At 42.0% G+C, this 72089-nt stretch overlaps 2 protein-coding genes across 13 annotated transcripts; one reads left to right on the top strand and one right to left on the bottom strand.

Annotated features, from left to right (window-relative positions):
• Nucleotides 1-17343: 17343 nt before the first annotated feature.
• On the bottom strand, nt 17344-42654 carry srebf2 (sterol regulatory element binding transcription factor 2). 12 transcript variants are annotated; one of them, XM_079406438.1, is made up of 22 exons: nt 42351-42525; nt 37955-38181; nt 33147-33300; nt 29481-29504; nt 28335-28480; nt 27463-27615; nt 25474-25749; nt 25277-25391; nt 24064-24215; nt 22872-23070; nt 22610-22785; nt 21894-22143; nt 20856-21022; nt 20602-20773; nt 20408-20513; nt 19307-19416; nt 19098-19230; nt 18852-19017; nt 18558-18734; nt 18384-18480; nt 18067-18291; nt 17344-17453 (listed from the first exon to the last, which is right to left on the bottom strand). In XM_079406438.1, exons 1-21 carry the CDS (start codon nt 42430-42432, stop codon nt 18074-18076), a joined length of 3300 nt encoding a protein of 1099 aa, XP_079262564.1. In that variant the 5' UTR covers nt 42433-42525; the 3' UTR covers nt 17344-17453; nt 18067-18073. The 12 variants fall into 12 exon arrangements, with proteins under 12 accessions (XP_079262564.1, XP_079262561.1, XP_079262569.1 ...); XM_079406435.1 differs by lacking the exon at nt 29481-29504 and having other exon boundaries at nt 33147-33285; nt 42351-42566; XM_079406443.1 differs by lacking the exon at nt 29481-29504 and having other exon boundaries at nt 42351-42549.
• A 7902-nt stretch (nt 42655-50556) lies between these two features.
• LOC306863866 (butyrophilin subfamily 3 member A2-like) lies at nt 50557-69823 on the top strand. Its single transcript, XM_079407437.1, has 4 exons — nt 50557-50774; nt 67853-67928; nt 68452-68805; nt 69273-69823. The coding sequence occupies exons 2-4, from the start codon at nt 67871-67873 to the stop codon at nt 69554-69556; spliced, it is 696 nt and encodes a 231-aa protein (XP_079263563.1). The 5' UTR covers nt 50557-50774; nt 67853-67870; the 3' UTR covers nt 69557-69823.
• The last annotated feature ends 2266 nt before the right edge of the window (nt 69824-72089 follow it).

The raw sequence follows: 72089 nt of genomic DNA, 5'->3' as shown, positions 1-72089 counted from the left end.
AACCATGCTTCATGGGTTTTTTGCTCTAAATTCTTTTTGGTTTTGTGCTGGTATTGGTATATTTCTGATGGGAATCTATCCCTTGATTGGTTATTGGTTTGCTCCACACTGGTGGTGGTTGAGGAGATCCCCCTTCTATGGAACGCACTTTTGAGTACCCAGAAAAGCGTTATATAAATGTAACTAATTATTCATTAATATTTACATTTTTCAAATTAAAGATTAAATTTTCTGGTAAATATATATTTTTGGTGTTTGGAGGGGGCAGTCGTGGCCTAATGGATAGAGAGTTGGACTTGTAACTTGAAGGTTGTGGGTTCGAGTCTCGGTTCCGGCAGGGATTGTAGGTGGTGGAGTGAATAACCAAAAACTCTTTCCTCCCTCAACACCACGACTGAGGTGAGACCCTTGAGCAAGGCACCAAACCCCCAACTGCTCCCCGGGCGCCGCAGCAATGGCTGCCCACTGTATCTGTAACTGCTCCAGGTGTATCTTCACTACTGAGTGTACACTTGGATGGGTTAAATGCAGAACACAAATTCCGAGTATGAGTCACCATACTTGGCCACACACCACTTCCCTTTCCCAAAATTTGGTGATTAATTTGATAATTATGTTTGGGAAATACCGTATGCACATACGAAAATGGTCTAATAATGAAGTGACATACTGCCAAGTATAGTGACCCATACTCGGAATTCATGCTCTGCATTTAACCCATCCAACGTGCACACACACGCACACGTGCCCGCACGCACGCACACACACACACACGTGCCCGCACGCACGCACACACACACACACGTGCCCGCACGCACGCACACACACACACACACACACACGTGCCCGCACGCATGCACACACACACACACACACACACATCCGGGGAGCAGTTGGGTGTTCGGTGCCTTGCTCAAGGGCACCTCAGTCGTGGTATTGAGGGTGGAGAGAGCGCTGTACATTCACTCCCCCCACCTACAATCCCTGCCGGCCCGAGACTCGAACCCACAACCTTTGGATTACAAGTCTGAGTCTCTAACCATTAGGCCACGACTTCCCCACAATAAAAAACTTAACATTGCATTATTTAAAATGGACCTTAAGCATTACATTGAAATTTCTTGTAAGTTTCCCCTGTAGTTTTTCCCCCTTCTTTTTTTTTTTCTGTGTGTTCCTTTGATGCTATTATGAATGTAACTGACTGAAAACACTGTGATCTTCTCTATATATGTATGTTGTGTTACTGTTCTTGTTATACAATAAAACAAATAACTAAAACCAAACTTATTTAACAACCAAACACTTGAACGTGCATCAGCAGCGGGATAAATACATACAAATTCAATTATTTAGTTTGTCTGCGTCTCATTATATTATATGGAGGGGGCGGGGCCTGGAGGCGCTCGAGACGCTCTGCTTCACTCTGCAGCTCGTGAGGATCACTCGGTGTGCGCATGCGCGAGAGACTGAGAGCTGTACGCTGAGAGAGTACTCTTTTTCTTCTCTTTCTTCTCTATTAGTTGTGTTTTGGTGTCGTGCATGGATTATTCTGCGTAGTTAAGTTTGAGGGCAGCAGGAATGTGAGGTAAATATCATCTTCTCGTATGAATATCGCTGGAGTGATTTACTGAACGTGTTTAGAGCAGAAAGAGACTTTCCCTGCGTCCCAATCTGCATACTATCCACCCTATCTGTCCTAAATAGTACTGAAAACTACTGCTAGTACATAGTATGTAGGATGGATAGTATGCACAGAGAGGTATTTGATGTGAAGTATTCAAGTGTTGTGTATTTTGTACATATGAAGAATCATCTGTATTAATTCAGCCTGGACACTAGGAATGTATTAGCAACATATTTTGTTGAATTATATATATATATATATATATATTAAAGTCTCACCTGTAGTAAGTCATTTTTGTCAGGAATCTACTACAAACCTGTGTTTTTAAATTATTGTTAAATCCATTCTTTTGAACAGAATGAAGATGTGTACATTTTTCTTCTTTTGCCTACAGCTGAAGTCAAAACTTTACATACACCTTTCAGAATCTGTAAAATGTTAATTATTTTACCAAAATGCATATTATTGTTTATTTAGTACTGAAAGTTCAAACACTCATTGATGCTCCAGAAAGAAAACACATGCATTAAGAGCCATGCATTGAACAGAATGAAGATGAGTACATTTTTCTTGTTTTGCCTAAATATCATATTATTTTCATTTAGTACTGCCCTTCAGAAGCTACAGAAGATACTTACATGTCAAGTCAAAATAAGTTAAATTTATCCTGATCCCCCCCATTCTGTAATTGTTATATGAGTAATCAAAATCATACAGTTATTGTTAGAAAGGGTTCAAATACACAAAAAAGCTGGAAAACCAAAGGATTTGTGGGAGCTGAAGGATTTTTCTGAAGAACAGCAGGCAGTTTAACTGTTCAGGACAAACAAGGGACTCATGAACAACTATCACTAAACAAACACACAGCTGTGGATCATTCAGGGAACAACACAGTATTAAGAATCAAAGGGATGTAAACTTTTAAACAGGGTCATTTTTATAAATTCAACTATTAATTTCTCTTGTAGACTATATGTAACCATCTTTTATGTGAAATATCTTATTCAGGTCAGTACTAAATAAACAATAATATCCATTTGATCCATGATCCCTCATATTTTGGTAAAATAATTAACATTCTGCAGATTCTGAAAGGGGGATGTAAACTTTTGACCTCAACTGTACATTAAAGGGTTAGTTCACCCCAAAATGAAACTTCTATCATGAATTACTCCCGTCGTGTCGTTCCAAACCCGTAAGACCTTCATTCATCTTCAGAGACACAAATTACTCAACCATTCTTCTCCCCCGAGTTACACCTTCTTGGAGAGTACCTAAGAACGTATTTGACGTAACCAGCGCTGTTTTCGGGGGAAAGCGCACGCATGAACGTTATCTGTGTATGAAGCATTGTTTACTCGCCAAAATGGCAGAAGACATAACTCGGGGGAGAAGAATGGTTGAGTAAATTGTTATTTTTGTTTTCTTAGTCCATTCTCATATTCTCGTAGCGTCGCAAAACTGAAGTTGAGCCACTGATGTCACATGGACTGTTTTACCAATGTATTTACTACGTTTCTGGACCTGGGAACATTTCTGTTACATTGCTGTCTATGGAGTGTCAGATCGCTCTCCGGTTTCATCAAAAACATCGTAATTTGTGTCTCTGAAGATGAATGAAGGTCTTACGGGTTTGGAACGACAGGAGGGGAGTAATTAATGACAGAAGTTTCATTTTGGGGTGAACTTAACCCTTTAACAAATACAATGTAATTTAATGGAAAATTTTTAGACTCTTTGATTTCTTGTTTATTTTGGCAAATCTGCTTCTTCCGCACAGAAATTCATGTTCAGTGAAGCTCCTCCCACAACAATTACACATTCAGCACCAATAAATGCTGGAATATTCCCATCAGTTTACGAGTGAAGACGAGCATCAGAGCATCAGGAAGAGCTGAAATCTGCAAAGACTGAGTTTATTAAAGAGGACAGAGAGAAGATGAGAGATCCAGAACCCTGCAGAATCAAACACACTGAAGATACTCAACAACAAACAGGTTGGTGTTTATTCTTCATTCTTCATTAATAATGCTGACGGTTAGAAAACTTCACACAGTTTAGATTTTGGTTTGTTGTACCAGGATAAATCTTCAGAGCTTTTGGATAATTTTGCTGAAGCATCAAATAATAAGGGATGCTTCAGCTGGGGCTCATTCCCAAGCCAATTACCACGATCCACCTCACCTGAGTTCTGATCACCCTCATCACCGCTGCAATCACCACTCACATAAAAGCACCATCCTCAGTTCACCCAGTTGTCTGATCTTGTTGTGACTACAAGGACCAACATCGTACGAAGCTACTGGCTGAGTATACCACCTGAAATTCCCTACCTGTTATACTTACCTTCTGCCCTGTTCCTCTTCATCCTCTTCGCTCACAGAATCCAGCTCCTGGTTGAACACCGTCTTTCCCCAAGCTCTCTGGGATTCCAGTTATCCACGGATCTGCAACAAAAAGAGAGACTGTTGGAAACCTGACTATCTATTCCCAAATTCACGAAGAAGCACTACTCACCTATTTCCACGTCGTCCACCTTTGCTGTGTGTTCATCACTCTGTGAATAAACCCTTTCATTTGAATCACTCACCTTTGTGTCCGACAGTTCCATTACAGAAGATCGGACCGCTAACGACAGCAAGATGAGTGCTTCAGACCCGTTTCAGGAACTAGTCGACACTCTCAAGAGAATACTTACCCATCCAGCTTCACCACCTTTGCCACCATCAGCTCCCGCTCCAGTCACTACCATCTCCAACTCTTCTTCTCCAGTCATGTTTGCCAGTCCCATGGCCCGACCAGCGCCCTACTCAGGTGATCCCGAGGAGTGCAATGGCTTTCTGTTACAATGTTCCCTAACCATTGATCTACATCCACAGATCAGGCGAAGATTGCGTTTGTGATCACTTCACTTACGGGACCAGCTTTAAGATGGGCAGAGACTATCCTAAACCAAGCAGGACCCGCCACGCAATCTTATTTGCAGTTCGTCGCCCATTTTAGAGAGGTCTTTAGCAGCTCACCAGGGGACTCCTCAATTGGCGAGCAGCTGTATCAGCTTAAACAGGGATCTATGACCATCCACCAGTTTGCCCTGAAGTTCCGCACTCTAGCGGCTGCGAGCGGCTGGAATGAGACCTCTTTAATCACCGCCTTCCGCCAAGGTTTAAACCCTCGTTTGAAGTTACATCTAGCTGCATACGACGATACCTATGGTTTGGAGAAGTTTATCCAACTCGTCATTCGCTGCTCCAACCGAATGAAGGCTTGCTTTTCGGACACCTCTTCCACTACAGCCATTGTCACTCCTCCCAGCCACCAGCCAGAGGTCAGAGTAGCCTCCGAACCTATGCAGACTGATATGTTCCGCTTATCCCCTACGGAGAGGCAGCGACATAAACAACGGACTCTGTCTATACTGTGGTAGCCAGGAACACACGATTCTCTCATGCACCCTTCGTCCACCAAGACTGATGGTGAGTGGTATCCAGCCCGACATTCCCAAGATGAATCCATTAACAACCTGTGCTAATCTAATCCTCGATACTGATCTACTACCAGTTACCGTCCTCCTTGACTCCGGCTCCGCAGGGAATTTCATCTCGGGGAATCTCTGCAGACAGCTCCGCCTCCCGACTATTGCGACCGAAACCACCTACCAGATCCAAACAATAACAGGTACCCCTCTCACTCGCCGTCTTGTCAAGTTCTGTGTAGGTCCTTTACAGCTCAGAGTAGGTTTGCTACATCAGGAATCTATCCATCTACTGGTGCTTGAAGAATCCACAGTCGATATCATTTTGGGTCTGCCCTGGCTGGTGAAACATAACCCTGTGTTGTCATGGAAGTCTGGGGAAATTTTGAAGTGGGGCTCGAATTGCTCCCCATGATGCTTCCCGCACTTACCTCTACCGAGGCTTTGGGGCCCGAAGAAGCTGCCTCTCAACGCCACTTCTATTGAAAGCCCCGTGGTGAAGCAATCCGTAGAGGTTCTGCCTGACTATGCTGCTTTCCGTGATGTTTTCTGCCCCAAGAGAGCCTCACGTCTACCACCTCATTGGCCATGGGACTGTGCAATTGACCTAGTTCCGGGTGAGCCAGTACCACGGGGTAAGATATACCCTCTTTTACTGCCAGAACAGAAGGCCATGGAGGAGTATATTGAGGAGGCCCTCAAGCAAGGATATATTGTACCATCAACCTCCCCTGCTGCATCCAGTTTCTTCTTTGTGGCCAAAAAGGATGGAGGCCTTCGTCCCTGTATAGACTACCGCAAGCTTAACAATATCACTATTAAATATCGATATCCCCTTCCTCTTGTCCCAGCGGCTCTCGAACAACTCCGCGGTGCCACCATTTTCACCAAACTGGACCTCCGCAGCGCTTACAACCTCATTCGCATCCAAGAGGGGGATGAATGGAAGACCGCTTTTGTGACCCCTACTGGTCACTACGAATATAGGGTCATGCCCTATGGGCTCGTTAACGCCCCCTCAGTAATTCCAGAGCTTCATGCATGAGGGGCTCTGGGAGTTTCTTCATCGTTTTGTGAATGTCTACATCGACGACACATTAATTTACTCCCGGAGCCTGGCCGAACATCGCCACCACGTTGCGGAGGTCCTCCAACAACTACGCAAGTATCAACTGTATCTCAAGGCCGAAAAATGTCTCTTCCACCAACCTTCCGTTCACTTCCTAGGTTATATCATAAGCAATGGTGGCATTCGCATGGACAAGGGGAAGGTGGAAGCTATCACCTCCTGGCCACGTCCCACCACCATCAAAGAGCTGCAGCGTTTCCTAGGGTTTTCCAATTTCTACCGCCGCTTCATCGCCAACTACAGCTCAATCACCTGTCCACTCACGGACCTTCTTCGGGGATGAAACAAATCCCTTACCTGGGACCTAAGTGCCACGGAGGCATTCAATCACCTTAAGAAAGCCTTCTCCACCGCACCTCTCCTGATCCATCCAAACCCTGATCCTACCCTTCATTGTGGAGGTGCTTGGAGGCGCACCTACTTCACAGGAGTAGGTGCGGTCCTGTCGCAGCAGTAGGGGAAGCCTCCCAAACTCCATCCATGTGCCTTCTTTTCCAGGAAACTCAGCCCGGCGGAACGGAATTACGACATTGGAGACCGTGAGCTGCTAGCCATTAAGCTGGCCTTAGAAGAATGGAGACACTGGTTGGAGGGGGCGTCTCATCCGTTCTTGGTACTCACCTATCACAAAAACCTTGAATACCTGCGAGAGGCCAAACGCCTTAACCCACGCCAGGCACGATGGGCTCTGTTCTTCGCAAGGTTTGATTTCAAGATTTCCTACCGCCCAGGCTCTCGTAATATCAAAGCTGACGCCCTGTCCCGCATATATTCCTCCGAAGAGACACTCGAAGAGCCCGAAGGGATTCTCCCTGCAGACATTATTACAAGCCCCATCGTTTGGACCTCTCCACCAGCTGTCTCCAAGACACCTCCAGCGAATCCGCTGGGCTGTCCTCCTAACCACCAGTATGTTCCCAGGACTCAGCGCACACCCCTCATCCACTCCACACACTCGTCACTTAGTACTGGCCACCCAGGGGCCAACGCTACTCTCTCACTGCTCATAGATCGCTTCTGGTGGCCCAATATGGCAAGGGACGTGAGAAGGTTCGTTCAGGGCTGCCCAGATTGCGCCATTTCCAAAAGTTCCCGTCATCTTCCTTCAGGCAAGCTGGTGCCTTTACCCATACCCAACCGCCCTTGGTCACACCTGGGAGTTGATTTTATCACAGACCTACCACCATCCGACAACAACACCTGCATTCTAGTCATTATCGACCGGTTTTCCAAGTTGAATGAATGAATGAATGATGCATTTATATAGCGCTTTATTGTGTATTGCTGTACACCCAAAGCGCTTTACAATCATGTGGTTTGGAAAGCCTTCTTCACTCTCCTGGGTGTGACCATCAGTTTAACCTCCGGATATCATCCTCAATCCAATGGGCAGACTGAACGCAAAATCCAGGAGATAGGGCGATTCCTGAGAACCTTCTGCCACGGCCGCCAGAACTCTTGGAACCAGTTCATAGGCTGGGCCGAGTACGCCCAGAATTCTCTCCGACAAGGATCCGCTGGACTCACTCCCTTCCAGTGCGTACTCGGTTTCCAGCCTCCCCTCTTCCCTTGGTCCGGCGACCCTTCCGACGTACCCGCCGTAGATCACTGGTTCCGAGAGAGCGAGGGAGTCTGGGACTCGGCACACCATCATCTGCAACAGGCAGTGCGCAGGCAGAAGATTTCCGCAGATGCCTGTCGCTCCCCTACGCCGAATTACCTTCCAGGACAGAAGGTATGGCTCTCCACATGGGACGTCAGGCTGCGCCTGCCTTGCCGCAAGCTAAGTCCCAGATTCGTTGGTCCCTTCACCATACTGGAACAGGTCAACCGCTTACAAACTACAATTACCTTCACATTATAGGATCCATCCCACTTTCCACGTGTCACTTCTCAAACCGTATTTTCCTTCTGTTTCCCCAGAGCCTGGTCCGGTCGAGGAACCCCCTCTCCCTCTCATCATCGACGACGGCGCCATTTACAAGGTCCGTGAGATCCTGAATTCCCGGCGTCGTGGTGGGAGACTGGAATATCTGGTCCCGAAGAACGCTCATGGGTCCCCAGGGACGATGTTCTGGATCCTGCTATGCTGGAGGAATTTCATGCCACCCATCCGGACCATCCTGCGCCCCGAGGCAGACCACCACGATGCCGGGGTCGGCCCTCAGGAGCGGGCCGTGGAGAGGGGGGTACTGTCACAGAACGGCCAGGCTTATTCCCAAGCCAATTACCACGATCCACCTCACCTGAGTTCTGATCACCCTCAACTGCACCTCATCACCGCTGCAATCACCACTCACATAAAAGCACCATCCTCAGTTCACCCATTTGTCCGATCTTGTTGTGACTACAAGGACCGACATCGTACGAAGCTACTGGCTGAGTATACCACCTGAAATTCCCTACCTGTTATACTTATCTTCTGCCCTGTTCCACTTCATCCTCTTCGCTCACAGAATCCAGCTCCTGGTTGAACACCGTCTTTCCCCAAGCTCTCTGGGATTCCAGTTATCCACGGATCTGCAACGAAAAGAGAGACTGTTGGAAACCTGACTATCTATTCCCAAATTCACGAAGAAGCACTACTCACTTATTTCCACGTCGTCCACCTTTGCTGTGTGTTCATCACTCTGTGAATAAACCCTTTAATTTGAATCACTCACCTTTGTGTCCGACAGTTCCATTACAAATAAATAAGAAATATAATGGTTATAAATGATTGTATGCAAACATTATTGTAAATTAATAACAAGAAAATAAAAGCATAACACAAATGTATAGTTGCACCACAGTTTGTATTTGAGGATCCTCAGATCCTTCATGATGTTAATCAAACATAGTTAATAGTTCTTCATATAGAAACATCAGATTTGTGCCTATAATGTTTTAAAACTAATAATTTGAAGATCAGTGTACCTCATTCATGGAAAGTTTCAGGGACGTATAATTTATAAAACTGCATCAAAATGATCTATTTTGTGATACAATTGTCTGCTTTCTGTTGTTATATCAGGGTTCATTTTTCTGTTTTCTTGTTTTAATGAGTTACTGACAAATTACTGTTTTTACTTTTGTTTCAGAGTTGATTGCAGATGATGAAGAGAAAGAAGAACTGAGTGAATCTGAGGAAAAAAATCATGTCAGAAGTGGAGAAAAACCCAAACAGAAAGATTTAAAGAGAAAAAGGGCCAAGAAATCTTTTGCCTGCACTCAGTGTGGAAAGAGTTTCACATACAAATGTCATCTTGAGCGTCATATGAGAGTTCATACTGGAGAGAAACCATTCACTTGTGATCAGTGCGGGAAGAGTTTCTCACTAAAAGGAGACCTTCTGGTACATATGAGAGTTCATACTGGAGATAAACCGTTCACTTGTGATCAGTGCGGGAAGAGATTCACACTAAAAAGAAACCTTACGACACACATGAGAGTTCATACTGGAGAGAAACCATTCACTTGTGATCAGTGCGGGAAGAGATTCACACTAAAAAGAAACCTTAAGCATCACATGGACATCCACACTAGAGAGAAACTGTACTCTTGTGATCAGTGCAGCAAAACATTTTTGAGAGCTTCATACCTGAAGAATCACCTGAGAGTTCATACAAAGGAGAAGCCCCATTCATGTCATTTGTGTGGAAAGAGTTTTTCACATATACAAGGTTTTAAAGTGCATCAGAAAGTTCATACTGGTGTGAGAGAGTACATGTGCTTTGAGTGTGAGAAGACTTTTACTACAGCAAACAATTTAATACAGCATGAGAGGATCCACACTGGAGAGAAACCTTACAAGTGTTCACACTGTGACAAGAGATTCATTCATTCAGGAAATCTGAAAACACATGAGATGATCCACTCTGGAGAGAAACCTTACAAGTGTTCACACTGTGACAAGAAATTTATTCATTCAGGAAATCTGAAAACACATGAGAGGATCCACACTGGAGAGAAACCGTATCACTGCACTGCATGTGGGAAGCGTTTCAATAATTCATCTAATCTACACAGACATACAAAAAACTATCACAGTAAGTAGATCATCTTCAGATCCAGCTCTTTCAGGTCTGATGCTGCTTCCTCATCAAATGTGACACAATAATGCATCAAGCAATAAAATATCATCTGGATAAATCTGTTCTAACCAGACATTACAAGTGACATGACAAAGAAACATTATCTAAAGTTTTCACAGTGAATAAAGTTCAACTGAGATTCAGATCAACTCAAAGATGGAGTTCCTTCCCAAAGAACAATGTCAAAAAGTTGTATTCCTGTGTAACAGTTTGCTTCATGATGTAAATGATATCATACACGAGTAGTGAGAAGGTAATAACGCAAGAGCACGCTGATATTATGGTCTATAATATGTCCTCCCCGAACAAAGATGACTTGCTAACAAACATACTTCTGCTGGGAAACTTTTATATAGACTACACAAATCTACGTGAATCGCCGACAGCTCCAGATATTTAGCATGCCAAATATTTCACGGGAATCGGCGATGCATCGATAGCGTTTTTGATAATTCACACTGCATGATTGTCACTCACGTGAACGAGCACCGATTTGCCTCCAATTTCGGGCATTTGTCGGCGATTTATCTCAACCTGTTGGCGAGTGAAAAATCGTGCTAAAATCGTGCAGTGTGAACTTAGCATAACTGGATCGAGAAAAGATTTGAAGTCTTGGAGTATCGATTACAGTGCCATCTAGTGAATCATAAAATGTACAACAGCCGTATCTGGGATGAAGCTTCACTGGATGAAACACCCACATCGTTGATGTAATTTTACTCTATGGTGTACAAATAAAAATCATATGCTGATAATATTTTTATGAACCATAATGTGTTAATTCATGGTAATATGAGTCAATATTGGTCAATGTAATGCAATAAAATACTGTTTAAGCGTGTTGTGGTTGCCCACAGTAAGTGAGAAATTGTTGAATTATTATAACTAAAAGACCTGTATATTACATGTAGTTGACTTAAAACTATCTGTATAGTAATAACATTATCTGCATTATTTCTTCATCTGGTATAGGAGTAGGAGACTATATAAATGTAACTTCAAAGAATTCCTGGATTATGTGGTTCTGGGTATGTTAGTTTCCTTTAGGTATCGGTCAACTTCTATTACTGCACCAGCTGTGGCATTACAGGTTTTTTACTCTGGTCCACAGCACTATAGCAGGTGCCACAGGTTTCCACCTAAACAATTAGAAGGAAAAACATCTCATATAACTAAAAATATGACAGCAAATGTGAATGCATCACACACTAATATTTGTGCCATGAAATATTCACAAAATTTTTTTTTTTTCCAAAACAATAAAATTATATACTTTTAAGTAGTTGCACCCTGTTGACTTGTTGCCTGTTGAGATGACGTTTCTGTTGAATCAGTGCTTGAGTTTTTTTTTTTCTGATGATGGTGGTACATTCCCCTTTTAACCTTTTAACAGCTCCAGTCATTTTACTTTGATTGAGGAATCTGTAGGGAGTGAAATTATTTCCTTACAAATTAATTCCTTGTGGAGCCAAAAACTCAGGAACTCACAGATGCCATGCAATAAAACCATAAACTAATCTGGAGAAGAGATCTCCAAAGAGAATGTAGGGGGGCTTTGATCAAGCCAGTCACTCAGGAACTCTTACAATGCTAATGTCATGCCACAAAAACAATAAACTCTTCAATCAGGCTGTGATTTTTCCTTTCCAAAGCTCTCGGCTTTGGAAAGGAAAATGTATGGACAAGGAGATCAGAATGGACAATGAGAATGGCTGTGAAACCAGAAGACAGCTGTTCGCCCAAAGACAAAACAATCTTATCTCTTTCCGGCTTCCCAAAACAGAACGGCTTGGCAAGGCCGCTCTGGTATCAACTCTCCTGTGAATACTGCAGGGAGACGCTCTTTCTTCCCTCCCCCATCAAACACCTTGTTATTGTCGGGCGCTTGGGCTCTGGTCAAGGTCGTTTCCATGGCAATTGCTATGTGCACCACAACCTGCGAACTGTGACAACTGGTTTGGAGTACTGGCGCAACGGATTTCAAGGCATACGAACTCACACAAACTTACACATACACACACTCATACACCTCCCTACCCCCATCCCACGCCTTCGTCGCTTCATCCCGTCAGTTGATAACGGGTCTGTGTTCGCGCTGTAATGGCTGCAGGCCGGATGGCTGTTTCGTCTGAACTGGATTACTATGCACGTTATGTTCCTGTGTTGACTGTGCTCTATGCTGAGGTTTTTGTCTGTTCTCACACTGCACTCTCGTTCAGGAGCGTAGTGTGAGGACTATTTTTTCTCCTCTCTTTCCTCATGTTGTGCTGTATTCTTCTTCTTTATTGCATTTCGTTGCCTTGTACCTACATGTGCAATTGCAATAAATTGAATCCAATCCAATTTCAGCAGACAAGAAGTATCCTTCTGAAGTCAGGTATACATTTTTACTCTTAGATTCATCTTTAAACAACTGATGTTATGTATTTTATTTATTTTTGAATTGCCTTCTTATTGTTTAATTATGTAATTGGCATGATACGGTTTTACCTGACTAATAATAAATTGTTATATTTGATTTATTCTGATCTCTTCTGAAATCATTTTTCAAGGAGATTAATGTGTAGTGGTATTTCCACAAATCTGCGTTCAGGACAGATCATACCGAAGCTCCGACTGATGGACCATGGGGGACATCATTAGGGGCTTCAGATTTCTGACTGTCACTGGCTTAACACGCTGTAGCTCTCATGGTTATAAGAAAAAATACACTTTTTGTTATGAGTATGCAGACGCAGCTCACTTAAAAGTATTATAACCGCTCTGCACCCTCGGAGTAAGTTCAGAACTGACGAGTTTGTGTCTGTGGATTCACTATCGACTGAAGTGTAATTCCTGTGCAATACCTGGTCCCTAATGAACGAGTAATTGAAAGAATGGGATTTCCAGAATAATCAAATATTGAAATTGATGTACAATCGATATCTGTGATCAGTTTTTAATCAAGAATATTGCTTGAAATTAGAGCCAGATTGAGAACGGAGATTGATTAAAATTGAAATTAAATCCTGATGAATTCAGAACCACAAGTAAAGACCGAACATGCATTAAACCATCCACCAGGCCGCTGGATTCCATTGTTTGGACTAGCAGGTGGATCCTTACAAGAATGGTGTATCATTTTCATGAGTGGAATGACTTTTGAACCTGAGACACGTTTCTCCTCAGACAGTTCTGAAGCCTTCATCCTCCACCAGTGAAAACGGCTGAGAGCCTTTGATTATCATATTCACCAGTGCCTCATCAATCATCTGTTTTCGAGAAACGGAAGGGAATAGGTAAATGTCAGAGTGATATTAATACACTTTGTGTACCTTGTGTGTGTACAGGATTGGCCACAGGCTGTGTGTCTCATGCAGAGCTCTAAAGTGTCTGAGCATGGAGGAAGTATTATTTGAATACATAAGCTCCTTATCACACTCCAAACATCTCACCTGTTACATTAATTAAATAAATATGTAGATGACCTAGGAAATATTAGTGATATGAGTTATATGTTTTACACCCAACACATAGTTAGCAAAATTCATTACTACAATGGAGCCACCCTTATCTGCTGGTTTAACTATAATAGTCTTATCTTTTTTAAATCCATCAGAACACTTCATCCTTAGGCTATTAAAAACTTTGTCCTCACATTTGTTAGAAAATATCCCCCTCTACAAGACGACAGAGCATTTCTAATGAGGCATTTCTGTTCTTAAAGAAACAAATGATGATTTACCTAGAAAATTTGTAGAAATTCTCGTTGTTTCAGAAGGAGGAATATCTTCATAACTAGAAAGGCTATTCAAGGGTTCTACAATATAGATCTATTGCCAAATAATTCTCTAACACGTAAAGTTATGAAACATTTTGAAGGTGTTTAATAGGTGTTGAATTCATCATAATTCATCTTAATTAGTTATGGGGACAAAAGACAATCCTTTACTCGAAGCAGGTTAAACCTGCTGCAGGTGTCAGTCCTATGTCTTGTTTTCCCCTCCTCTCGTGTCTCTAGTTGGCCTTCCTCGTTCCTGTCATCATTAGCTGATTAGTCCCTAGCCCTGTTTAATTACTCCGCACCTGTTTCTGTTCTTCCCCTTTGATTTCCTAGTGTTTAATAGCCCTGTGTTTCCCAGCCCCTGTGTCCGGTCTGAATGCTGTATATGTTCGTCTCTCCCCAAGCTCCTCGTCTGTCTGTGGTTCAATAAAGGATATATTGGAATCCCCATGTCTCCGCGCTCCCTTGCTTCCCGAGAGGGATCTGACAGCAGGAGGGATGATTTTATCAGACAAACTGATCACATTAGATATTTCCCGCTCCGAGTTTGATATCGCCGGGGAGAAAACATGATATCATTTCAGCTCTGGTGCTTTATATGAAAATAAATATGATGAACAAGACACTCAAAGTGCTTGATATTTAACTTAACTTTCATCCAAGGTACATGAAGAGAACTGAACGGTAGAAAATTGCACACTTATTTCTGAAATATATTCATATGGCAAAAATAGTATAGCAAAAATAGACTTATGTACATGAGCATGGTCAAATGGTATACATAAATATGTTTATGTAATGTGTGTGTGTGTTTATACTATATATATATATATATATATAATTTCTTGAAACCTATGGAATGCGTGAAATCTGTGATCGCGAAAGCGTGCAATTGCTTTCTTATCCCACATGAAAAAGTACTGTAGTAAATTAGTATTTACTATAGAACTTTTACTAGATTTTCTATAGTTAATTTACTATAAATTATTATAGTATTTTTTCCCCCAAAATTTACTATAGTATCTTTACTATAGTATGGTTCAAAAACACTATACTATTTACCATTTACCAGCATTCATTTTGTCTAATATTTTTTCTTTTGTTCTTATTGTGAAATATTTAGTTTTTGTTGTGATTTATCTCGTTCTTCATTTAATTCATGAGTTAATGCTGAAAATAAAATGATTTAATTTTTTTCTGCAAAGAAAGTATAGCCTAAATTATGTCAGTGATTTCTCACATTTTAAAAATTATAAATAATTTTCCCCCCGATCTGCAGTCTAATAAATATAATAGAAGTATCCTATAGATCTATCTATAGACTACAGGCCAATTGCATTCTTTCTTAACTTTTAACTTCTTAAAATTTGTTATGTAACGCCGCCATAACGGTGTTAACTTCGACTGGTGAGAAATAAACTTTAGATAAACCGAGAAACACGTTTGTAGGTTCAGCTGCCCTTTAATGCAAGTTAGTTAATCTGGCGAGTCCTTACTTAACCTTAACATGAACTAACATGAAATAATGTTACTGAGGTAATGTTAAAGTTCGTAATGTTAGGCAACAATTTTAAACAGTACTTTCAAGTACTTCTTTTGTTTGTTCTTTTCAAGTTTCTAGTCTAGATTTCGTCTGCAACGTCGGAGGTGTATTTTGGAGCCTCTTCTTGTGAATGCCATCGATGATAACATCAACTGGTAAGTTAGTAATGTCAGTTAGCCGAAGTTAGCGAACACAGAGAAGCATAATATCTTTTGTACACTGCCTCTTTATAGCAAGTGCAATTCTGTTCAAATGCTATTTAAGTTAGAAACGTGTGTACCAGTGTTGTATGTAAGTTTAGAGACGGTCCCTAAATTCAGTGAGAGACGTAAAATAAAACCGCGAGCTAACATGAAATAGCCTACTGAGGAAAACTACCACTGTAAAGTACATCGTTTGTATTTTATTTTCAAGTTTGTGGTCTTGTCATCTGCATCGGAGGAGTACTGGAGTCTTTTCCTGTGATTGCCGTCGAAACAACAGGTGAGCTTTCATCAACTTAACTAATGTTACTAAAGTAGCCAAATTAGCCACTAACTCCAGAACGAGTTTACTTTTTAAACAGAGGAACGGGCTAGCAATATATTCATATAGTAAGTTTTGCTTAGAAATATAAAAAATGTGGTAACACTTTACAATAAGGTTCATTAGTTAACATTAACGTTAGTTAAAAACATCCCATGGACTGTTTTACTGATGTATTTACTACGTTTCCGATGTTTCTGGACCTGGAAACATTTTAGTTACATTGCTGTCTATGGAGTGTCAGATCGCTCTCTGGTTTCATCAAAAACATCTTAATTTAAATAAATACAAGATGGCGCCGCTGTGTTCGGACGCCGTTCGGGTCGCTCCGCTGAGATTTTGCTTTAACTTTCTTTTTTACTTACTTTTACTTTCTCTTTTTACACATTTCACGTCGGCACTGATCACCTACAACATAGAAACACTTTTGGACATTGGAAACCGCTACACCAACCTGCTTCAGGACACTTTATCCACGAACCCAGCATGGCCTCTGGAGATTCTTCGGAACGCAGAGATAAACAATACCCCCCCGAGGCGACGGATCAAGAAACAGGGACGTATAATTTATAAAACTGCATCAAAATGATCTATTTTGTGATACGATTGTCTACTTTCTGCTGTTATATCAGGGTTCATTTTTATGTCCTTTCACTTTTCTGTTTTCTTGTTTTAATGAGTTACTGACAAATGTACTTTTTTTACTTTTGTTTCAGAGTTGATTGAAGATAATGAAGAGAAAGAAGAATTGAGTGAATCTGAGGAAAAAAATCATGTCAGAAGTGGAGAAAAACCCAAACAGAAAGATTTAAAGAGAAGAGCCAAGAAATCTTTCACCTGCACTCAATGTGGAACGAGTTTGACACACAAATGTGATCTTGAGCGACACATGATAGTTCACACTGGAGAGAAACCATTCACTGCACTTATAAATGTGCCCCACATCATGCTGCTAGAGGAAATACATCCACGCAATTTGAGTTGCAAAAATTGAGCTTTTGGGGTCTTCAAGTTATGATTTGTGTAAATCACTCTCTGATTGTGATCAGAAACATATAAAAAATAAAAACTGCCAGAAAAAATGACATTGACTTGAACTGAAGCTCAATAATAATGTCCACCCATCAATCAGTGAACCCAAAGGAATGAAAAATTAAGCATATATGTTATAATTGTATTGTGTTTAATGAACGGCACACAAACACAAGATGGTTCTTCAACGGCATCTGCAGTTTTATTACAAAGAAAATTCAGAAAATGTAGAAATCCAGACAAACACGTGAACGCAGGAGTGAGAGCAGAAAGAGTGCATGTGACGGAGCTGCAGAGAGAGTTATTACAGTTAGATATTAAAACACAACCAGAAACTTTAGATTCAATTATTAAAAACAGCAAATAATACACGGTCATTTTCAATGCTTTAACAGCTCATTTCTGATGTGTGTGACTTTACATCACCGTATATCATCATCTATCATCATGTGCTGTCATAATAAAATCCTGCTGTCATGTATTCAAAAATAAAAGAATAAAGATAAAAAACTACCAAAGCAAAATAAAACAAACACAGAAACTAATTCTGAAGTAATTACACATGATGAAGCATTAAGGTCGTCATGTGAAATAATTATATAATACCCTCATGTGTCTCACTAGTGCTAGAAGACTTTGGTCTTTAAGACACAGTTCTGTACAACGTGTGTGTGTGTGTGAGGTAGCTGCAGACACATGGGCCGTTTATTTACTAGCTGTTGCAGTAGATCTGAATGAACTGTGTGTGTGTGCGTGCATGTGTGTGTGTGTGTGTGTGTGTGTGTGTGTGTGAGTATTCAGGATGAACTAATATACATCTAATATTAACATGATCATGACTAACATACAGCTGAAGAAGATTCAGTAAGTGTGTGTGTGTGTGTGTGTTTGTATTTATATACGTGTATGTTATGTGGCAGCGATGGTGGTTCCTCCTCCGAGCCGCAGCAGTATCTGCTGGCAGTCCTGCAGGGATCTGCGGTCTCCGACTCGCTCCAGCGTGCGTTTGGCCTCGGCCAGCAGTCGAGCTCTGTGACCCGGCGGCGTTAGCAGCGGCAGCGGCAGGTGACGACATGCTAGCAGGATAGCATGAGCCCTCTCGCGCTCGCCTGGAGCGCAGTCACCGTCTGCAGCACAAACACAGCGTCAGCGCAACATACTGAACACACAGTAGCAGCTGCTATAGAGTGTGTGTGTGTGTGTGTGTGTGTGTGTGTACCTGTGCTGTAGTTGTGTGTTCGGTGTCGCAGCAGCTGGTGTGTGCGTGTTGGACTGGCTCCTGCCATCAGTCGGACTGTCGTCTCATGCAGGAATAGCTAAAAATCATACACACCATTAATAGCATGTGGAGGTCAAGTGCAGAGGTCAGCTGCAGGCGGGGGTCAAAGGTCACCTTGTGCTGGGCCTGTCTGTGGGCCTGTCCCAGCTTCCGCAGAGAGCTCAGGTCCCTCTGGAATCCAGCCAGTTGAGATCCGGGGGCGGGGCCTGGCTCCCCGTTAGACCCGCCTCCACGCTGCCATAAGCTAGTCCTCAGAGTCAGCAGGAGGTCACACACCAGAAGCTCCACCCCCTCAGAGAGTCAGAGAAGATGATTGGATCGAGAGAAACGCCCATATGTGTGAGTGAGTCAGTGAGAGTGTGTAAGCGTCTGTATGCAAGTGTAAGTGAGTGCAGTGCAGGTGTGTACCTTGTGCAGCCAGGTGTTGTTGTGTGACTGACACACACTGTAGTGCAGGTGAGCGCTGGAGCGCTGGCAGTGACTGAGGCAGCTGACCACTCCCTCGCCCTTCTGCGGACTCACACTCATCTGGACAGCCTTACACAGCGCCAGCACGGCCTTCGGCAGCGGGTGACTGACACACACACACGCATGCACACGGTTAGACTGTAGTTTGGTGACTATGAACACACACTCGGACGGGTGTACACTCACTCCAGTGTGTGCAGCGCTCGGGGCATCCGCTCCGCCTCCGCCAGCAGTGACCTCACCGACGCATCATCACCCTGCAGCCAATGAACCGCAGCCTTCAGCACAGACGCCCACCAGCGGCACACGGGGTCCCTCACTGCAGAGACGAGAGAGAGCCACACGTCAGTGTGTGAGGACGCATTAACACACACCACTGAGGCACTGACACACACCTGGTGCTGAGCTCTGATTGGCCAGCGCGGGGAAGGGGGAGGTGCAGGGGGCGGAGTCTTCAGTACAGCTGTTCAACAGCTGCAGGAACTCCAAAACACCCGTGAACTCCCTGCGAAGAAACACGAGTGTGCGACAGACATAAAGATCACCGTTATCACTTATAAATAATAATAATGTAATTATTATTTCTAAATAAATCTGTTTTTTAATGAAATACACTACCAGTCAACAGTTTTTGAACAGTAAGATTTTAATGTTTTTGAAGAAGTCTCTTCTGCTCACCAAGTCTGCATTTATTTGATCCAAAGTACAGCAAAAGCAGTAATATTGTGAAATATTATTACAGTTTAAAGCAGCTGTTTTCTATGTGAATATGTGTTAAACTGTAATGTATTTCTGTGATCTGCAGCTGTATTTTCAGCATCATTACTGCAGTCTTCAGTGTCACATGATCTTCAGAAATCATAATAATATACTGATTTACTGATCAACAATCATTTCTGATTATTAGTATTATCAATATTTAAAACAGCTAAGTACTTTTTTACTCAGGATTCTTTGATGAATAGAAAGATCCAAAGATCAGCATGTATCTAAGAAAAATCAAAAGCTTGCAGTCAGCACAATTTTTTTTTTTTTGAGGGGGAAATAAATGATAGAAATTAATACTTTTATTTAGCAAGGATGCTTTAAATGAATAAAAAGTGATGGGAAAGGTATTTATAAAGTTACAAAAGATTTATATTTCAGATAAATGCTGTTCTCCTGAACTTTCTATTCATCAAAGAATCCTGAAAAATGTACTCAACTGTATTAAATATTGATAATGATAATAATAATCAGAAATGTTTTGTGAGCAGCACTGGAGTAATGATGCTGAAAATCCAGCTGCGCATCACACAAATAAATTACACACTGTTTTGCTGTATTTTGGATCAAATAAATGCAGGCTTGGTGAGCAAAGAGACTTCTTTAAAAAACATCTTACTGTTCAAAAACTGTTGACTGGTAGTGTATGCCCTCGGCAGATGTAGTTAGTTGTGGACTCTGTGTTTTTTATCCAGGTGTGAACAGGTGTGTGTGTGTATGTGTGTTTTTACCCAGCATCCTCGGCGTGTTTGCTGCTCTGTGGCTCGATCAGTGTGTGCACGGCTCTCTCCAGGAGCTTCTCACAGAAGCAGCGGTGCAGCTGCGCGATGGGATCCGCTAGAGACACACACACACACACACGCACACACACTTTAGTTCTGCGTCCGGACGCTCAGACGGCCAGCGCTTGGTCGCTCGGTCTTACCTTCATCTCTCTGAGACGTGAAGATCTGCTCGCTGCTCTCTGGCCTCACTGACCAATCACAGCTCAGGAAGAACTGGCGGCCCAGTGGGGTGAAGATCCAGCGCAGGCAATCTGGGAGGAGCTTAGAGTCTGATTGACAGGCCAGAGCCTCGGCACAGCTCAGCAGGTAACCCTGACAACACAGACAACAGAGATGTAAGTGTGTGTGTGTGTGTGAGTGTAAGTGTGTGTGTGTGTGTGTGTGTGATGCTCACAGGCAGACAGGTGAGGTGTTTCCCCAGAGCAGATCTCAGACTGATGGCTGCCGTCACAAAGATCTGGATCCGCTGAGCGACCGGCATCTTCCCCTCCGCGCTCTCGCTCAGATTCACAGCGCTCAGAGACACACACACACCCCAGAGCGGCCGCTGCTCCAGCTTACCTGAAACACACACACACTCACTACAGGCAAGGCTTCATACACAGTGGTAATTCAAAGTGCTTTACATAAAAGAAAGTAAAATAATCATTAAAACAAAAAATAATCACAACAATAATAACAAGGAATTTAAAAACGTTTAAAATGATTAAAAAAATTACTTAAAATGAATTTAAAACAGTTAATAATAGAAAATGATTTTACATAGTGCAGTAAGTTGGGACATATAGCACAGTGCTCATTCAACAAATGCACAGTTAAACAGATGAGTTTTGAGTCTTGATTTAAATGTGGCTAATGTTTTAGCACATCTGATCTCTTCTGGAAGCTGGTTCCAACTGCGGGCCGCATAATAGCTAATCCTAATGATCTGAGTGGTCTGTTTGGTTTATATTCAGTGAGCATATCTGCAATATATTTAGGTCCTGGGCCATTGAGTGACTTATAAACGAGCGACTTCTTAAGGTCCTGTAGAAGAAAATGACTTTTGGTCGATTTTACATGATTTTCTATATGCTCATGAAATATAGGTGGAGTGTTTCTTTCTAGATTCTTACCATGAGTGGAAAGTACAGCTGTGAGCTTGTAACGTGAGTGTCTAGAGTGTGGATATAAGGTGGAGGAGCACCCTCCCCGTTTGTGGCACTCTGCAGCAACCTGTGTTTCTGTGTGACTGTTGACCTTCTTTGCAACAAATAAAACCTTTTTAAAGATTAAGAGTGAGTTTGTCTCTTGTTGATGAGAGTCAGGTAAAATTGCCACGACAGTCTGATTTAAGGACCCCACAAAGTCAATCTTTCCTAATTTTACTATGTTTGTGCGGTCTTTTAGACCTCAAAGTAGTAAAAGCAAGTTCACAATAACACACACACACCTGTGAGCTGCAGCTGGTTGAGCTGGTGGTACACCAGTGCTGCGTCGCGTGAGCTGGTCTGTGACTCCTCCCCCTCATGTCTTCCTCCAACCAGACGCACCAGCCAGCCCAGGGGGGCGGGTTTCCGCAGGCAGTAGCGAATCAGGTTCCAGGAGAGCGAGCAGATGATGTCGAGGGTGGAGGAGGGCAGCAATCTGGACAAGACGGACAGACAGGTGTGCAGACTGACCGCAGCCGCCGCGTAATCACCCTGAGATACACACAGACACACGATCAGTACAGTGTGTGTGTGATATATGTGATATAGTGTCGTCGTGACGTATTGTCAAGTATGGTGACCCATACTCGAAATTGGTGCTCTGCGTTTAACCCATCCAAGTGCACACACACAGCAGTGAGTAGTGAACAAATGCACGCACACACACACACACACACACACACACACACACACACACACACCGTGAACACACACCCGGAGCAGTGGGCAGCCATGCTGCGGCGCCCGGGGAGCAGTTGGGGGTTCGGTGTCTTGCTCAAGGGCACCTCAGTCGTGGTATTGAGGGTGGAGAGAGCGCTGTACATTCACTCCCCCCACCTACAATCCCTGCCGGCCGGGGACTCGAACCCGCAACCTTTCGATTACGAGTCCGACTCTCTAACCATTAGGCCACGACTTCCCCACGACTTAGTGTGTGTGTGTGTGTGTGTGTGTTTACCCGGTAGAGCTGCAGCTCTGCTTGTTTCCGATGTCTCCAGAAGCGCACTGATGTGGGCGAGTGAAGGCGCGTGACCGGCTCCCACAGGTACAGCACTCGAACACACCCCCAGACCACACCCACTCCGCTCAGGACCCACACCAGGAACCACGGCAACACACACCACAGCCACGCCCCTGACAGACACACACACACAGGTGAGGTTAGCGGCAGAGCGGCTGGCTGGCTCGTGTGATTGGTGCGAGCGGGTCACGTGACTCACCGAAGCTCTGCGTCTGCGTAGGCAGAGAGAAGAGCGAGCGCGAGGATCCGTGCGCAGCCGTCAGCCCGGCGCTCTCCTCGGACCCCAGCAGAGACGGGAGAGGGTTGAGCGACAGACAGAGGAAGGTGAGTGTGCAGAGCAGCAGACGAGAGCGGTCCATCACTCCCACTGACGCCGGAGAATCCGGCTCGCTCTTCACCTGTAATACACACACACATGCACACACACACGGATCAGATTCATGCCTGTGCTCATATTACAACATGTGGGCGGAGCCTGTGCTCTTACATGAATATGAAATGATAGGGTGGAGTCTGTTCTCTCATTTGAATACAAAATGAGGGGGCGGAGTCTATGCTCTGATTAGAATATGAAATGTCAGGTTGGAGACTGTGCTATGGTTAGACTATGAAATGAGAGGGAATATTACTTTAATTAGAATTAATTTGAGAATGAGAATATTGCTTTAAATCCGAGCACAGGCTCCACCCTCTCAATTCATAATGTGGCCTGATGGGGGTGGAGCCTGTGCTCGGATACAGACTCATACCCCTTTTCCACCAAGGCAGTTCCTGTGCTGTTTCCAGCCTAGTTTCAAACCGGCTCTTGTCTCTCGACACCCAAAGCACCAGCTCTGAACCAGGAAAAGCGGTTCTTAAGTAGCACCGAAACATTGCTGGGCTAGAAGGAAGAACCGCTTGCGTCAGGAGCTGGGGGCGGGGTTACCGTGACCAACAAGACGAACAGAAACTTGGACCGCCATATTTGAAATAGCAGCTAAACACAAACACATTGGATTCGCCGTGTTTGGATGCCAATGTAGGTTCGCAAAGCCATGAACATCAATAGCAATGCAACGTCCGCCACTGTTGATAGTTTGTTTAGGCTTGTTCGGGATAGATCGGCTCTGCGCAGACCGTTCGGTGCGTGGAAAGCAGATGGCTCTTTATGCTTTTGGATCACTCTCGCGGTGCTTTCATGTGTGTGTGCCAATCGATCGATCAGTCTGCATGGCGCCGATGCACCTCGAACAAGTCTCGAACAAGTGCAATAGCACTGGCTCTGAACTAGCACCTGGCTCCTGCTGGTGGAAAAGGGGTATCAATCCCCTCACTACATAATCAAAACAAAGCAGTGAGGGGATCGAGTCGGTGCTGTTTTGAATATGAGGGGCAGGGCCTGTGTCTCTCACCGTCTCGTGCTCCAGCAGCGGGCTGCCCGGCTCCGAGTCGATGCAGAAGGGCGAGAGCTGAGGCGGAGAGCTGGAGCCCGAATCTGACGGAGGAGGAGAAATAAAGGCCATCTCCGGCTTCAGATCCACATCATCAGAGAGACACACCGACTCTACGAGAGACAGACAGACACAGGACACAACCATCAAAACCAAGTCTAGCGCACAAAGCAAAAATTATATTCATAAGTGAATTATTTGATGCAAGTTAAATCATTAATAATCATTTAACTAATAAAATGTATACCTTAAAAACAATGCAAGTCACTTTGGAAAATGCATAAATGCATTCATTTTATAAATTACTTACTAAATTTGAATACATTTATAAATCAAACATAAGGCTGAACAATTAATCAAACTCAAATTGCAACATGAATATTATTACTACTGAATTTTTAATAGTTTATAATAATAATAGTACATTAAAATATTTTATTTATGGTTATCACAAAATTTTATCCATGTTTTAACTTATAAACCTCTGCTGTCCAGCATTTGATTTGATCACATTTACAAATATTAATTAAATTGTTAAGGTTTTAAGAATTTTATAACTATCATTTTCTATAAAGAATTAATATTAAGTCACAAAACACAAAAAAACAGGCAGCACAGAATTTAGGGGAAAAATAAAATGTATTATTAAAACTGTAATAAACTAATAAATTGTAATAAAAATTGTAATAAATTGTAATACATTATTAAATTCTAACAGTTTCAATAGCTAAATCAATTAGACATGCTTTTTGATTATTGACATTTAATTGAACCAAAATAAATAAATTATAAAACTTTAATTTAAAATTAAAGTGAAAACAGATGGGTAATAGAAAATCTTATTTAAAATATGAAAAACTATTTAAAATGATCAATTATAATAAATTAACACTACTTTAAATTGATTTCAAAGAATTTTAAAAAAGAATTAAAAAAAAACAAAATTGAGGAAACAATTTCACCAGTATTTCTTATTGCTAATTTTTTTTTATTTTTTATAAATGATTAAAATTCTTAAAGTTTCATGAATTCAATTGATTAGACATGCTTTTTAATTATAAATTTTTTTTTTATTATTATTTTAATTATACACTGAATTTAAGAAAAACAAAGTTGAGCGGGGAAATGAAGCAGAGGCGTCTGATTGGGCGGCCGGGGAGGTCATGTGACTCACTGTTCTTGTGATTGGCCATCTTGAGCGTCAGGTTCTCCTGCCGGAGTTTGTGGTTCACCTGCTGCAGGTATTTGATGTAGTCGATGGCTTTGCGCAGAATGCCAGACTTGTGCATCTGTCAATCACATCACATCAAACAGAGCGTCAGACAGTGGCCTGGGCTCCAGGCGTCCCAGCATGCAGTGCGGCGCACTCACCTTGGCGTCGCTGCCCATCACCAGGTCGCGCAGCTCCAGGATCTTGTCGTTGATGGACGATCGGTAGCGTTTCTCGATGATGTTGTGTGTCGTCCGTTTCTCGCCCTCCTTCACGACTCCTCCCGTTCCCGCAGTAACGGTCATGCCCTGGTCCATGCCCACCCTGGCCCCGCCCCCCGTGTGGGTGGTGCCTGAGGAGAGCTGTTTGATTGGCAGCTTGTCTCCACCCCCCATCACCATGGGAACGGTGGTCAGAATGTTGCTGCTCATCAGCGTCTGTGAAAGAGAGCGATATTTTAATGTATATATTTTTTTAATGTTTTTAATGTTAGAAGTAGAAGAAATAATAATCAAAAAGGATAAAAATTTATAAACAAAGTTAACAAACATTGTTTCAAAAATATAAAATACAGCAATTACATAAGAACTTACAGATTAATAATAATAAAAAATAAATACATAAACATTTCCCAGTAGAAGTCTTTTTAAAAAAAACTAATCATTAATTCAATTTCTAATTCTCATAAATTTGTTAGTAGTAAGTTTAAGCAGCAAAGGCTATTCTGTTGGCAAACTCAGAGTAGATATTAAAATAATCTTAACTTTAATTAATAAAGAAAATTGTGATAATTCAACATTATACTGTCATTAAAATATAAAAATACAGCAATTATATAAGCATTTTACGATTAATGTCTGATAGAACATCTAAGCATTTCCCTGAAGTCAAAGATTAATTAAATTTCTTATTCATATCTATTTGTTTGGTTTTTGTTTATTTATTTATTTTTATTTGATGCTATTTAGTGCCATTGTGATGGCGAACTCACAGTAGACATTAAAATGAACCATTACAATGAAACTTTAATAAAGAAACTTATGTCTTATGATTTATACATCATCTGAAAGCTGGATAAATAATCTTTCCATTGATGTATGGTTTGTTATGATAGGACAATATTTGTCTGAGATACAACTATTAGAAAATCTGGAATCTGAGGGAGCAAAAAAATCTAAATATTGAGAAAATCTCCTTTAAAGTTGTTCAAATGAAGTTCTTAGCAATGCATATTACTAATCAAACATTAACTTTTGATATATTTACGGTAGGAAATTTACTAAATATCTTCATGGAACATGATCTTAATATCCTAATGATTTTTGTCATAAAAGAGAAATGTATAATTTTGATCCATACAATGTATTGTTGGCTATTGCTACAGATATACCTGTGCTACTGATGACTGCTTTTGTGCTGCAGGGACACAAAAATTAAATAAATAACAAATAAATAAATATATATATATATATATATATATATATATATATATATATAGATCTTTCAGAACAATATAAAACTGAAATTTAATATTAAATCATTTAACAAAATGCAGTAGTAAAATATATTTCATGAAATTTCCTATACTTTAATAAATGAGTTTATTGATTTATTTGCTTGCTTAATGCCATATAAGCAACAAAGGCTGTTTTGAGTAGATATTGAAATAATCATAACATTAACTTCAATGTATAAAATGATATATCATTATTTAACAGTATTTGTTAATTTGTAACAATATAAAAACAACCATATAAGCTCTTAGAGTTTAATATTTGACAGAAAGTCACACATTTTCTCCTGCATTAATACTTCTCTATGATGTTTCTGAGAGTGTGTGTGTGTTTTTGTGACATATGAGGACACACATTTATATAATGACATGGGTATGACAGGTATTACAAGGAGAAGGTGACTTATGAAGACATTGCCCCATGTCCCCACTTTTCAAAACTTATAAATCATACAGAAGGTTTTTGAGAAAGTAAAAATGCAGAAAGTTTCCTGTAAGGGGTAGGTTTAGGTGTAGGACTGGTGTAGGGCGATAGAAAATACAGTTTGTACAGCAGAAAAAGCATTACACCTATGGAGAGTGCCCACAATTCACAAAAACAAGCGTGCGTGTGTGTGTGTATCTGTGTGTGACTCACAGGGACCTGCAGCGCAGTGGTCTGGATGGGTGTCGTGAGCGTGGTGATGCCCGGTGGGTTCTGGACAGTGGACAGCACCTGTGTCCCGTCCGGTTTGAGCGTGGTCAGAACCAGAGAGTCCGTCTTCAGGATCTGCGGCTGGTGCACCAGCACCTGAGGACCAATCAGAGCGCAGCGTCACCCGTGACATCACGCCACACACACCCACACCTCGTTTACATGCCAGAGAAATCTGACCCAGTTCTGATGTTTATATGATAGTTATGATAGTTATGACTCATATGTGACACAGCTCTAGTGCCAAACGATTCACCGCATGCAAAATAAAAGTTTTTGTTCATGTGTGTGTACTGTGTATATATATATATATATATATATATATATATATATACACGCACACGCACACACACGTAAATATTTAATGTACACACATATATTATGTAAACAAAAACTTTAATTTTTAACTTTAATTTTGGATGTGATTAATCGTTTGACAGCACTAATAAAAACCCTTATACAACCCTGATATACTGAGATAAAATACAAAAAAATACAACCATCAACATATTTCATAATGTTACTTTATTGTAACATATATCCTAATTTTTTTATATTAGTGCTACCAGTATTACAACATCAATATTGCAACTTATTTGTAACATTTGAACTTTTAATTTAGTGCAACATTTTGTTATTGCACTGATCATGTGGAAATGCACTTATTTCATTGAGACCCTTTATTTTTTGCATATTTGCAGGAAGTGCACTAAAACATGAGCCAGTAAGGTTTCTAGAGCTTTATAAATGACCGGTGGGATTTTAATGGTGTGGCTCTAGTGTGGTGTGTGTGTGTGTGTGTGTGTGAGACCTACAGGCACCTGCTGTGATACGGTGTGGACCGGCGTGGTGGACAGCGTCTGGATGGTCTGACCGGACGGAGTCAGCAGACGCTGGTGCTGGATGGTCATCTGCTGCATCTGTGGAGACGCCATGATGCTCTGCATCTGCGGCTGGAGGACTGAGAGAGGCACACACCTGAGTCAGTGTGTGTGTGTGTGTGTGTGCGCAAAATGTATCGTCTGCCATAATATCGTACCTGTTGTTTAACGATGTGTGGTTTGGCTTATCGAGTATATCATTAAAAACCAAAGCTAACAGCGTATGCGTTGATTTTGTGATGAAGTCTAGTAGGTTAGACTAGTGTGTGTTCGTTCACTGCATGATTCAGTCTAATAAAATACATTTAAAATAGAGGTGTAACGCTACACAAACATGACGGTTCAGCACGTTTTCACGTCACAGTTCGGTATGGTATATATATATATATAGTCAAGGCCAAAAATATCAGCACCCTTGGTAAATACGATCAAAGAAGGCTGTGGAAATTAATCTGCATTGTTAATCCTTTTGATCTTTTATTTGATAAAAAACACAAAAATCTTACCTTAAATTATTTAGAATAAGAATTTAAAATGGAAGGAAATATCATTATGAAATAAATGTTTTTCTCTAATACACATTGGCCACAATTAACAGCACCCTTTTACTAAACACATATATAAATATATATATATATTAGTGCAGTCAATATATTAAACATATTAACTAATCGATCGCACATTATTTTCTGAAATTAATCGCGATTAACCCCTCCTAACATTAAAGTTTTTAAATATACTTTTATATGCTACATACTGAACCGTCATGTTTGTGCAGCGTTACACCCCTATTATAAATGCATTTTAATAGACCATTTAAATATACTTTTATATTGCAATAACTTCACACTCAATCTTTAATTTATATACAAACAACAAAGACAGTATATTTTGAATATTTGTTTAATGGCATGTGTTTTTATGTCTGAGGGCCAGTATCACTGATACCAACACTAATGTCTCTATACAATAGTTTTTTCCCCTTAAAATGTAACCCTTGACTATAGCCGTTCAACATCACAGTATAATTGAGAGGTATCAATCTTCACATTAACCCATTACAATAAATGTCATATTTACCTGTGTCCTTCAGCAGAAATAGGCCTATACAGAAATTGAAATTGAAGTCATCAAACACTAAATTCTAAATGAAATATAGATGAATCCTTAAAGCTATAAAGGTTATAGGTTTCCTCTTGTTCTTTGCTGAACAGGCATCACAGCAGCTGGTTATGAGGTTATTTTGGGCTGCTGTTACTTTAAGAGCTGCTGCTGCTGAACGTGACACAGTTTCCGCGCTCGTTTGACTCGCGCCTGCCGCTAACATGAAGTTAGAGCTCGTGTCTGAAACGTCTCTGGCTTGATGTGATCGTAAAAACATTCTGAGACTCAATAAATGCACTTCTTGTCAAGACAAAACGTGACAGAAACAGCAGCTATGAGTGCGGTGGCCAACCCTAGCTCCGCTCCTGCGTTAAATCATTTTAACACGTTAAACTGAAAACATTAATCACCTTCATTAACGCGCTAATTTTGACAGCACTAATATATTAAAAATTAAACAATGGTTTACTGAACAAAGTGCTTTTTCTTTAAATAAATTCAAGTACAATTAAAATGTTCTTAGGGATAAACATCTACCTGAGCTTCTGCTCTGAACTATAGGGAGCCCTTTTACATTACTGTAAGATTACAATTAACAACAGAGCCCACACTTAAATTCAATTACGCTTTATTTTTAACTATAACAATCAACACTCGAATTAAAAAAATGTATGCAAACATGTAAATTGCACCTAATGCAGTTTTTAAATTAACTTCTAAATAATACAGTTTCTATCTGTTGTTGAAATATACTCATTTACACAGTGGTTGTCATAACGTTTTTTTAAAAACATACATTAAATAATTAAGACATCACTAACAGGCAAAGTGAAATATAATGACGTATATAGTGTAATATTTCTAATAATGCTGCATTTTGTTTACAAGCTGTTTTAATGACGTCTTTCTGCGACTGAAACACTGATTGAGGCATGATTGGTTCATTCATGTTTAATTAAAACTAGCAGTAAAGCTGAAGGGATGATCGTGCTCCGGGCTGTCATTAGAACCGAGGGTTCTATACGCCGATCTGTCTCGCCTCATCAAACATCAAAATGTAGAGATGCACCGATTGCTATTTTCTTGGCCGATTACGGTTTCCGGATTTTTTGGGAGTGTGACCTGCCGATACCGATTTTTGTCGATTCTGATTTTCTTTCTAAGAACTATAATTGACAGCATATACAAACAAAGATTTATGCAAATTTCAATTTACATAATAAAATAAATGATTAAACATTACAATTCCCCCAATCTGGACTAAGTTACAGATGTTCTCTCACTTAAACAACTCTCAAAATAAAGTGCTCTGTGACTGGAAAGAGGAAGAAATAGCTTAAACTTAAATTGAGTTGCTTGTCCCACTGTTTATAAATGCCCCCCCCCCCCCAACCTTATTAAATGTGTCATCTTTCACATCAAATTCTTACTTCGTTTCAATTAATTCCGTTAGCATAATAATAAACTGTAGAGTTGTTACCATTGAACTGAAATGAGTATTAAACTCTATCTTTCCACCGCTGAGGAACCAGAAGCTGTATCTGACGTGGCATTAGATGTATTTACAGACTGTTTGATGAAGCTGAGGTGCCATAAATGCATTTACAATGCAAACTTTCAAATGCATAAATAATTTTATAAGATTAATGTTTTACATATTTTTTTAAACATACAAATAAATGCTGAAAAAATGCAATGATTCTTTTAAATATGACTAAACCACCAGTAGGTGGCGGCAAGTGTCTGTTTTAATGAGTGAGTTATTTATTCATTCATTCAAACGCCTGACTCAATCAGAAACGAGGTGACTGTCCTTAAGAATGGGCCACTGAATCATTGACTCACTCGATTCGTTCAAAAACGTGGATTTATTCAGTAACGAAACACCGCTGTGTTGCTCAGAGACACACAACAGTTCTGCTGTGGCCCTGATCGGAACCATCTTCATCAGTGAAACTGAGCTACATTCTAAGCCACTTAATTTTAACTTCTTGTTTATTGAAATACTATTGTATAAAATCAGTGTCACATTGCAATCGGGCTCATATTGTTATTCAGGGAACCATCATGGCCGTCTAATGTTGCTTACCTAAATCATATTTTGTAAATATCTTCTTTTTTTCTTTCTACCGCAGTATGCGCTCCTTCGTGTGTGCTCTTTCTCTCACACACTCACTCAGGCTGTGCAAGTCTCATCTGGCACGACATAAATACATTATCAGTCGCCGTTTGCACTGAATGCAATTCCAATTAGAATCATTCTCACGTGTTTACACACGACTCTGAGCGTGCACGTGGCTGTGACGTCATTGCCTGCGGTAAAAGGATCGGCTCGGAATCGGTGAAAAATCATAAATCGTCCGATTCCAATCACTGGCAGGTCAGTCGGTGCATCTCTAGCAAAATTAAAAAATTTACATTTCCGTACGAATACATGTACCGTTACACCACTAATTTAAAATTAACACAAAATTCAAGATATGAGGCAGATAATGTATATATTTATATCATTTCATATACATTCAAATCAAAAATTATTCAGACATAGTTCATTTATGTAAGTGAGGAAGCAAAATAAAGCGAACTGTGACATATTACACCCAAAAATTCTCCATCCAGTGGACTACCAGTGAAGTTAGACACCAAATGATTTAGACACTTTGACCTGAGCATGTTTTGCTGAAGTGTTTTGTCTTTAATTGCTAATGTGATCTTTATACACCACAGACTGAACAAAATGAAGCACTGCTTGGTAATTGGTTGAGCTTAATTGGCATTATCTAATTGTTTACTTAACTTTAACAGCTGACAGCTATTCAACTGAATTCATAACATACCTTTCTATCAAAGTTATCTGACATTATCAAGATCAATTTGTTCTGACACCGTTATTGTCATGTTTTATTACCGTTTTCTAAACTGTAGCGAGTAAACTGTGATATTGTGAGAAATGTTGAGGGTGTCTGAATACATTTTGGTTTGACTGTAGTTAATCATAACACGAAGAGTGCCGTTTTTTTTTTTAATCAGCATAATTACACATGTGATATTGATTTTATTCAACAGTTCAGTAAACAAGTTAATATTAAGAGACTTATGATTTAGACACCATATTTGTGCTCTATTTTCCAACAAAAATAATTAACAGTGACTTGCTGCCACCTGCTGGCGGTTTTGATTTCACATTTACAGTATCTTTTAATGTTCTTTGTCATTTCAAATATCAATGTTGAATGTTTTATGTTTAAAATATCAAAACATTATTTATGCATTTGTACTTGCAGGTTAAATGCGTTCATGTCCTGCATTAAACAGTGTGTAAATACATCTAAATGCCACTTCAGACACAGCTTCTGTGGTTCATCTGCATTTATTTCTGTTGATACTGATTTTAATTGCTTGGTAACAGCCCAAATGTATAAAAAAAGTAAAAATCAAAAGGTATAAATGGTAAAAAAAAAAAAAAAAAAAATATATATATATATATATATATATATATATATATATATATATATATATATATATATATATATATATATATATATATCTCAGTATCATATAAGTATCGTTATTGATAAAATGCCCGAAAACATGGATATAATTTTTTGACCATATGTCAGTGTGTGTGTGCTTGTGTCTCACCCTGGAAGCCGGCGCCGGGGTTCTGCTGGCAGATCACCTGGTTCTGGATGAATCGGTGGGACGGCGTGGTGGTCATCATCACCGTCTGCGGCTGCGCTGGAGTCTGCACTGCCAGCGTCTGCATGGGGAACGTCTGCGTCTGCGTCAGGAGTGACTGAGTCAAATCAAAATACATATATGCATAAAATCACAGAATCCAGACACACAAGGGGGTGTGACCAAAACATGTGGGCATGGTCAGTGCCCGGGTGTGACCAAAGAATGAGGGATGGGTCCATGTGAGGATGTGGTCAGCACAGTAAGGATGCGCGGTATACCGATACTGGAAAAATACCGGTATATATTTTATTTCAAACGGTACGATATCATAATTTTGCTCAATTCGGTATTTCATACGCTGCTGTTGCAAAATGCACCTGTAGGTGGCAGTGCTTCCCAAATTGCTGCGCAACCGGTACATGTGACAACAGAACAACGCGATGGATCAAACTGATGAAACTCAGCGCACCCAAAATTAATAAATAAAGAGAACAGTAGAAGTGAAATATGGCATTACTTTGGATAAAAACAGATGACAAAGGTGAAGGAACTGGCCTTACTGCACCTGTATGCAAGCGTTGCTATAGGCCTAAATCATGTTGCCACAGGAACACATCAATTCTTTTTAAGCATTTGTCGCTTGCTCATCCTGATCTTTTCAGAGAAATAAGAGATCGACAGGTGAGTGCATCATTCATAAATTCAGATTTGATTTGACCTTTTATTTACATCTGATCAACGCACATTCAGATGTAATGCAGTAAGCTCAAATGTGCATGTGAGACACGCTAGAATCAATGAAGTTTTGGTCACGTAATGCATGCACTTGCATTTCATACAATCACATTTTAATTGGATATGAATTGAGCAAGAATTTTGCTATATTAATTTTAGTATCAATGATATTTAGTGAATGTTTCTGACGCGCTGCTGATCGCTAATATGAAGCAAGTGAGAGAGTGAGATTTATATTTAATGCTTTTTCTTTGGTTGAGTCTGAAATCTGAAAACAATCTGAGAGAGAGAAATAATAACATGATTTTGAATATTAAAAGGTGCGTTCGACTTGAAGCACGGCTACAGACGGTGGTCAGCGAGAGTAGCCGCTTGCAGTCAGGGGCGGAGTTGAAAACGGAGTCGTCAAGTCGGACACTTCGGGGCTCTTGTAGTTTTACTAACCAATCAATGCAATTACACAACAATTTTCATTAGAAGTGATTCTTTTTTTATTACTATGTTGGTTTATGTTTTAATAAACCTTTAAGATGTATGTAATATTTTGAAAGGGTGTCATCACGACAGAAACAAGTTTTAAGTAAATAAACAGAACATATTGGAAATTTGACTTGTGCAGTATGATTCATTACGTGTGTTTTTGCTACTGCAACTTAATAAAAATAATCTATGAAGATAATAATTGTATGTACTAAATGTGGTTTTCATTACAGATAAAAAAATTAGGATGTTACATATTTGTTTACTTATTTTACTATTTCTCCAGTTAGGTAAGCACATTTTAGTAAGACAAAACACCATGAACATTCATACGTGAACACCATGAACAGGCCTACGGATAAGCCCAATTTATTTGCCTTTCTATTATGATTTATACCAGCTTATGAAAGTGATCTGAATGTTGTATTAAGTTGACATCCAGCCAGAGTTGTTGGCAGTAATCACATGCAAGTGAAGATGGATGAACCCAGCAACTAGACAATTAGTATCAATCAGAATCCATGATGACCACATTATATTAAAAGTCTGTAAGATTGACATTTGATTTATTAAAAAAAAAAGGATTATCTAAATAGGTTATGCAGCTTAATACTGTAAAGGGTCTGTATGAAAAAGGTCCAAAATAAACCTATGCACAAAACCTATATAAACGAATTAACAAAAAAGTGATTGCAGTAAATATAATTGTAATCTTTTAATAAACATGATTTACGAGATGAAGATGACATGAAAAATTAATTTATTTTTATTTTTTTGAAAGTCCGTATATGAGCATTAGTGGGACTGAAGTTGTCAGAATAAACCCGAAATACACGTCGTTGTTGTCATGTGGTGAATTTGGCCAATCGTGAAACAGCTGTGTCGTCATCAGCGCTCCCGCAGTCGCTCTGGAGAAATTGCGCCGGCTGAGGCTGCTCTCGAAACGCTATCGCGGTACTTTGATGCCACACGTGACAGTGACGTGTGGTCGGCGCCGGTTCAAGTCGGACTAAATTTCTAACCGGCATGCACTGCTTCAAGTCAGCCGCCGATCGGTCTGCTAAGTGCTGCATGAAGTCGAACGCACCTAAAGAGTATGTTCAGAGAGAGGGGTGCGGTCATGAGTAAGAGGGGTGTGGTTAGAGCATGAGGCGGTGCTGTCAAAGTTTATGTTCAGAGGGGTGCGGTCATGAGTAAGAGGGTGTGGTCAGAGCATGAGGGGGTGTTGTCCAAGAATGTGTTCAGAGAGAGGGGTGTGGTTAGAGCATGAGGCGGTGCTGTCAAAGAGTATGTTCAGAGAGACGGGTGTGGTCATGAGTAAGAGGGTGTGGTCAGAGCATGAGGGGGTGTTGTCCAAGAATGTGTTCAGAGAGAGGGGTGTGGTTAGAGCATGAGGGGGTGTTGTCAAAGAGTGTGTTCAGAGAGAGGGGTGTGGTCATGAGTAAGAGGGTGTGGTCAGAGCATGAGGGGGTGTTGTCCAAGAATGTGTTCCGAGAGAGGGGTGTGGTCATGAGTAAGAGGGTGTGGTCAGAGCATGAGGGTGTGTTGTCAGAGAGTGTGTTCAGAGTGAGGGGTGTGGTCAGAGCATGAGGGAGTGTTCTCCAAGAATGTATTCAGAGAGAGGGATGTGGTCATGTGTAAAGGGGTGTTGTCAAGAGCATGAGGGGGTGTTGTCCAAGAGTGTGTACAGAGAGATGGGTGTGGTCAGAGCATGAGGGGGTGTTAGAGTGTGTGCTCAGAGAGAGGGGTGTGGTCATAAGTAAGGGTGTGTGGTCAAGAGCATGAGGGGGTGTTGTCCAAGAGTGTGTACAGAGAGAGGGGTGTGGTCAGAGCATGAGGGGGTGTTAGAATGTGTGTTCAGAGAGAGGGGTGTGGTCATAAGTAAGGGTGTGTGGTCAAGAGCATGAGGCGGTGTTATCAAATAGTATGTTCAAAGTGAGGGTTGTGGTCAGAGCATGAGGGGGTGTTGTCATGAGTAAGGGGTGTGGTCAGAGCATGAGGGGGTGTTCTCCAAGAATGTATTCAGAGAGAGGGATGTGGTCATGTGTAAAGGGGTGTTGTCAAGAGCATGAGGGGGTGTTGTCCAAGAGTGTGTACAGAGAGAGGGGTGTGGTCAGAGCATGAGGGGGTGTTAGAGTGTGTGTTCAGAGAGAGGGGTGTGGTCATAAGTAAGGAGGTGTGGTCAAGAGTAGGAGTGGGTGTTGTCCAAGAGTGTGTACAGAGAGAGGGGTGTGGTCAGAGCATGAGGGGGTGTTAGAATGTGTGTTCAGAGAGAGGGGTGTGGTCATAAGTAAGGGTGTGTGGTCAAGAGCATGAGGCGGTGTTATCAAATAGTATGTTCAAAGTGAGGGTTGTGGTCAGAGCATGAGGGGGTGTTGTCATGAGTAAGGGGTGTGGTCAGAGCATGAGGGGGTGTTCTCCAAGAATGTATTCAGAGAGAGGGATGTGGTCATGTGTAAAGGGGTGTTGTCAAGAGCATGAGGGGGTGTTGTCCAAGAGTGTGTACAGAGAGAGGGGTGTGGTCAGAGCATGAGGGGGTGTTAGAGTGTGTGTTCAGAGAGAGGGGTGTGGTCATAAGTAAGGAGGTGTGGTCAAGAGTAGGAGTGGGTGTTGTCCAAGAGTGTGTTCAGTGAGATGGGTGTGGTCAGAGCATGAGGGGGTGTTAGAGTGTGTGTTCAGAGTGAGGGGTGTGTTCAGAGTGGGGGGTGTTGTCAGAGTGTGTGTTCAGAGTGAGGGGTGTGGTCATATGTAAGGGGTGTGCTCAGATCATGAGGGGGTGTTGTCCAAGAGTGTGTTTTCAAAGTGAGGTGTGTGGTCAGAGCATAAGGAGGTGTTAGAGTGTGTGTTTAGAGTGAGGGGTGTGGTCAGAGCATGAGGGGGTGTTAGAGTGTGTGTTCAGAGAGAGGGGTGTGGTCATAAGTAAGGGGGTGTGGTCAAGAGTGTGTTTTCAAAGTGAGGGGTGTGGTCAGAGCATAAGGAGGTGTTAGAGTGTGTGTTCAGTGAGGGGTGTGGTCAGAGCATGAGGGGGTGTTAGAGTGTGTGTTCAGAGAGAGGGGTGTGGTCATAAGTAAGGGGGTGTGGTCAAGAGTGTGTTTTCAAAGTGAGGGGTGTGGTCAGAGCATGAGGGGGTGTCAGAGTGTGTGTTCAGTGAGGGGTGTGGTCAGAGCATGAGGGGGTGTTGTCAGAGTGTGTGTTCAGAGAGAGGGGTGTGGTCAGAGCATGAGGGGGTGTTAGAGTGTGTGTTCAGTGAGGGGTGTGGTCAGAGCATGACGGGGTGTTGTCAGAGTGTGTGTTCAGAGTGGGGGGTGTTGTCAGAGTGTGTGTTCAGAGTGAGGGGTGTGGTCATATGTAAGGGGTGTGCTCAGAGCATGGGGGGTGTTGTCAGAGTGTGTTTTCAAAGTGAGGGGTGTGGTCATGAGTAAGGGGTGTGGTCAGAGCATGAGGAGGTGTTGTCAGAGTGTATTCAGAGGGTTTGTGATGATTTGTGGTCAGAGCGTGATGGGTGTGTCCGTGTGGGGGTGTGGGCATGTGTAAGGTGGTATGGTCATGCTCACCTGTGTGATTGGTTGGGGTCGCGGCTGCAGCAGCGGTGGTGTGCGTGTCTGTGTCTGTGTCTGCATCTGCGTGTGACTGCTGGTCTGTACAGGTGTGTGTGGGGGCGTCAGTATGGCGCTGGGGGCAGTCTGTGGGAGTGGCTTCACTTGAGCCATGGCTCCGCCCCCCATCTGATCCTCAAAGAGATCCGGGAAATCCACCTGATTACTGACGAACTGCAGCATTTCTGAATGACACACACAACAGACACAAATGTGAAGATTAACGTCTGAATGTGACCAATATTAAAAACTCCAGCAGTGTGTTGATGAGCAGATCCCGTCAGGGTCAATCGAACACACTGACCTTCAAAACAGCAGCAATCAGAGTTGATCACGCTGCATTACAAACCACTGATAATCACACTCACAGACATCCAGTTTATTATTACAGGACGCTGTATAAAGTTGAAAGGGGTGGGGCTTAGAAAAGGGTCAACTACTGTCTGGCAGCAACTAACACAGTCCTGACCCTGACCTTTGACCTGTAATAATGAAATGAAGGTCAGAGCTGAGAGATAAAGACTGATAACACACACTCGTATTAGACACCAGTGTGTCAGTTTGACTGGTTTATTGTGTAATTACAGTAATGACTGATACAGTCACACCTGCGCCAGATGAAACTAGTCTCTGCTCGCACCGGACCAAACCAACCAGTAGTACCACAACAGTGACCTATTTCACCACGAAACCATGGGACAAAACGTCTTTAACATGATTTAGATATGTTTGAATAACGAAGATCAGTTTCACATCTGACACACACCCTCTCAATTTATTTAATAATTTTACTTCTAATGCCAAAAAGAAGCATGTAGAAGCTACCTTCCTAACTGTGCTCGATTATGGTGATGAATGCATGCGGCCCCCTCTATCTTAACAAGCCTTGATTCAGTGTACCATACTTTATTACAAATGCAAAATCCCGTACTCTTCATTGCATTCTATCTGAGAGGGTGGGCTGGACATCGAATTGGGGAAAACTGTGTTTTCGTATTACGCACCTGGGCATGGAATAATTTTAAAATGACTAAAACTAGATAAATGTGTGTCTATTGGTGAATTTAAAGGCATCATTAAAGAGAGTGGTATTGGAAGCTTGTGAATGTTTTTGTTGAGAGCATATGTTTACTGTATGGCTGCTACCTTGGCCAGGTCTCTCTTGTAAAAGATTTTAATTGTCAATGAGACTTCCTGGTTAAATAAAGGTGCATCAGCTCCAGCATCTGTCTGTTTGTAGTTGTCATGTGTTGACAGAGAGGATCGCTGTGAGACACAGAACAGATCAGCTCGTCTTAGGACAGCTTTATTGATAGCTCACAGATCGATCTCGGCTCTCTGGATTGTGTTTGTCTGAATGATTGAGATTTCATCTGACGACTGACGGACCATCACCATGTGTGTTTGAGCTACTGTACGACTGACCCCTCATCACAACAACAATGCTAAAAACAACACTCAGACTAACAATACCACCAATAACAACACTATTATCACTAAAAACACCAATAACAACAACACTCAGACTAACAATAACACTAATAACAACACTATTAACACTAAAAATAACACTCACTAACAACAACACTAAAAACAACACTCAGACTAACAATAACACCAATAACAACATTATTAACACTAAAAACACCAATAACAACAACACTCAGACTAACAATAACACCAATAACAACACTATTATCACTAAAAACACCAATAACAACAACACTCAGACTAACAATAACACCAATAACAACACTATTATCACTAAAAACACCAATAACAACAACACTCAGACTAACAATAACACCAATAACAACACTATTAACACTAAAAACAACACTCAGACTAACAATAACAACACTATTAACACTAAAAACACGAATAACAACATCACTCAGACTAACAATAACACTAATAACAACACTATTATCACTAAAAACACCAATAACAACACTCAGACTAACAATAACACCAATAACAACACTATTAACACTAAAAACAACACTCAGACTAACAATAACAACACTATTAACACTAAAAACACGAATAACAACAACACTCAGACTAACAATAACACTAATAACAACACTATTATCACTAAAAACACCAATAACAACACTCAGACTAACAATAACACCAATAACAACACTATTAACACTAAAAACAACACTCAGACTAACAATAACAACACTATTAACACTAAAAACACGAATAACAACAACACTCAGACTAACAATAACACCAATAACAACACTATTAACACTAAAAACAACACTCGGACTAACAATAACACCAATAACAACACTATTAACACTAAAAACATCAATAACAACAACACTCAGACTAACAATAACACCAATAACAACACTATTAACACTAAAAACAACACTCAGACTAACAATAACAACACTATTAACACTAAAAACACGAATAACAACAACACTCAGACTAACAATAACACCAATAACAACACTATTAACACTAAAAACAACACTCAGACTAACAATAACACCAATAACAACACTATTAACACTAACAACACGAATAACAACAACACTCAGACTAACAATAACACCAATAACAACACTATTAACACTAAAAACACCAATAACAACAACACTCAGACTAACAATAACACCAATAACAACACTATTAACACTAAAAATATCAATAACAACAACACTCAAGACTAACAATAACACTAATAACAACACTATTAACACTAAAAACACCAATAACAACATCACTGAGACTAACAATAACACCAATAACAACACTATTAACACTAAAAATATCAATAACAACAACACTCAGACTAACAATAACACCAATAACAACACTATTAACACTAAAAACACCAATAACAACAACACTCAGACTAACAATAACACCAATAACAACACTATTAACACTAAAAACACCAATAACAACAACACTCAGACTAACAATAACACCAATAACAACACTATTAACACTAAAAATATCAATAACAACAACACTCAAGACTAACAATAACACTAATAACAACACTATTAACACTAAAAACACCAATAACAACATCACTGAGACTAACAATAACACCAATAACAACACTATTAACACTAAAAACATCAATAACAACAACACTCAGACTAACAATAACACCAATAACAACACTATTAACACTAAAAACAACACTCAGACTAACAATAACAACACTATTAACACTAAAAACACGAATAACAACAACACTCAGACTAACAATAACACCAATAACAACACTATTAACACTAAAAACAACACTCAGACTAACAATAACACCAATAACAACACTATTAACACTAACAACACGAATAACAACAACACTCAGACTAACAATAACACCAATAACAACACTATTAACACTAAAAACACCAATAACAACAACACTCAGACTAACAATAACACCAATAACAACACTATTAACACTAAAAATATCAATAACAACAACACTCAAGACTAACAATAACACCAATAACAACACTATTAACACTAAAAACACCAATAACAACAACACTCAGACTAACAATAACACCAATAACAACACTATTAACACTAAAAATACAAATAAAACAACACTCAGACTAACAATAACACTAATAACAACACTATTAACACTAAAAACACCAATAACAACATCACTGAGACTAACAATAACACCAATAACAACACTATTAACACTAAAAATATCAATAACAACAACACTCAGACTAACAATAACACTAATAACAACACTATTAACACTAAAAATACCAATAAAACAACACTCAGACTAACAATAACACCAATAACAACACTATTAACACTAATAACAACACTATTAACACTAAAAACAACACTCAGACTAACAATAACACCAATAACATTAGTAGCACCCTATAACAGCACAGACAACACTACCAAAAGCACAACAAAACCAATAACACCCTTAATAAACAGTAATAGCAGCAATAATGCGAGCACTAATAAGAATAATTCCACTAAACAGGACAATAATAACGGTGCTAATAATAACAGCACTGGTGATATCAGGCTACATTCCTTCATTTATTACAGGGATGTTCAAACTGACACACTGGTGATAATAACTGATGAAATCAGCTCAATCACATGCTAGTGTGTCATCTTCACTAAACACACTCGAGTTTCTCTACCTATAACACACTCTCTGAGCTGAAGCTGCTTAACGTTACTGACGGCATCAGGAGCTCGTGTTCATTATAGCAGTGTATTATGAGTTAATAAGCACTGTTTCTATAGATCTGATCTGATCAAACCCGCTCGGGATCATAAACACAGCCTGTTGTTTATATGGAGCATCTTCCTCGTCGCTCACCGTCGATGTCTCCCAGCGTGAACTCGTCGCCCAGCTCGGACAGGCTCGGGTCCATCGTGTCCATGAACTCTGCGGCGTCCATTCTCTCTGTCGCGGTCAGTGTCTCACAGCATCCGCGGTTCCTCCGGTTCCGGTGTCGCTCGAGCGCTTTACCGAACGAACGCGGCCATCTTGCGCTCCGGGGTTGACGTCAATCACAAACAGACGGCCGTATCCTCTGATTGGATACGGCAGTCGTAAGATCGGGCGCTGTCGACCAATCAGCGCACTCGCTTGAGCGTGGCCTGATAGTACGTCGATGAGCAGAGGCGCTTCGCTCATTTGCATTTGACCCGCCCCTCGGAGTAAACCCCGCCCAGACCGCTCCGAGTGAATGGAGACGGCTAATGAATATTTAATGAGGGGTCAGATGAATATGTAAATATTACAGAAGAGTGTCTTTGTTGTTGGAATTACATCATCCTCATCTTTATCTTCATCTCCACACACTGCGGGCCAAGCGTGTCGCTTTATTCGCCTCTGCTTTTACCTTCAGATATGTTAATTCCTGACAAATTAGTATTGTTATGCTATCAAACTGACATTATTATTATTATTATTATTTAAATAATTTGTCAGATTTGGAAAAGTTATTGAACAACTACTTCCTGTTTTAAGTATGCTATACCCTGCATTTATATATTTTCTTTATCTAATGGCAGCTAATCATAAACCATAATGTCAATTTGATAACATGCAATGCAAACAATAAATGTCCTTCAACAGGACCCGATTGTTGACATTTGGAAGATAACTTTTATTATTATATTAGTAATAGATTATCTATTTTATAAGGATTTATACTATAACTTAGATTGCAGGTTGTTTTCTGTGTTAAACCATAACAATATTAAACATAGTCCTTTCAAAACTTCTTTGTATACTTATGTGTGTCAGGAAATATAACATTGGTTTATCTTGAAAATACATCAACATTTTTCTAAAACAAAGTGTGTAAAAACAAACATGATTGGCTTAATAAACACTGATAACGGGGAAAAAAGCAGACGATTCTTGAGTTTTGATGCTTGGGTTTCTGACAGTAAAATAAATAATTTGTATTTCATTTATTACTTTATATGTATTGTATTAAATATAAATGTAATTAACTAAATATAAAAATATATATATGTAGGGATGGGCGATATATCGCATCTGATTGCATGCGCATCTCGTCAGTAAAGCCGGTTCCTTGATTAGCGCTAAATCTCCATCACCTGTTTTCAAATGGAGCGGCATTTAATACACGGAGCCGTAGTTCACTGACAAGCTACGCAATATCGCTTTCATTATTGCAGATATATCGCCTTCGACAATGAACGCAAATTGCGTAGCTTGTCAGTGAACTACGGCTCCGTGTATTAAATGCCGCTCCATTTGAAAACAGGTGATGGAGATTTAGCGCTAATCAAGGAACCGGCTTTACTGATGAGATGCGCATGCATATCGCATGCGATATATCGCCCATCCCTAATATAATGTTAATGTAACGGTCTGTGGTTGTGGATGAAAGGCGCACAACGAAAGAGTAAACAAAAAGAGTAGTCTTTAATAAACAGCATCAACTCACTTAGACAATATGTTAACTCAAGATCAGACAAACATAAGGGCAGAACTGAGGACTTATAAAGGAGAGGAACAAACGAGGAAACAAGGTAATTAATTAAACACAGGTGATGACAATCATTAATTAACAAAACTAGGACACGAACTAAAACAGGAAGAACGAAATATGGGCAGAAAGGAAACTAAGGAGAGCTGGACGGGACCAGCGAAGACGCAGGAGGGCGCTCTTGTAGCACGGACACTTGAGGGCGCTCTTGCAGCGCGGATTCAATGCGGCGCTCGGGAGGCGCGGACACTTGAGGCCGCTGGCGAGGAGCGGGCACTGGCGAGGAGCAGGCACTGGAGGGCACTGGCGAGGAGCAGACATTAGAGGGAACTGAGGTGGGCTGGACGGGACCAGCCGGAACTCAGGTGGGTTGGACGGGACCATCCTCGCTGTCCTGGGCGGCGGGACCATCATCGCCGGTTGCGGCGGTTTCCTCATCACCGCGGGCGGAACATTCTTCGCCGTGGGTAGGGCTCCGGCTCGGGGTTCGGGATCGGCACTCCTGGCCGTTGCTTGAGAACTGGATTCTCGGGGGCGCTCTGAAAGCGCGAATTCAGAGGGGCGCTCTTGTAGTGCGGAGCTGGACGGAACCAGCGGAGACGAAGGATAGCTGGGCGGAACCAGCGTAGACGAAGGAGAGCTGTGCGGAACCAGCGGAGACTCAGGTGGGCTGGACGGGACCAGCGGGGACTCAGGTGGGCTGGACGGGACCAGCGGGGACTCAAGTGGGCTGGACGGGACCAGCGGAAACTTAGGTGGGCTGGACGGGACCAGCGGGGACTCAGGTGGGCTGGACGGGACCATCCTCGCCGCCAACAGCGCAACGTTCATTGCCGGTTGCGGCGGTTTCCTCATCGCAGCAGGCGTAACATTCGTCGCCGCCAACGGCGCAACGTTCATCGCCGGTTGCGGCGGTTTCCTCATCGCCGTGGGCGGAACATTCTTCGTCGTGGGTAGGGCTCCGGCTCGGGGTAGGAGGCTCTCCAGACACCGGATGATTGCTTCTCTCCAGTCGAGGTCGGAGGTGTCTGGGAGCTCTCGCTGCTGGTGGAAATTGAGCCCGAGCCGGAGCAGCATGTTGATGGTTCCCCCATCAAGAGAGCTGGCGAGGGCGAGAGGCGCAAAAGCCAACACAAAACTTACTGGGTCCCGGTTGGCGTAAGCGAGCTCGCCCATGACTGTGCGAGCTCGCCCATCTTCTGTTTAGCGGTCTGATCTTCTGTAACGGTCTGTGGTTGTGGATGAAAGGCGCACGACGAAAGAGTAAACAAAAAGAGTAGTCTTTAATAAACAGCATCAACTCACTTAGACAATATGTTAACTCAAGATCAGACAAACATAAGGGCAGAACTGAGGACTTATAAAGGAGAGGAACAAACGAGGAAACAAGGTAATTAATTAAACAGAGGTGATGACGATCATTAATTAACAAAACTAGGACACACGGCAACCACTCCCACCTGCTTCTTTGCTTCCAGCGCGGCTTCTCTTGGTCCAGCGGCTTCTGCGCCCGCTAGCGCTCCAACCGATCCTCCCACGACGCCGCCAGTCGCTGCTCCCAGAGCCATCGCGCTCTTTCCGGTCACCACCGCTATTATTGTGCTTCCCACCACCGATCCGCCGCCCATCATGGAGGCTCCCATTGCGGCCGCTAGAGGAGCTGCGGCTCCCAAAACAGCTCCTACCGCCATCCCGGTGGCTCCCGCCGCGACTAGCACTTTCACACGTTCCAGAACTTTCCCGCAAAGCACGACTTCGCTTCGAACGTGGATGAGCGCGGATCTCAGGGCCTGGCGTCTGCTGCGACCGCGCCGCCGCTGCTCGTCACGTATTGCGCGATCGGCATGCAGGAACACGCTGTTGGTGTAACAAGCTCCGCCCAGGCTATCCACCATCGTTAGCAGCGCGCTCACCTGCGCGCAGTTCTCCGGCACTCGGTTGTTGAAGACGCAGTAGCGTCCGCCGCAGACGCGCAGAAGGATCTTCAGTTGCTCCGGAGCCGATTCGAGGAAACTCTCGATCCCGCCGTCGTCCAGCTCGTCTCCGTGTGTGAACAGCACCACCGTGTGGCGGAGAGCCTCCTCGCCGAACATCCGCAGCATTTGCGCAACGGCCTGATCTTCGTCCGCCGTGTATCGTCCGAGCGGGATCACCAGCAGGAAGGCGTGCGGACCGGGGCCGTGAGCGCGACACATTTCGCGATCTCTGCGTGAACATGATTCGCATCGAAACGAGTGTCTCCGAATCCTGGCATGTCCACGACGAGGACGCTCTTCATCATACCGCTGGACTCTTCATCTGTTCGTCCGCATTCAATTTTTCTTTTCTTGGTTCTTGCTATAAAAATCACAACCATAGTTTGTTTAAATTAATTGTTTCAAGTTCAGCTATGTAAAGTATGTTGTTGTTACACTGCATAAATGGACACAAAACCTTTGTAAATGTATTTGATAACATTTAATTTTAATTTAACTTTTAGTGTAAATACCAAAAGCTTTTTTAATACAACATTGTGAATTGTTTGTTAACTCTACTGATAAATATGTTTATTAATAATTAAAAATTGGATTTACCAGCATATTGTTGAGGCAAGCTGAAGCTAAACTCTACAGGACACCGGCCTTCCAGGTCCGAGTTTGGGCACCCCTGGTTTACAAACATTTTAAAAGTTAGATTTCAATAAAAAAAGATCTAAATTTAGTTATATTAACTTCATTTTAAACAAAATATAAAGATGTACAACCTTTAACTGACATCACATGTTTTATTTTAAAACTCTAAAAGACCTCTGAGACCTAAGACTCAGACCTAAAAATTGTGCATGCTAAATTACCTAGCTATCATATGCAATGTGTAAATATCATAAATGTGTGAGTTCATTACAAGATTGTTTTACCTGTTTGTGTTTCACTTGAATTACTGGCACTGCAACTACTCTCTTCTCCTGACACAAGATAAACACACACACAATTTGTCAGATGCTTTCAAGATCAAGAGCTCTTTAACAGACATCTTGCAGACGTACGTGTGCTATCTAACGTACGTGTGCTAATTCTCGTGAGATTCGGATGTGCATCTACTTAAAGTGCGTCTGAATATGCCTACTTCTCTACTATATAGTAGGGGAAAATCAGTAGGTGAACGAATAAGTATGTCCGAAACCTCAGATTCTTGAGTGTTCATCCCATGCACACTTTTCTATCCCAGAAGCCCCGCGCGAGAGGATACGTCTTCATCACGTGACGGAGATCAGCGACACGGGTGTTTACAAATGTGAGTATTATCGATCAAAAACACGGTTACATGTGTTAAAATCACATTTATTGAGCTACTGTATAGTAAATTGTTGATTTGCTGAAGGTGTAGATGCTAGACAGTAACGTTACAGTATATTAGTATAGCTCCAGTAAACACAAAGTGCATTTACATAAACCTTATACATCTTAAAGACCATTAAATGTCTATTTAATAAGAGACAGGAAGATATTCTAAAACAATATTCAAAGGCTCTCAGTGAGCCGAAAACCTTTCAGTTACTGAAATGAATAAAAAATTATTTTAAATCATAAGGTTTCGTTTATTTTAATGATTGTAATTTCAAACGAAGCTGTTACAGCGCTTTTCTGATTCTTGATTTCTGTGCATTTGATGCAGAGCTTTTGTGCTGGAGCAGGTGACAGCGGGATTTGTGGGAAAAAAAGGAAAACAAAAATATAAAGAAATTATTTTGTTACTTCTAATACAGAAATCAAATGACATTGTGCTGTTAAAATGACTGCTTGTACATTATGTTTGTGCATCAGTGTATGATCTGAAATGTGTGCAGTGAGGATGGAGAAGTCCACAGCAGCATCCTGGAAATGATCCAGTGCCATGAACGAGACGCTCCATCACTCCACCTGACCTTACTGCCTCATCTGGACCGGATGCTGCTGTGGTCTCTTCATCCTCAGTGACCCCAGAGCCAGCGACAGCATCTAGAGAAAGACCAAAAGACATGGAGGATGTGATTTTATTCAAGTTTGTCCTGATGGTTTCTGTTCATACAACATCAGTCAATGGAGCACGAGTTTCAGAAGCTTCAAAAGCAGTCAAATCATTTCACAAAGAATCTGAAAGTTAGGCTCCATTGACTGATATTGTATGAACAGAAACCAGCAGGACAAGCACACACACGCAAGGATTGAACAGTGTGGTTGTGTGTAAATAATGACTGAATGTATATGTTTGTCACAGAATGGCCCGTCTTCCCCGTCACTCATCACTGTCACCTGTTTGTCTTCAATCATCACCCGCACCTGCACCTCATCAATCTTCAATCACCACGCTCATAAAAGCACTTCCCTCAGCTCACTTGATCGTCCAATCTTGAAGTAACATGCTGTTGTGACTACAAGGACCGACATCATACGAAGCTACTGGCTGAGTATACCACCTGAAATTCCCTACCTGTTATACTTACCTTCTGCCCTGTTCCTCTTCATCCTCTTCGCTCACAGAATCCAGCTCCTGGTTGAACACCGTCTTTCCCCAAACTCTCTGATACTCCAGTTAACCACGGACCTGCAAAGAAAGAAGGGACTGTTAGAATCCTGACGATCTATCACCATACTCACGAAGAATCACCACTCACCTATTTCCACGTCGTCCACCTTTGCTGTGTGTTCACGCACTCTGTAAATAAACCTTGTCACTTGAACCACTTACCTTTGTGTCCTGCAGTTCCGTTACAATGTTTGGGTGAACTAACCCTTTAAAGCCCCAAATAGAAATTGTATGAAATATATGTAAGCATTTATATTATAGAAGTACTTTGAAGAAATAAACTTTAAGAAACAAGCAGCTTTGTTGAGCGTTTGTGCCCAAGGCACAAAAAAAGCATTTACGTTTTTTTTTTTTTTTTTTACATTTAATGTTTTGTAAATTTACAATTATGCATTTGGCAGCTAGATTTTCCCACATGCGTTCTCCTGCTCTTGCTTCAAGATTGGTTGTGGTACAGGGGTGTCATCATGGGCTTCCTCATCCTCTCTGTGCACTCAGGCAACGATAGCCTCGATGTCCCTTTCTCATCCATGATCAGATTCAGTCTGACTGCAGCAGTGAGGGACGTGATGGACGGCAGAGACAGGTGAAGCTGGACACGGTGGTCTTCATCAGAATAAAGCTGCAGAACTGGCTCAGCTGTGTTGAGATGCAGTAGGATGTGGGGTCACTATGTAAATACAGGATTTTTAGAACAATTATGTTTGAATAAAGCTTTTTCATGTGTTGTTGACTGGTTTATTTATTGTCATGGTTACCTTTATTTACATTTTACTCATTTGTTCATGTTTCCTGTTGTCAGTAAATATAATTGTTTCATTAACATATGCATTAATTCATGACTTATGAAAATTGAGATGTATTCACCTTGGCTGCATTTGTCTAGTGTACAGTCATGCATAGCTGTGGCATATGAAAAAGAAAATTACATTTAGCTTGTTTCACTAAAAAATATAATGAATTATTGGTCAGCATTTATCATTATTATTGTTCATAAGTGTTGGGCAACCAATGCATTCTGAAGGAATCTTAATTTCTAAGTAATACTTACATTTTTGGAGTAAAATCAACAATCCTCTCCAAAGGTAAGATCTTTGAGCAGCTGATGGACACCTGCTTTGTGCAGAAATTACAAACATGGAGGAAAACATACTAGGTAGGGTTGTGGATTTATTGATGTTTTCAGATGTTTGTGCGCCTGTCGCTCTTATTTTATTTGTATTATTACTGCAGAATATACAAGCTCAGGGAAAGATGGTAGCAGCTTTGAACAATCGTAATGACACAAAAGAAAAGAGAAAGAAAACAACTAGAATTGGTTTGCGTACATCATAGTATGAGATTATATACACAGGGACAAAAAGATTAAATATCTTTGAATGATAAAATTAATATAATCATAATGCATTAAAATTGCATTTGTTTTTGTTATTTCTAAGCCTCAGGGATGAAACCAGAGGGACATTCAACAAGAAAAAGAGGAAAACAAAGGAGATTTAAGCCAGTTTTGCATGTGGATGAACGATTTTGTTTTTTTGTAATAAAAAATAATATCTTTAAGGATGAAACTGTAGGGTTATATTAGTTGAGTTAAAAATATAAAAACTTAACCCTAAATGTGTTGGTTATACTACAATCATAAGGGCAGCTGTTTCTTCAACAAGACCAAAAATGAGCAAATTTCATCAGCATCAGAATATTTACAGATAGATGAATTAAACCTGTCGCTCATATCTTTTGCTTTTGGGCTTGTTATAACATCATAGATCACATGATAACCTAAACATGGCGGATCTCATTCATACTCAACGAGATTTGGCTGTAGAGTACGTACTCTTTTAGCGCTCGTTAAGTAAGTACTTGTTGAAAACAAAGTACCAACTCGTTGAGTAGGCGGTTTCGGATGCAGCCTGACCCATAGAATGCTGTGCAATGCGCATGCGCAACTGAATGAATCACTCCCCGAGACGACTCGTTCTTCCCAAGTCACTTTAAAGATTCGTTCAAAATGAACAAATCGTTCAAGAACGACCCATCACTACAACAGATCTAAAGTGAAAGGGGGAAAAAAACAGCAGCTGCCTTTTCCGTTCATTTTTCCTGACAAAGCTCTCCACGGATTTCATATAAAAACATGTGATCTATTAAGGTTTTGTGCTGTTCGTTTGTTTTCTGGCGTTATGTTGGATTTGTGACCTACACAGAGTTATATTCTTCCTCATCCTCTGGTAAGAGCTGTTGTTTTCAGAGTCAGGAAACATCCTTACAATCATAAACTGATGGACTATAAAGAGTTAACTTTCTGTCTGATTTAACCCATTAGTTTTGTTGGTGTAAATCAACATACTGTAGATTGGTTCAGTGATATTAAATACGTGACTTAAATATAACCAGTTCATTTAGATGTTACATTATTTCCAGTGAAGGAAAAGCATGGTGCAATGATGAAGATTCCTCCAGGTTCCTCATTTTGGGTCAGTTTATATACAGGAAGGTTTTGAGTCTCTGTTACAGAACTTGACTCCTGTGTTTTGAAAAGATAAACAGTTAGTCCAGGTGATATGCGCACAACTTGAGGTGATATGTTCACTTTTTCATAAAAGCAAGAAACTTGGTACAATTGTACAGGCGCTTGTCAAAAAATCCTATTGGAATTTCAGTTTATCCTTTAGGATCTTACTGGATTCTTAGAATCATGTGGACATTCTGATTGATTTTAATGGGATTTCGCTTTGGCCTATAGAATTTTATTTGATTATTAGAATCTTATTGGACATTGTGTTTTATTTAATGGGATTTTATTTTTTCCTGTAGGATGTTTTATTGATTTGTAACATATTGGACATTGTGATTTTTAAATGGAAATGCTCTTTGTCCTGTAAGATCATATTTGATTCTGTTAATTAATTACTTTTTAAGAGTAACCCTGCATGTGTGTACTTGACCCTCAATAAAAATGCAGCCTATATGAATACACACAAATAATTGAAATTTAATGAGCCATAATGTCATATACAGGTCCTTTTCAAAAAATTAGCATATTGTGATAAAGTTCATTATTTTCTGTAATGTACTGATAAACATTAGACTTTCATATATTTTAGATTCATTACAACACAACTGAAGTAGTTCAAGCCTTTTATTGTTTTAATATTGATGATTTTGGCATACAGCTCATGAAAACCCAAAATTCCTATCTCAAAAAATTAGCATATGTCATCCGACCAATAAAAGAAAAAAGTGTTTTTAATACAAAAAAGTCAACCTTCAAATAATTATGTTCAGTTATGCACTCAATACTTGGTCGGGAATCCTTTTGCAGAAATGACTGCTTCAATGCGGCGTGGCATGGAGGCAATCAGCCTGTGGCACTGCTGAGGTGTTATGGAGGCCCAGGATGCTTCGATAGCGGCCTTAAGCTCATCCAGAGTGTTGGGTCTTGCGTCTCTCAACTTTCTCTTCACAATATCCCACAGATTCTCTATGGGGTTCAGGTCAGGAGAGTTGGCAGGCCAATTGAGCACAGTAATACCATGGTCAGTAAACCATTTACCAGTGGTTTTGGCACTGTGAGCAGGTGCCAGGTCGTGCTGAAAAATGAAATCTTCATCTCCATAAAGCTTTTCAGCAGATGGAAGCATGAAGTGCTCCAAAATCTCTTGATAGCTAGCTGCATTGACCCTGCCCTTGATAAAACACAGTGGACCAACACCAGCAGCTGACATGGCACCCCAGACCATCACTGACTGTGGGTACTTGACACTGGACTTCAGGCATTTTGGCATTTCCCTCTCCCCAGTCTTCCTCCAGACTCTGGCACCTTGATTTCCGAATGACATGCAAAATTTCCAGTGCTTCTTCTCTGTAGCCCAGGTCAGGCGCTTCTGCCGCTGTTTCTGGTTCAAAAGTGGCTTGACCTGGGGAATGCGGCACCTGTAGCCCATTTCCTGCACACGCCTGTACACGGTGGCTCTGGATGTTTCTACTCCAGACTCAGTCCACTGCTTCCGCAGGTCCCCCAAGGTCTGGAATCGGTCCTTCTCCACAATCTTCCTCAGGGTCCGGTCACCTCTTCTCGTTGTGCTGCGTTTTCTGCCACACTTTTTCCTTCCCACAGACTTCCCACTGAGGTGCCTTGATACAGCACTCTGGGAACAGCCTATTCGTTCAGAAATGTCTTTCTGTGTCTTACCCTCTTGCTTGAGGGTGTCAATGATGGCCTTCTGGACAGCAGTCAGGTCAGCAGTCTTACCCATGATTGCGGTTTTGAGTAATGAACCAGGCTGGGAGTTTTTAAAAGCCTCAGGAATCTTTTGCAGGTGTTTAGAGTTAATTAGTTGATTCAGATGATTAGGTTAATAGCTCGTTTAGAGAACCTTTTCATGATATGCTAATTTTTTGAGATAGGAATTTTGGGTTTTCATGAGCTGTATGCCAAAATCATCAATATTAAAACAATAAAAGGCTTGAACTACTTCAGTTGTGTTGTAATGAATCTAAAATATATAAAAGTCTAATGTTTATCAGTACATTACAGAAAATAATGAACTTTATCACAATATGCTAATTTTTTGAAAAGGACCTGTATGTGGGCCTTAATAAACATGTAGATAGGCAAAGAGTAAGAAAAGTCAGGTGTGTAATTAGAGGGAGGCACAACAATTTTTGACCGTGTCTGGAGGTAAATATATGAAGGCATCTGATGGGATTTTATGTGCTCTGTGCAGAGGAGCTGTGAGTTAAAATGACCTGTACGAGCTGTGTGATGAATAAATCTGATAAAGCAGTATTTGGAGGATGATTTTTCTTGTTTGGATCTCACGCGTCAGAAACCACCCTACACCTCAATTGACAAAATGGCTATTTATGCCACACTACAAGTTTCTTATAGGGCTATAGCCCCAATCAAGCCCAGCCCTAGCGCAGCCACTGCTTATTCAATGAAGGCAAACAGCCCTTGAAACCACACAGTCATAAGGCTAAACAACAATGGAAAACAGGGCCGTGCACAGGGGGGTGTCCCGGTGGCTAGGGCCACTGCCCCATTGCTCTCATCGGCTGAGGTGCCCCCCTCCCGCAGCTCATAGCATTCAGTTACCACACCACTAAAGATCCACTCCATGTTTTCACAATCTGTGTGCCCGCTTTCTGGAGAGTGGAGATGATATTCCTGAAGGCCATTCATTAACCGGTAGATAGCCAACATTACAATCCACATTACAGTCAATGCTTGATCCGCTGAATTTGGTAGTTTGTTTTTGTATTTCTGTCATTAATGATTTGCTCTCTTCTTCTAAAAGTGCTAACAACAAAACATCCATGTTCTTAGAATTAGAATATCTTATCAAATTAAAGTAAAAAAGTCAAAGTCGTGACGTATTGTCAAGTATGGTGACCCATACTGGAAATTGGTGCTCTGCGTTTAACCCATCCAAGTGCACACACACAGCAGTGAGTAGTGAACAAATGCACACACACACACACACACACACACACACACCCCCGGAGCAGTGGGCAGCCATTTATGCTGCGGCGGCCGGGGAGCAGTTGGGGGTTCGGTGTCTTGCTCAAGGGCACCTCAGTCGTGGTATTGAGGGTGGAGAGAGCGCTGGACATTCACTCCCCCCACCTACAATCCCTGCCGGCCGGGGACTCGAACCCACAACCTTCGGATTACGAGTCCAATTCTCTAACCATTAGGCCACGACTTCCCCACAATTATTGTATCCGATCACACTTTGTAGACAAAAAATAAATAAATCAAGCCTTCACAAAAAAGAAAACTGATAGAAAGAGTGAAGGGAGGCTCTAAAGGCAGTTCAACATTGCAAACATGAATTCAAAACCAGCAGGTAAATCCTACAATATTTAGCAGTTTTTCACATTTCAATTCTTGTAATTAAGTGTATTTCCCATTATAATCACTTGTCTTGGTGCTAGTAATCTGTAACACATCATATTTACAATATTTAATTACAACCATATTAATAGTACACTGTAAAAAATATACTGTACAATTTACAGGATGTTACTAGCAAAAAAAGTTTTCAATAAAATATTGTAAAAATGAATTGCTGTAAAATGGATTACAGTAATGCACTAATACTGCAAAGCAAATTGCTGTATGTGAAATCAGTAATTTGTAGTTTTTATACCGTTACATTCAATTAAACTTGTAGTTATTTTCAAGCAATATTTTTCAAGCAAAACTAAAGTTGCCAATAAAATCCTGTAAATACCCCTAATGTTACGGTTGGTGGTTGTAGTAAAGGGCGCCCACAATGACAAATAACAAAAGGTATATTTATTCGCATCAACACACTTTAAACCAATATTAACTTAAGATCCAACAAGGATTGGGACAAAACTGAATGCTTATAAAGAAACAGGAAACAAAGGAGCAAACTAGATAATTAATCAAACACAGGTGACAAGACTAAATGATGATTACTAATTAACTAAATCAGAACAGGAACTTCCAAATAAGGTCAAAAAGGAAATTAAACAAACAGTACTGTTACAGATATCGCCCCCCTCCCGGAAGGTGCGTCCCGCACCGTAACATCGGGGAGGGGGGGCGGGCGTCCTGGAGGCTGGAGCAGGACCAGGATAGGATAGGATCGGGAAGCCTCCAGGATGGATCAGGAGCCTTGGGAGATTCGGGAGGCCATGGCGGATCTGGAGACTCGGGAGTCCATGGTGGATCCGGAGCCTTAGGAGGCCATGGCAGGACTGGAGATTCGGGAGGCCATGGCGGATCTGGGGACTTGGAAGGCCATGATGGATCTGGATCCTCGGGCGGCCATGGCGGGTCGAGGTCCTCGGGAGGCCATGGCGGATCAGGGTCCTCGGGCGGCCTCGGCGGATCGGGATCCTCGGACGGCCATGGCGGATCGGGGTCCTCGGGAGGCCATGATGGATCTGGGTCCTTTGTGGCCTTGGCCTTTGGCCTGGCCACACAAACTGAGGCTATATGCCCCCCCCCAAAATTTCTTTGGGAAAGTTCCCCTCTGGCGGCCATATTGGAGGAGAGGGCTCTTGGGGGCGCTCTGGAGGAACGGGCACTTGAGGGCGTTCCGGAGGAGCGGGCACTTGAGGGCGCACGGGAGGCGCGGAGCTGGATGGAACCAGCGGAGACGAAGGAGAGCTGGACGGGACCAGCGTAGATGCAGGAGGGCGCTCTTGCAGAGCGGACTCTTGAGGGCGCTCTTGCAGCGCGGACACTTGAGGGCGCTCTTGCAGCGCGGACACTTGAGGGCGCTCTTGCAGCGCGGACACTTGAGGGCGCTCTTGCAGCGCGGACACTTGAGGGCGCTCTTGCAGCGCGGACACTTGAGGGCGCACGGGAGGCACGAAGCTGGATAGAACCAGCGGAGACGAAGGAGAGCTGGACGGGACCAGCGGAGACGCAGGAGGGCGCTCTTGCAGCGCAGACATTTGAGGGCGCTCTTGCAGCACGGACACTTGAGGGCGCACGGGAGGCACGAAGCTGGATAGTACCAGCGGAGACGAAGGAGAGCTGGACGGGACCAGCGGAGATGCAGGAGGGCGCTCTTGCAGCGCGGACACTTGGGGGCGCTCTGGCAGCGCGGATTCTAAGAGGCGCTCTTGTAGCGCGGACATTAGCATTAGAGGGCGCTCTTGCAGCGCGGACATTAGAGGGCGCACGGGATGCGCGGGGCTGGACGGGACCAGCGGGAACTCAGGTGGGCTGGACGGGACCAGCGGGAACTCAGGTGGGCTGGACGGAACCAGCGGGAACTCAGGTGGGCTGGACGGAACCAGCGGGAACTCAGGTGGGCTGGACGGAACCAGCGGGAACTCAGGTGGGCTGGACGGAACCAGCGGGAACTCAGGTGGGCTGGACGGAACCAGCGGGAACTCAGGTGGGCACTTGCGAGGTGCCGGAATTGGTGGGCTCAGACGAGGAGCAGCCACAGGAAGGCACTGGCGAGGAGCTGGCACTGGAGGGCGCTTGCGAGGAGCAGGTACTGGATGGCAATGGCGAGGAGCAGGCACTGGATGGCGCTGGCGAGGAGCAGGCACTGGATGGTACTGGCGAGGAGCAGGCACTGGAGGGAATGACATGCCCTCAAACTCGATTAAAATCCCCACCGGCACCTGTTTTTCCCCCCTCGGTGGTTCGGGGGAACCGTTATTGGCGGCGGAATCCCTTTTCTCCGCGGACGGCGCAACGTTCATCGCCCCTCGCGGCGGAATCCTCCTCGCCGCTGGCGGAACATTCATCGCCGTGTACGGCGGGATCCTCTTCGTTGCCGATGGCGCAACGTTCATCGCCCCTTGCGGCGGAATCCTCCTCGCCGCGGGCGGAACATTCCTCGCTGTCTCAGGCGGAGCGAATTTCACTTGGGCGGTGGGTAAGGGTGTGCGGCGAATGGCGACCCGTTCTCCCCAAAACGGGTGGCCTGGGTAAGCCGCTACAGGTAGCCCGACATCCCACGCAGCACGGGCAGGGGCGAGCCGCGAACGGCGGCGTGAACCCCCGCAAACGACGGGCACAAGCTCCAGCATCCTGAGCAGATCTCGTCTTCGGTAAGCGGTTGGATCTTCTGTTACGGTTGGTGGTTGTAGTAAAGGGCGCCCACAATGACAAATAACAAAAGGTATATTTATTCGCATCAACACACTTTAAACCAATATTAACTTAAGATCCAACAAGGATTGGGACAAAACTGAATGCTTATAAAGAAACAGGAAACAAAGGAGCAAACTAGATAATTAATCAAACACAGGTGACAAGACTAAATGATGATTACTAATTAACTAAATCAGAACAGGAACTTCCAAATAAGGTCAAAAAGGAAATTAAACAAACAGTACTGTTACACCTAAATCCAAGATTGTTTTAATAATTTAACAATGAAAATGCTGCAAAGAATAATTTTAACAGTAAACCGTAAAATACTGATATAAATGCATTGCTATCTTAATACATTTACAAATGAATAAAAACCAAGTCAAATAAATAATTATTAAAAGTGGCAGATAGACATTGCAAGGCTTTTACTGGTAAAAATAAACATTTCAGTCTTTCAACAGTTAAAATCTTATAACAATAACATAGCATCACAAAATAAATACAAATACCTGCTATATCACAAAAAATTAGCCGTATTCTGAGTAGAACATTAACTTTCTATAAAGATTCAGGTCAATCAATAGAATTTGTATAATTTTGGTTAAAAAAAGGGTTAAAATACAATGCTGGAGTCACAGTTATACCACAAATTCTGTTGTTTGAGCTTATGTTCTATTAAATTTAGAATAATCAACAATTTAGTGAATACATACTGAAAGTCCATCAACTTTCTGTGATGAGCACACGCATGAGGGTTTTCCCTCTTCTCTGAGACCTTTCCACTTGTTTTGCCTCTTTGTATCCGTCCTGTATCCAGTGAGTGTTGTGATTCCAACAAAACATCTGCACATAAAAACAAGCAGAAACTTTAGAATAAAGTTCAGTATTGAATGAAACTAGCTCAATCAAATAAATGTAAAAATGCCACTTATACACAACAATCAGCATTTACCAGTACTTAAACTAAATAAGCAGCCTTTTTCACAAATGAAATTACTCATTCAAGTGTGCAGAAGATGCCTGCTCCTGGGACGCCAGACTGCTGTAATAACTTGTAATAAGACTGCAAATCTAGTCACAAAGTTGAGGTATGAATTCACAACCATGTGACCCTCGAATAGTCAAGAGCCACTGGGTCCACCTGAGATTAATAAATATAAGCAATAATGTAACCTACAATACAGTATTTCAATATCAAATATAATCTAAAATACAAGTTTATCAAATGATTTACAACAGAATTAATTCTTCATTATATAATCAGCTTCAGAGAGTCTTGAAGCATCACACATTTCTCCACATCAGCTGCTATTCTTTGCACCTACTAGAAATAAAGAAAATGATCTTGTGATTTCTTTAAATACATTTACATAAATGAGAACAAAATGAACACCCAAAAGGTAATATATTTTAAAATAAACTAATTCTTACATTTGATTAATAAATTAATTTACAATAATACATTGCAGAACTATACCACAAATCAAATTAAATAATTATAATTAGTGCTGTCAATCGATTAAAAAAATTAACTAATTAATCACAATTTTTTCCTGAAATTAATCGCGATTAATCCCACCTAACATTAAACTTTTTAAATCTACTTTTATATTGCAATAATTTCACATTTAATCTTCAAATTAATGTAGAAACAACATAAAGACGGTATATTTTTAATATTTGATTAATGGCATCTTTTTAATGAATGAAGGCCAGTATCACTGACACCAATATTGATGTCTCTATAAAATAATATTTTTTTCCCTAATATTTAACCATTGACTATTGCCATTCAACATTACAGTATAATTGAAAGCCATCCATTTTAATATTTATTAGACTTTAATAAAAATAACTTCTAATTTAAGTGAACTTTAAACAATTTTCTCATAAACACAGTATAACCAATGTCATATTTAGCTACCTATGCCCTTCAGCAAGTAGGAAATATACAGAAATTGAATAAAGTTATCAAACACTAAATTCTAAATTAAATACAGATGAGTCCTTAAAGCTATAAAGTTATTGATTTCCTTTTTTTTTTTTTTTTTTTTGTTCTTAGATGAACAGACATCACAGCAGCTGGGTTAATAGGTTATTTTGGCTGCTTTTTCTTTAAGAGCTGCCGAGGCGGATCTGACACGCATCGTGTTTTCTCTCAACTCACTTTACATTTTCTGACCCACTTCAGGTCTTAAAGTCTCTATTAGTGATCTGACGAGTGTGTTAGATGAGTGAGAAAGTGCAGGACAGTTTTGAAAACCATTTCAGAGACATGTTCTTAAATGTGACTCACATATTTCACGCAAGCACAGTTTTAAGGCAGTTTTAATCACCTTCATGACTTAACTGACCACGACATTGCATGCACATCGTTTCTTTCACGCTTTGATATGAAATGATAAAGGCTACAGCGTGCGGCAGCGCCTTTGTTCAGTACAGTACAGTTTCCGCTCCTTTGACTCACGCCTGACGCTGAAGTGAAGTTGAAGCACGCGTCTGAAACATCTCCTATTTGAAATGCTCGTAAAGACGTTCTGTGACTAAATTAGCAAGAAAAAAGAGACAGAGGCAGCAGTTGTGAGTGGGGTGGCCAACACTAGCCCCGCCCCTGTGTTAACGCCGTTAAATATTTTTAACGCGTTAAACTGAAAAAATTAATCACCAGCGTTAACGCGCTAATTTTGACAGCACTAATTATAATGCAAAATTACAACCGTGTTATGACATTAATGTTTTACATTAGTTTTTGAAATTACAAATAAGAAATGTTGGAAAAATGCAACGATACTTTTTAAACGTGAAACTAAACCGCCATTAGGTGGCAGCATATAATTTAATGAGGTGAGTCAATTGAGTATTTATTGTACCGATCCGTTCAGAATACTGCATCATTCAGTAAAAACACAGCTGAGGTTTGCTTTGATCTTTGTTTCGAACGATTTTCGTGAAATAGAACAACAGTCAATATTGTGTCTAAAAAGTAAGTAATTTAATGTTAACTGATTATTTATTGAGCTATGTAGCATTTTCAATCGTGATAATAAGAAAAACAGCTGGCTTATGCTACTTAATAATATCATATGTTATAAATAAACTCAACAGTTTGAACATTTACCTCATGTTTCTTCCATGAGTTTACGTGTGCCGTTAAGGTTATTTGTTTTGATGTTGAATGTAATAAAATCAGAAATAGTCTTGCGTTTCGATGCTTCCCTTGTGATTTTATTTTTTTCACTCAAGTTTTAATCAGGCTAACTTGTCCAATCGGGCATGTAAATGTCACATGTCGGTTTTCCTGTCAGTTCTGTTTTGACCTTATTTGGTAGTTCCTGTTCTGATTTAGTTAATTAGTAATCATCATTTAGTCTTGTCACCTGTGTTTGATTAATTATCTAGTTTGCTCCTTTGTTTCCTGTTTCTTTATAAGCATTCAGTTTTGTCCCCATCCTTGTCGGATCTTAAGTTTGTAATGGTTATTAGTGTGTTGAAGCTAATAAATATACCTTTTGTTATTCGTCATTGTGGGCGCCTTTACTACAACCACCAACCGTGACAGAAGATCCGACCGACACAGAAGATGGGCGAGCTCGCACAGTTTTTTGATTTAGCCCACGCCATCCAGGACCCAGTGAGTTTTTTGTTGGCTTTTGCGCCCCTTGCCCTCGCCAGCTCACTCGATGAGGGAACCCTCAAGATGCTGCTCCGGCTCGGGCTCACGCACCACCAGCAGCGAGAGTTCCCAGACACCTCCGACCTCACTTGGAGAGAAGCCATCATCCGGTGTCTGGAGAGCCTCCGACCCCGAGCCGGAGCCTTATCCACGGCGAAGAATGTTCCGCCCGCGGCGACGTGGAAACCGCCGCAACAGGCGATGAACGTTGTGCCGTTTGCGGCGATGATGGTCCCGTCCAGCCCACCTGAGTTCCCGCTGGTCCCGTCCAGCCCACCTGAGTTCCCGCTGGTCCCGTCCAGCCCCGCGCCTCCCGTGCGCCCTCTAATGTCCTCGCTGCCAGAGCGCCCCCAAGCGCCCGCTCCTCCAGAGCGCCCCCAAGAACCCGCTCCTCCAATGTGGCCCCCAGAGGGGAACTTTCCCAAAGAAATTTTGGGGGGGGGGGCATATAGTCTCAGCCTGTGTGGCCAGGCCAAGGGCCAAGGCCACGGAGGACCCCGATCCGCCAAGGCCGCCCATCCGCCCAAGGACCCTGATCCGCCAAGGCCGCCCAAGGACCCCGATCTGCCATGCCCGTCCGAGCTCCCAGTCCCGGCATGGCGTCCCGAATCTCCAGTCCCGCCATGGCCTCCCGAATCTCCAGTCCCGCCATGGCCTCCCGAATCTCCAGTCCCGCCATGGCCTCCCGAATCTCCAGTCCCGCCATGGCCTCCCGAATCTCCAGTCCCGCCATGGCCTCCCGAATCTCCAGTCCCGCCATGGCGTCCCGAATCTCCAGTCCCGCCATGGCGTCCCGAATCTCCAGTCCCGCCATGGCCTCCCGAATCTCCAGTCCCGCCATGGCCTCCCGAGTCTCCAGTCCCGCCATGGCCTCCCAAGGCCCCTGATCCGCCCTGGAGGCTTCCCTGTTCTCCTCCCTGTCCTGGTCCTATGCCAGCCTCCAGGACGCCCGCCCCCCCTCCCCGATGTTACTGTTACGGTGCGGGACGCACCTACCGGTAGGGGGGCGATATCTGTCACATGTCGGTTTTCCTTTCAGTTCTGTTTTGACCTTATTTGGTAGTTCCTGTTCTGATTTAGTTAATTAGTAATCATCATTTAGTCTTGTCACCTGTGTTTGATTAATTATCTAGTTTGCTCCTTTGTTTCCTGTTTCTTTATAAGCATTCAGTTTTGTCCCCATCCTTGTCGGATCTTAAGTTTGTAATGGTTATTAGTGTGTTGAAGCTAATAAATATACCTTTTGTTATTCGTCGTTGTGGGCGCCTTTACTACAACCACCAACCGTGACAGTAAATAGTCTTTCACTAAAAAAATACATGTCAGGACAGGACAAGCTTTAATGTCGAGCACAACTACAGTGGCAATAGACACAATTTCTCATTTACATGTAGTTTCTAATTATAGTCAGATGTCTCGTCAATATGGGACAGTTGAACACATGAACAAATGAAATTTCACATTTTTGCTGTTCGTCAGTTATTTGGACAGATAGTAGTTACTATGACAATCGTTCGCACTGGGCATTACGTTAAAAGTTGGGTAAATCTACTTTAAATGCTCTCAATCAGAAAATTAAACTGTGAAAATGAGAAAAATGCAGCATTTAGCCTAACTGTGCTATGATAGCAATTTCCAGTTTACTGCACATAAGTTACCAAGGCCGCTTGTGTAAATGTGGTGATAGCAGGCTATTGTGACATGATATCGCTTATACATGAACTTAAATAGAGATAAAAGGATATATTTCTTAAGTGAACTTACCAGGAATTATGAATAAAGCCTCTAATCTTCAATCATTCTCGCGCTGCTCCAGTCGGCTGGATTTCTGATTTGAACGATGTGCACACAATCCCATAATGCATTGCGAATTACAGCTACATCTTGTTTAAAATGTTTAAACAGTAATATTCTGTAAAATTTTACTGTAGAAACTACAGCTATTTTTTTTTACAGTGTTGACCTAAATAGTTTAATAATAATAATATATATTTTTTTCTAAATAACTTGTTTATTAGTATATAATATAGATTTATGCTGGAAAATATTAAATTAAATGTCTAATTCTTATAGGAGAGAGTGGGGTAAGATAAGCCATTTTTTACTTTGTGGTCCTCAAGATAAGGGAAAATGACACAGAAGTACAATGAAAGTATCCATCGTATCACCTAATGAAAGTATTCCTTCAGTAGGTTCTACTGGACCGTCCTAAATGTTGCTTGTTTTGGGGGGAGAGTTGGGAATACAAAACCAAAATAACTGGAATGACAATGAATGAAACACATATTGTGTAATATGATGAATATTTATGGTCATGTATATCTGTTATAATACTGAAGATTATATGATTGATATGTATATTGTTGTTTATGTTATGTTCCCCTGGGAATACAGAGTCCATGTGGGTGGGGCATCCGGTCTAAAAGCCAAACCTGCATATCTGTTCGGGGCGGGTTGTAGCTGGAGGCAAACTTTGCAAGTGTAATGTGTGTAGTACCTTTTTGTGGAAGGGTTTAACAGCAAAGTGCTGTGTTGTGTGTGTGTGTGTGTATATGTGTGTGTGTGTGTTTATGTGGTTTATGAGGACACAAATTTGTATAATGACATGGGTATGACAGAGGTATTACAATATGAAGGTGGTTTATGAGGACACTGCCTATGTCCCCGTAATTCAAAAGGCTTAAAAAACATACTAAATGGTGTTTTTTTGAAAATCTAAAAATGCACAAAGTCTCCTGTGAGGGCTAAGTTTAGGTGTAGGGTTGGTGTAGGGCAATAGCACACACAGTTTGTTCAGTATAAAAACCAACGTGTGTGTGTGTATACAGTGGGTACGGAAAGTATTCAGACCCCCTTACATTTTTCACTCTTTGTTATATTGCAGCCATTTGCTAAAATCATTTAAGTTCATTTTTTTCCTCATTAATGTACACACAGCACCCCATATTGACAGAAAAACACAGAATTGTTTTTATTAATTTTATTAAAAAAGAAAAAGTGAAATATCACTTGGTCCTAAGTATTCAGACCCTTTGCTCAGTATTTAGTAGAAGCACCCTTTTGATCTAATACAGCCATGAGTCTTTTTGGGAAAGATGCAACAAGTTTTTCACACCTGGATTTGGGGATCCTCTGCCATTCCTCCTTGCAGATCCTCTCCAGTTCTGTCAGGTTGGATGGTAAACGTTGGTGGACAGCCATTTTTAGGTCTCTCCGGAGATGCTCAATTGGGTTTAAGTCAGGGCTCTGGCTGGGCCATTCAAGAACAGTCAGGGAGTTGTTGTGAAGCCACTCCTTCGTTATTTTAGCTGTGTGCTTGGGGTCATTGTCTTGTTGGAAGGTAAACCTTCGGCCCAGTCTGAGGTCCTGAGCACTCTGGAGAAGGTTTTCGTCCAGGATATCCCTGTACTTGGCCGCATTCATCTTTCCTTCGATTGCATCCAGTCGTCCTGTCCCTGCAGCTGAAAAACACCCCCACAGCATGATGCTGCCACCACCATGCTTCACTGTTGGGACTGTATTGGACAGGTGATGAGCAGTGCCTGGTTTTCTCCACACATACCGCTTAGAATTAAGGCCAAAAAGTTCTATCTTGGTCTCATCAGACCAGAGAATCTTATTTCTCAGAATCTTGGAGTCCATCAGGTGTTTTTTGTGTGTCTTGCACTGAGGAGAGGCTTCCGTCGGGCCACTCTGCCATAAAGCCCCGACTGGTGGAGGGCTGCAGTGATGGTTGACTTTCTACAACTTTCTCCCATCTCCCGACTGCATCTCTGGAGGTCAGCCACAGTGATCTTTGGGTTCTTCTTTACCTCTCTCACCAAGGCTCTTATCCCCTGATAGCTCAGTTTGGCCGGACGGCCAGCTCTAGGAAGGGTTCTGGTCGTCCCAAACGTCTTCCATTTAAGGATTATGGAGGCCACTGTGCTCTTAGGAACCTTAAGTGCAGCAGAATTTTTTTGTAACCTTGGCCAGATCTGTGCCTTGCCACAATTCTGTCTCTGAGCTCTTCAGGCAGTTCCTTTGACCTCATGATTCTCATTTGCTCTGACATGCACTGTGAGCTGTAAGGTCTTATATAGACAGGTGTGTGGCTTTCCTAATTAAGTCCAGTCAGTATAATCAAACACAGCTGGACTCAAATGAAGGTGTAGAACCATCTCAAGGATGATCCGAAGAAATGGACAGCACCTGAGTTAAATATATGAGTGTCACAGCAAAGGGTCTGAATACTTCCCTGATAGCACACGTACATCTCAGAGACATCCATTTGATGTCTGCATTTACATCTGCAAGACGTATTATTTAGGGTGTTTGCTCATCTGCAATACGTCTATAGGATGTTTCCTTTTAGATGTCAAATAGACGTCTATTAGATGTCTTTAAGATGTTTATGATTTAGAATGTATGTAAAACTGACATCTGAAAGACATCTGCCAGACGTTTGTAGACAGCAGATGCTTTCAAGATCAAGAGCAGACGTACGTGTGCTATCTGGGTTAGGACCATGTGATATTTCAGTTTTTCTTTTTTAATAAATCTGCAAAAATGTCAACAATTCTGAGTTTTTCTGTCAATATGGGGTGCTGTGTGTACATTAATGAGGAAAAAAATGAACTTAAATGATTTTAGCAAATGGCTGCAATATAACAGAGTGAAAAATTGAAGGGGGTCTGAATACTTTCCATACCCACTGTATATATACATACTAGGGCCGGGACTTTAACGCGTTAATTTAGATTAATTAATTACACAAAAATAACGCGTTAAATTTTTTTAACGCATTTTAATCGCACTTATTTTTGCACCGCGGAACGTTTCTCACTGGATGAGTTTCGGCGGACCGATTATACTGCAGTGGAGACCGGTCTTGCCAAGCTTCCTTGGAAGAACGAACTCGGAAGTAGAGCCCTGCGCGGGACTGTTTTCTTCATCCCGCTCCCGCCGAATTTCTGACCATTACCGCCCGCTCCCGCAACGTGTGTGTTACACTCCCACCCGCTCCCGCAATATGTATGTCCACTCCCGCCCGCACCCGCAAAACTCTGAGAATTTATTCCCGCACGATAATAGAGATGCATTGATTTTGTGTCTTCTCCCGTCCCGCAGGAAAAACAAAACGTATTGTATTGCTATTATTAAATAGATTCATGTTTGTTTCTGTCCCTGACCTGCATGTATTCTGATGCACTGGTAGGGAAGATGAATATAGCCTGGGCTATCGGGGACATCTAAAACGCTTAGGCTACCGCGCGTTTCTTTAGACTTCAAGTACTTTGATTTTGTTGACAATGACATCATGTCGCTAGGCTACCTCCCGATCCCGCAGTGTTTTTTTTTAGCCGCCCATTCCCGCCCGCACCAAAATTCAAACCGCCCGCTCCCGCGAGATTTGCGTTGGGTCCCTCTACTCGGAAGGACGCGAGAACACAGAACGCACACTTATGAGAACTGAGATGTACTGAGTTCCTGCTTAACTGACCGCATAGTCTCAGCATAAACAGCGACCAATGAACAATAAATATTACAAAATGTCATAACTTATTAAAACATTTCATACTATTATAGATATTACTTTCATATAATTGTATTGTTTTATTTTACAGCGTTATATGTTTTACTGTTAAGATTCATTTTAATATGCCAATAAAAATGCAGACTTTCTCCGGGTCTTATAACTTTATTAAAATTAACCAAAACAAAACGATAAATGTTTACTTTCAACTTGAAGAGCCGTTAAGTATTTGTGAGAGCGACTTTAAAGCTTACAGGCTTCCGTACACCGGCCACCCACAGCGTTTTCTGTGATTTCTAACGGCTCGATTCTCTCAAGTCTGCACTCGATGCATCCTCAGTTTCAAGAACATATCCGGGCACTTTCATGCATCCTCTGTACTTGCGTTCTTGAGAATTGGAACTGAACTTCGACGGTTAATGATGACGTAGAACGAGAACACAAGGGCGCAAGATCGCTGAAGAACGCATATTGAGAAACAGCCAAAAACAAACCACAGTGAACATGGACAAAGAAGCTGATGAGACCGCTTTGGTTGGCCCTGTGGATGGGAAATTTAAAAATCCATATAAAAAAAACGTACTTCTCACTGTTCTCAGGTCAAATATTTATATGCGATTAAAATGCGATTAATTTCGATTAATTAATTACAAAGCCTCTAATTAATTAGATTAATTTTTTTAATCGAGTCCCGGCCCTAATACATACATATATATATATATATATATATACATACATATATATATATATATACATATATATATATATATATATATATATATATATATATATATATATATATATATATATATATATATATACCGTATATATGTAACAGACGCAGGCAAGTGTGCTGGTGCGTGTAAACCTCACTCCCTTGATCTCAAAGAACAAGCGCTCCGCAAAGATCAGTTATAAACTACAAGTCCTGCAGTCAAAGCCAGAATAAGACACACTTCTGTAAACAGAGACTGATTCCAGCAGCTGGATTATGATCAGAGAGTGTTGTGGAGGTCTTCGGGTGGATCCTTTAGTTATAGATGAAAGCAAAACTGAGACAGGAATAATCTCTTTTTGATCTACGTACTGTCGTATCAACTCTTAGTTAATACCCATATAATCATATCAATAATTTATTCAGAGACTCTAGTGAATGCATCAATGTTCAGTTGAAGGTAAATGGAGAAACACATTTATCTGAACAACTGCGTGTCTATCATGAGTGTGACTTGAGATCAGATGTGTTTAACCGGTTAGATACGTCTTTAAGTGATACTAAACTATATAAACACGTTTTTTTTTTTTTTTTAAAGGATAAAGTCAAATAATGCTACACGTAGATACATGTTGTGCATGTGATCCTGCTTTGTCTAGACTAATTAACTAACTGATTCTAGATCTGTATGTAAATTGTTGTATTCATCTCATAAGTGTAAATGTGCAAGTATTCAGAGCCAACACATGCATGTTAACACGAGATGACTGTTTATTATACTTATTATTTCTTCTTTCATTTTAGCATCTGTGTCCTTCAGAGATGAGGCTCATTTGCTTGACTTTGCTGATTATTAGTGGAATCACAGATTCAAGATCAGGTAATTATTCACACTCATATAAAGAGCTGAAGTGTGTGTTCATGTCTATTCATCGTCCAGCGGAACTATATTTATAGGCCTAATTATGGTTTAATTCATAGTTTATGTGATGATGACTGGCTCACTGTAATATTACATTTCATTAATGCCACATTATGCCATTTATTACATGGCTATTTATTTTATTAACCACAGAACAGAAACTGTAGGTTTCCTGGATGAATGGTCAGTTTTTTAACATTGCCATAGACAACTGTCATTCTTCAGAAGTACTGACTAATTAGAATAAACTTAGAATTTACAAAGAACCATTTAATAATATTTAATATAACAGAGAAAAATACACACAAGCAGTGTTTTTAAGTGTAACAGACGTAGGCAAGTGAGTGCTGGTGCGTGTAAACCTCACTCCCCTGATCTCAAAAAGAGGCGCTCTGGCAACTGACACTAGAGGCCGTGGCCTTTAGCCTCCTTTTTAGAGCGCCCGCCTCCTGAAAATTAGATCTTTCTTTATCTTTTACAGAGCAGTTTGAAGTCGTGGGACCTGCAGTTCCTGTGCTTGCTGTAGCTGGAGAAGATGTGATTCTGCACTGTTCAGTCAAACCCAGCATCAGTGTTGTGGACATGAGAGTGGAGTGGTTTAGATCTGATACGAAAGACTCACAACTAGTGCATCTCTATGATGATCATGTAGACAGAAACACAGATCAGAGTCAGTCCTACAGAGGGAGAACAGGACTGAATCATCAAGAACTACAGAGAGGAAATGCATCACTCAAACTCTCATCAGTCCGAGTCTCTGATGAAGGACTTTATAAGTGTTTTATTCAGTCTATATCCTGGTTTGATGACACCACTGTTAATGTCAGTGTTGAAGGTGAGAAAACCATTCAAAACTAAAGTCTGGAATACACTACACAACTTAAAATCTGAATCAGATATTAAAACACTTGGCATCAAACACTTGCCGACTTTCTAAATAGTCACAAAAGAAAGCTGGCCATCATGCACTGAATGACTGAGGATCACAACAAACTCACGCAGAAACGTGCTCCTTGTTGCTGGGAGACATGTGACAAATGAAAACAATATGAGTTCTAAAATCAGCTGAAAATATCAAACATATTGATATCCTCCGACTAGATGGAATCAAAGTCAGAATTTAGATTTTCTATGAAATCTGTCAACTCTAATCTGCAGACTGGCTCTGACTGTCAGCAACTAGCGTCAGTTTGTTCAGACTGTAAATCAGGACAGAATTTGTGTGGTGTATTCCAGTCTTAACATGCTCTAACTAACTTAATGTCAGAACAACAACATAATGTACGTCTTGTTTCTCTGTAGCTGTAGGGCGTCCTCCGGTGATCACTGTAGATGGGTTTGATCATTCAGGAGGGCTTCATCTACAGTGTGAATCTGAAGGTTGGAACCCTGAACCTGATCTTGAGTGGCTGAACAGTGAAGGAGTCAGTTTGAGTTCAGAAACTACAGAGAAACACAGAAACACAGACGGATTCAGAGTGAAACACACCATAACTGTACATGAGAGAGACAGCAAGATTCACTGCAGATTCAAACTGAAGCATCACAAGCTGGAGACACTGATAATTACCACAAGTAACTACTGACACTTTTCTTACTGTAATTGTTTGCCATGTTCTCATTGTTACGGTCCGGTGGTTGTAGGGAAAAAGGCGCACGACGAAAAGTATAAACAAAAGGAATCTTTTAATTAACAGCTTCAACGCACTTAAGACATTAAGTAAACTCAAGATCGGACAAACATAATGGCAAAACAGAGGACTTATAAAGGGGAGGAACAAACGAGGAAACCAGGTAATTAATAGAACACAGGTGATGACGATAATTAATTAACAAAACTAGGACACAAACTTAAACAGGAAGAACCAAATAACGACCAAAAGGAAACTAAACAAACAGTTCTGTTACAGATATCGCCCCCCTCCCGGAAGGTGCGTTCCGCACCGTAACAGTAAAAAAGGGCGTCCTGGAGGCTGGAGCAGAACCAGGCTAGGACAGTGAAGCCTCCAGGACGGATCAGGAGCCTTGGGAGACCATGTCAGGACTGGAGATTCGGAAGGCCATGGCGGAACTGGAGACTTGGGAATCCCTGGTGGATCCGGAGCCTTAGGAGGCCATGGCAGGACTGGAGATTCGGGGGACCATGGCGGATCTGGGGCCTTGGAAGGCCAAGATGGACCCGGGTCCTTGGACGACCATGGCGGATCTGGATCCTCGGGCGGCCATGGCGGGTCGGGGTCCTCGGGCGGCCTTGGCGGGTCGGGGTCCTCGGGCGGCCTTGGCGGATCAGGGTCCTCGAGCGACCATGGCGGATCTGGATCCTCGGACGGCCATGGTGGATCAGGGTCCTCGGGCGGCCTTGGCGGGTCGGGGTCCTCGGGCGGCCTTGGCGGATCAGGGTCCTCGGGCGACCATGGCGGATCTGGATCCTCGGACGGCCATGGTGGATCGGGGTCCTCTGGAGGCCATGATGGATCTGGGTCCTTTGTGGCCTTGGCCTTTGGCCTGGCCACACAAACTGCGGCTATATGGCCCCCCCCCAAAATTTCTTTGGGAAAGTTCCCCTCTGGGGGCCACATTGGAGGAGCGGGTTCTTGGGGCCGCTCTGGAGGAGCGGGCGCTTGGGGGCGCTCTGGAGGAGCGGGCTCTTGGGAGCGCTCTGGAGGAGCGGGCACTTGGGGGCGCTCTGGAGGCGCGGAGCTGGATAGAACCAGCGGAGACGAAGGAGAGCTGGATGGGACCAGCGGAGACGCAGGAGGGTGCTCTGGCAGCACGGACACTTGGGGGCGCTCTTGCAGCGCGGACACTAGAGGGCGCTCTTGCAGCGCAGACTTTAGAGGGCGCTCTTGCAGCGCGGACTTTAGAGGGCGCGCTTGCCGCGCGGACATTAGAGGGCGCTCTTGCAGCGCGGACATTAGAGGGCGCACGGGAGGCGCGGGGCTGGACGGGACCAGCGGGAACTCAGGTGGGCTGGACGGGACCAGCGGGATCTCAGGTGGGCTGGACGGGACCAGCGGGATCTCAGGTGGGCTGGACGGGACCAGCGGGATCTCAGGTGGGCTGGACGGAACCAGCTGGAACTCAGGTGGGCTGGACGGAACCAGCGGGAACTCAGGTGGGCTGGACGGGACCAGCGGGAACTCAGGTGGGCTGGACGGAACCAGCGGGAACTCAGGTGGGCTGGACGGGACCAGCGGGAACTCAGGTGGGCTGGACGGGACCAGCGGGAACTCAGGTGGGCTGGACGGGACCATCATCGCCGTGAACGGCGTAACGTTCATCGCCTGTTGCGGCGGTATCCTCCTCGCCGCCGGCGGAACATTCATCGCCGTGGGTAGGGCTCCGACTCGGGGTCGGAGGCTCTCCAGACACCGGATGATGGCTTCTCTCCAATCGAGGTCGGAGGTGTCTGGGAGCTCTCGCTGTTGGTGGTAATTGAGCCCGAGCAGGAGCAGCATCTTGATGGTTCCCCCATCAAGAGAGCTGGCGAGGGCGAGAGGCGCAAAAGCCAACATAAAACTTGCGGGGTCCCGGTTGGCGTAAGCCAATTCAAAAAACTGCGCGAGCTCGCCCATCTTCAGTGTGGTCCGATCTTCTGTTACGGTCCGGTGGTTGTAGGGAAAAAGGCGCACGACGAAAAGTATAAACAAAGGGAATCTTTTAATTAACAGCTTTAACGCACTTAAGACATTAAGTAAACTCAAGATCGGACAAACATAATGGCAAAACAGAGGACTTATAAAGGGGAGGAACAAACGAGGAAACCAGGTAATTAATAGAACACAGGTGATGACGATAATTAATTAACAAAACTAGGACACAAACTTAAACAGGAAGAACCAAATAAGGACCAAAAGGAAACTAAACAAACAGTTCTGTTACACTCATGGTATATTTGATGCAGTAAAAGGATTTAATGATTATCAGCTTAGTCCATTAAGTTCAGCTAAAACACTTTACTGTCTATGTACCATTCAGAACTGAACATTATATATTTTTAATCATCTCATCAAAATAATTTGATTTATACAGTGTGATTAATTGCTGTTTTGTGTTACAGGTAATATGTTTAATTCTTGGAGGACATCAGTCATCATGATTTCAGTTTTTGTTGTGCTC

This window comes from Barbus barbus (assembly GCF_936440315.1).
Source record: "Barbus barbus genome assembly, chromosome: 4".
In the NCBI taxonomy this organism is placed as follows: domain Eukaryota; kingdom Metazoa; phylum Chordata; class Actinopteri; order Cypriniformes; family Cyprinidae; genus Barbus; species Barbus barbus.
The sequence above is the reverse complement of the archived record's forward strand: the minus strand, read 5'-3'. Positions and strand labels throughout refer to the sequence as shown.

Bases quoted from the DNA above. Each gene is read 5' to 3' on its own strand.
- srebf2 (XM_079406434.1), bottom strand. From the start codon at position 42,432: ATGGACGCCGCAGAGTTCATGGACACGATGGACCCGAGCCTGTCCGAG. The intron at 29,505-33,146 runs GTGAGACACAAG...ATTTCTGTATAG, and splicing joins CCCCGGCGCCGGCTTCCAGG to GCCTATTTCTGCTGAAGGAC. The intron at 19,231-19,306 runs GTGTGTGTCAGT...TCGTCTCTGCAG, and splicing joins CAATCAGAGCTCAGCACCAG to TGAGGGACCCCGTGTGCCGC.
- LOC306863866 (XM_079407437.1), top strand. From the start codon at position 67,871: ATGAGGCTCATTTGCTTGACTTTGCTGATTATTAGTGGAATCACAGAT. The intron at 67,929-68,451 runs GTAATTATTCAC...TATCTTTTACAG, and splicing joins AATCACAGATTCAAGATCAG to AGCAGTTTGAAGTCGTGGGA. The intron at 68,806-69,272 runs GTGAGAAAACCA...GTTTCTCTGTAG, and splicing joins TGTTAATGTCAGTGTTGAAG to CTGTAGGGCGTCCTCCGGTG.